General features: G+C 39.9%; 1 protein-coding gene across 1 annotated transcript; it reads left to right on the top strand.

The window, feature by feature from the left end:
* The first annotated feature begins 24,068 nt into the window (after positions 1-24,068).
* LOC147035713 (extracellular calcium-sensing receptor-like) lies at positions 24,069-45,380 on the top strand. The gene is made up of 5 exons (XM_085847047.1): positions 24,069-24,406; positions 27,030-27,257; positions 36,547-36,670; positions 42,873-43,259; positions 44,784-45,380. The coding sequence occupies exons 1-5, from the start codon at positions 24,071-24,073 to the stop codon at positions 45,245-45,247; spliced, it is 1,539 nt and encodes a 512-aa protein (XP_085703173.1). The 5' UTR covers positions 24,069-24,070; the 3' UTR covers positions 45,248-45,380.
* Positions 45,381-62,500: the final 17,120 nt, after the last annotated feature.

Raw genomic sequence — 62,500 nt, 5'->3', positions numbered from 1 at the left:
AGCCAACTGGTATTTGCAAATCAACACTCAATTGGTGAGTTTTTGAGGAGGTTGAATCAAAATTGCGGATTAAGACCCCTGCACAGTGAACGTGGACTGACCAACAGTCAGCCTGTTTTCAGTTGTAATTTAATAAGCTCATTAATTTTCTTCAATTGGGATGTTTAGCTTTACCCAAATACCCAATTTTCATTCATGCACCCCTTGGAGTTCCTCAGTATGAATGCGAAGATTTGGGCCGCAAGGTTTTCATGGTTTTAGATTTATTGAGGAGACACACTGACACACACTCGCACTGACATTTGTAACTCGCAAATGCCACCTGTCACTTCACAGATGGGGAGAGAAGGATGGGGAGGGAGAGGAGAGGAGAGGAGAGGAGAGGAGAGGAGAGGAGAGGATAGAGATAGAGATAGAGATAGAGATAGAGATAGAGATAGAGATAGAGATAGAGATAGAGATAGAGATAGAGATAGAGATAGAGATAGAGATAGAGATAGAGATAGAGATAGAGATAGAGATAGAGATAGAGATAGAGATAGAGATAGAGATAGAGATAGAGATAGAGATAGAGATAGAGATAGAGATAGAGATAGAGATAGAGATAGAGATAGAGATAGAGATAGAGATAGAGATAGAGATAGAGATAGAGATAGAGATAGAGATAGAGATAGAGATAGAGATAGAGATAGAGATAGAGATATAGAGATAGAGATAGAGATAGAGATAGAGATAGAGATAGAGATAGAGATAGAGATAGAGATAGAGATAGAGATAGAGATAGAGATAGAGATAGAGATAGAGATAGAGATAGAGATAGAGATAGAGAGAGAGATAGAGATAGAGATAGAGATAGAGATAGAGATAGAGATAGAGATAGAGATAGAGATAGAGATAGAGATAGAGATAGAGATAGAGATAGAGATAGAGATAGAGATAGAGATAGAGATAGAGATAGAGATAGAGATAGAGATAGAGATAGAGATAGAGATAGAGATATATAGAGATAGAGATAGAGATAGAGATAGAGATAGAGATAGAGATAGAGATAGAGATAGAGATATATAGAGATAGAGATATATAGAGATAGAGATATATAGAGATAGAGATATATATAGAGATAGAGATAGAGATATATAGAGATAGAGATATATATAGAGATAGAGATAGAGATATATATAGAGATAGAGATAGAGATATATATAGAGATAGAGATAGAGATATATAGAGATAGAGATAGAGATAGAGATAGAGATAGAGATAGAGATATATATAGAGATAGAGATAGAGATATATATAGACATAGAGATAGAGATATATATATAAAGATAGAGATAGAGATATATATAGAGATAGAGATAGAGATAGAGATATATATAGAAATAGAGATACACATAGAGATATATATAGAGATAGAGATAGAGATAGAGATATAGATAGAGATAGAGATATATATAGAGATAGAGATAGAGATATATATAGAGATAGAGATAGAGATATATATAGAGATAGAGATAGAGATATATATAGAGATATATATAGAGATAGAGATATATATATATAGAGATATATATAGAGATATATATAGAGATAGAGATAGAGATATATATATATAGAGATATATATAGAGATAGAGATAGAGATAGAGATATATATAGAGATAGAGATATATATATATATATATATATATAGAGATAGAGATAGAGATAGAGATATATATAGAGATAGAGATAGATAGATAGATAGAGATATATATAGAGATAGAGATAGAGATATATATAGAGATATATATAGAGATAGAGATAGAGATATATATAGAGATAGAGATAGAGATATATATAGAGATATATATAGAGATATATATAGAGATATATATAGAGATAGAGATAGAGATATATATAGAGATAGAGATATATATAGAGATAGAGATATATATAGAGATAGAGATAGAGATATATATAGAGATATATATAGAGATATATATAGAGATATATATAGAGATAGAGATATATATAGAGATATATATGGAGATAGAGATAGAGATATATATAGAGATATATATAGAGATAGAGATAGAGATATATATAGAGATAAATATAGAGATAGAGAGAGAGATATATATAGAGATAGAGATAGAGATAGAGATAGAGATATAGAAATATAGAGATCTAGAGATATAGAGATATAGAGATATAGAGATATAGAGATATAGAGATATAGAGATATAGAGATATAGAGATATAGAGATATAGAGATATAGAGATATAGAGATATAGAGATATAGAGATATAGAGATATAGAGATATAGAGATATAGAGATATAGAGATATAGAGAGATAGAGAGATAGAGAGATAGAGAGATAGAGAGAGATATATATAGAGAGATATAGATAGAGATATATATATAGAGATATATATAGAGATATAGATAGAGATATATATATAGAGATAGAGATATATATATATAGAGATATATATAGAGATATATATATAGAGATATATATAGAGATATATATATAGAGATATATATAGAGATATATATATAGAGATATATATAGAGATATATATATAGAGATATATATAGAGATAGAGATAGAGATAGAGATAGAGATAGAGATATATATAGAGATAGAGATAGAGATAGAGATATATATATAGAGATAGAGATAGAGATATATATATAGAGATAGAGATAGAGATAGAGATAGAGATAGAGATATATATATAGAGATAGAGATAGAGATATATATATATAGAGATAGAGATAGAGATATATATATATAGAGATAGAGATAGAGATATATATATATAGAGATAGAGATAGAGATATATATATATATAGAGATAGAGATAGAGATATATATATAGAGATAGAGATCGAGATATATATATAGAGATAGAGATAGAGATATATATAGAGATAGAGATAGAGATATATATAGAGATAGAGATAGAGATATATATATAGAGATATATATAGAGATATATATAGAGATAGAGATAGAGATATATATATATAGAGATATATAGAGATAGAGATAGAGATATATATATATAGAGATATATAGAGATAGAGATAGAGATATATATATAGAGATATATAGAGATAGAGATAGAGATAGAGATATAGATAGAGATATATATATAGAGATAGAGATAGAGATAGAGATATAGATAGAGATATATATATATAGAGATAGAGATAGAGATAGAGATATATATATAGAGATAGAGATAGAGATATATATAGAGATAGAGATAGAGATACATATATAGATAGAGATAGAGATAAATATAGAGATAGAGATAGAGATATATATATAGAGATAGAGATAGAGATATATATATAGAGATAGAGAGAGAGATAGAGATAGAGATGGAGATATATATATAGAGATAGAGATATATATATAGAGATAGAGATATATATATAGAGATAGAGATATATATAGAGATAGAGATAGAGATATATATAGAGATAGAGATATATATATAGAGATAGAGATATATATATATATAGAGATATATATAGAGATAGAGATAGAGATATATATATAGAGATATATAGAGATAGAGATAGAGATATATATATAGAGATATATAGAGCTAGAGATAGAGATAGATAGAGAGATATAGATAGAGATAGAGAGATATATAGAGATAGAGAGATAGATATAGATAGAGATATAGATAGAGATAGAGAGCTAGATAGAGATATATATATAGAGATAGAGATAGAGATAGAGATATATATATATAGAGATAGAGATAGAGATAGAGATATATATATATAGAGATAGAGATAGAGATAGAGATATATATATAGAGATAGAGATAGAGATAGAGATATATATATAGAGATAGAGATAGAGATATATATATATAGAGATAGAGATAGAGATATATATATAGAGATAGAGATAGAGATATATATATAGAGATAGAGATATATATATAGAGATAGAGATAGAGAGCAAGTTGGGAGTTGAAGGAGGGAGGAGTGAGAGTACTGAGTGAGGGGAGTGAGTAGGGAGGGGGAGTTGGGGGAGTGAGGAGGGAGAAGAGAGAGAGAGGAGGGGGAGAGAGGGGATAGTGAGGATGGGGAGAGTAAGGAGGGGATGGGAAAGAGAGGGGGAGTGAGTCGGGGTTGTAGAAGGCAAGGTCGTATGAGGTGAAAGGAAGTGAAGGCAGCATGAGGTGAATCAAAGGCAGTATGAATAGAAGGGAAGACAGCGTACCAAAGGCAGTATGAGGGGAAGGGAAGACAGCGTACCAGGGCATTACTGGGGTGAAAGTGCTTTCAATCGTCATTTGCGTAACTTGTTGCTGTTGCAGACTTTGCTTTCTTTGAATCTGCATTTTCAACCGTCACGAATCAGTACTCTCTCTGGTGTTTGGTTTTCAAATGTTTGAGTATATTGGACATATTCCAGAAATGACCAATGTCTATTTAACAAAGTGAGCACGCAACTTTCAGACTGTCTCCTTTAACCCTCCTGAAATAGTTCCGTGTTTGGGGGTGTATTTAGTTTGCAAGTGACTTGCTTTTGCTGCTATATTACAAATTGGATGCCCCAGGGTCGTGGTCCTTTTCAATCAATGTGTTACCAGGCCATGTGAACTGGAACCTGCCCAACAGGGACAAAATAATTCATCCATCCTCCCCTCAAATAAGTGGTTCTATCTATGAATTAGGAATTACTCAGAATCGACGTAAATTTCCGTTCACTTCTCGATTCCTTTGTATTCCATGATTGGAATCGAGTATTTGGACTTTGGAATTTATACACCCACAGCCATTTGCAATCATGCAAGCACTGCAATGAAATGGTTGATAAGAAATGACTGGTTGGGTCATACTAAACACCATCCAAAGACATTCGGAGATGTCTGTAGTATCAAACAATGTGTGAATTGGTTATGTATATGCCTTTTATTCTCTTTAAATATTTATCTAAATTGGACTACATACTTAAACACTGCAGAACACAAGTCACCTTCATAATACTTCCAAGAAGCATGCCACTGTATATATTGATATACTAGCAAATACCACCAATCGCTTCGCTGACAGTAATATGAAAGGAAGGAGGGAGAAAAAGAGGGGGGACGAGGTAGAGAGGGGTGGGGGGGGGAGAGAGCGAGGAGAGTGAAGAGGTGGAGGGGGAATTAGAGAGGAAGGAGGGGTCGGGGAAAGGAAGGGAAGACAGTGTGAGGTGAGAGGAAGAGAAGGCAGATGTGCGGTTGTGCTTTAATTACGATAAATACCGTCTCATCACAATGATTCTGCAAAGAATAACAGTGAAAATGGAAACAAAATGTCTGAAATCCATTTTCTACCGGTCACACGATAAACAAGGCCCAGAGACAAGCTCGTGTCTGGACAAGTCTGGAGACAAACTCTCGTCCAGACATAAATACTGCCTAGACGCATCCGAATCCAAGCTGTCCAGAGATATACACTTCCCAGATGTGTCTGGAGATAAACACCGCCCGGACATATTCAGAGACAAACACCACCCAGACGCATCCAGACACAAACGCTATCCAGATATAGCCACTGTACGGATATGTACAGAGACAGACAGAGAGAGAGAGAGGGAGACAGAGAGAGAGAGGTGGGAGTAAGATAGTTAGCAGAAAGAATACGTTTTTTTATGTTTAATGAACTACAGACACACAGACACACAGATACACACACTGCCTTTTATTAGTTCATATAGCATGAGAAGGCATGGCTTGTGAGAGGTTATCAATGAAACCTCCATCTCCAAAACTGTGACTCAACATCCTCTTATTGCAGTGTATACGGGTGATGTGTAAGACTGCTTCAGTCGCAAGAAACTTCTGGATTTTTAAAATCGATATTTAAGGTTATTATATTTGAACACTGCGTGGGGTATCATGTTCTATGAACTGTTTCGTGTATTGTGCCTGCATTCAGGACACAACTCAACTATTCCCTAAGTTGCATGTGCCTGCTATTCTCTGCAAAATCGCATTCCGTGCTTCGCATGTTTCAGCAATTGGATATATTCCTCGGGTTGCTTATTGGGATGAAAATATTGCGAACCCTCGTCGGATGAGTTCACGCATGAAATATGATCGCTCATTTCCGCTCGGCTGAATCTATCTGATCGCTCAACTCCATTCCAAAATGCTGTTAAGCCTGCCATCCTTCAAGCACAACGCTTTGATATTGTGTACTTCATTATGGAGTACCTGTTCAACACAACAATTTCGGCAGGACACAAATGTGCATTGAAACAAACAACATGCACGACAGGCATTTCACAAACGGAACTGTTCGTTTTGTTTTCCAGACTGTAGAAATGATCATGACGTAGTAAAGAGAGACACATAAATGGACGAAAAGATTTGATGCCATAAACACTATGCCATGAGACATCAAACATACACTTTATCACTGTAGTTACTGTGTATAATCCAGAGGAAAACAATAATTATAAGAAGCATCTTCGGCAGCTACCTTGAGGCTTTATTCTCATTGTCTTTCTGTATTATCTCTCTAAGATTAGTCATCGTGTATTTATAAATAGATACAATTTTTTTCTTCATTTAATTAACAGGTAATGAGAGAGAAAATAACGAATGCTATTGTTGATGTGATGAGGAAATAGGGAAAAGTAAATTTTCTGACTTTTGGGATCTGCAGTCTCAGCTGAACATTTGCAACATTAAATTTTAAAACTATCCAGAATAAAATTACATTTAGTTGGCAATTTAAACTCCCTCCAAAGAAAATGTGCAAAGGTTAGCAGTGCTATATAAGGAGAGAATTTCACTTATTTTGTTCTTTAAAGTTTGTGAGAAGCAACAGTGCCCCCATGGTACCGAACATGTACGGTTTTGAAGGTGCGGTATACTGCAGAGAAAGTTTGAAATTTGTGATGTGTTTATTTTTGCCCCTTGTGAGTGGAAGGACGTGTATGCCTCGGACTCGTGTTGAACGATATGGGATCGCACAATATGGAGATGTCATACTCGGTGGACTTTTTCCAATTCATGGAACGATGGCAACACCAGAACATTCGTACAGAGAACCTCCAGGATTCGTTCAGTGTTTACGGTACGTTAATTTTGTGGTTTCTCTCAAACCTTCTGTGTGTTCTTCCTATTACTCCACTCCAATAAGAATATAGGATGTGGAATATTATTACCTCTGCCACCGAAGGTGGACGGAGGTTATGTATTCACCCCTGCCTGCCTGTCTGTTTGTCTGTGAGCAGGATGTCTCAAAAAGTTTTCTACAGGTCCGGCAAAACTTGGTGGACAGGTGGACAGGTTAGGTGTGTGACATTGGTTCGATTTGGTGAAGATCTAAATCCGGTTCCTCAATTTTTATTTATATATTTATTTTAAGTGATTTTAAGAGATGGTGGCCATAAAATATCTATGACATGATATTTCAGAAAGTTGTGGATGGGTTGGGTAGGTGACAAGAGCAAGCCAACTCGATTTTGGTTAAGATCCAAATTCAGACATAGCCAATTAGCGGGATACAAAATGTAAAGCTGGCTCCTCTGCCTCACATCTTTCTCAGCATGATGCTCTGGAAACCAAAGCCTTTAATATTACTGGATTCGCCCATGATGAAGCTGGCTATGGGGCCTATCACCACCATCGCATACAAGTAAGTGTTCTCTTTGTCTTCCACTGCCTCCTTTCAGGTCTTGCACCCTTTGTTCTTTCCATGCTATGTTCCTCCGAGGTTTCTGCAGGGCTCACATGGTCCACCATCAACCCCCTTCTGGAGAAACTACCTCAATCTAGGATCACTGCTCACCTCCATTCATTTGTTCCTCCTTTTTCTGCATGTGGAGCCAATTCCCACATCATCTTCAATCTCATTCTTCCCTCCAGGTCTTCAAGACAGTTCACCACCATCTCAGATATTCCCCATTCGAAATCCATGATCTTTGCTACTCTCGTTAACTCACCCCAATCCCCCCTTAAAAATTTCCAGTTTCCCTCCTGTGAGTTTCCATCTATATCCATCTTGTCCACACTATGCATCCTCAACTGTCCCTCATTCCTCCCCACACTCATTGTTTGTCCAAGTCTGTCTCGACAAAGACATGACAGAAGTAAATAGACACCTTCAATTTCTTCATTTCATCTGTATAACACAGCTTTACTCAGTGTTTTGTTCTAATATTCGACTATTTATTTGCAGAAATAAGTTCCAGGCTCTTTTATAACAAGTATCTATGCCTGAAACCCAGGGAGCACAGAAACTTTCTGATTTTCAAAGAGGACAAATCGTTGGCCATTTGTAAGGTGGAGTCAGCCAGCGTCAGATCGATCAGAACCTTGGCATTCCGCTTTCTATGGTCAATCGGGTGATTGTGCAATTCACCAGCGAAGGCAAGGAATCTAAAGCTTCCCATTCTGGTTGATCCGGGCCCTCAGAAAGGTGGCTTTGAGGTGTCAAGCGGTCCATTGAAAAAACTCCCCGTTGCAAGGAATCAGATGTTGCAGAGGAGGTCCAAGTTAGCTCAAGAACTGCCGTGCATTACCTTCATCAACTGGGCGACTATGGGAGAGCAGCTTGGAGAAAACCTCTTGTTAGACCAGTCAACAATCAAAGGAGAAAGAAGTGGGCTGACAAGTTGGTCACCAGACCCTTGGAGTTTTGGCAAACTAATTTTTTCAGATGAGGGACAATTTGCTCAATTTTCTGAAAGTGGATGCGTATGGGTCTGGAGACTTCCCAGTCAAGAGTTCTCTTTGAACGGATTGCAGCAAACTGTCAAACATGGTGGTTTTTCAGTGTTGGTGTAGGGAGCAATCTGGAGCACTGGTAAGTCAGAGATTGTGGAGTGTGTTGGCAACATCAACACTATGACACACATTTCTATCCTTGAGGATGGACGTCTCCCCGTCTCCTCCACTGATCAGGTGGTCAAAAACAGCACTCTGTTCATGGAAGATGGAGCTCCATGCCACACTGAAAAAAGACCAAAGAATGGCAGGACAGAAATGGGATCAGGCGACTTCCATGGCCAAGTCAATCTCCTGGCATGAACCCCATTGCACACCTCTGGGCCATGTTGGATCGACATGTGTGGAAAAAGTCCAGGAAACCAACATCATGGGCAGAATTGCTGAACCTTTTGCGTGAATCCTGGGCAGAAATCCAACAAGAGAAAATTTCAGAACTCATTAGTTCTATGTCTGAAAGAGTAAAAGCATTGAAATCTGGAAATGGCAAGTCTACCAAATACTATTTAATGTATTAAAAGGGATCAAATATACTTCAAATATTAAATAAATATATTCTTTAAAAATCATGGTGTCTATTTACTTCATATATCAGGTATATTGGCCTTCAACTCTGCATTTGGTGTTTCTCCCCTCATTCTCAACTGTTCCTTTTGTCGTGTTCTGTCCTGATCCATTAAGTGTACTAATTCTAGCTCTTCCATAAGCCTCGACTATGTATAGCAAAAAAACCCCCAAATCTTTTGATTTATAATTCATCCCCCTCCGAATACAACCTAAATCCTGGTTTGCTTCACTGATAGTTGCGTGGTATTATCCTGTCTGATTACCCCCCCCCCCCCCCGCACATCTATGACCACCCTCTGTTGTTTCTCCTGTGTGACAAGCTGCAAGATTGCCTTTCATGGTGTAATCTCGATTTTCATTATTCTTACCCATCCCCACCGAAATTACGGTTGTTAATGTAAAATTGCATCTGCCAATCTTCTGCCCTTTTATTGGACTGAAAACAGCCCTTTCTTTCAGGTACTTTTCCAAGAATTTGCAGCTTATTTTCGAATCTCTGAGCCATTTTGGGCAACGATCCCTTATCCTCCCACACATTAAACACTTTATAATGTCCTAAACGCCGCCGCTTCGTGGGTTTCTGTGCGGTCATGTTTAAAGGCACATATTGTTCCGTGTCTCTCATTTGTATAATTTTTTCTTTCATTTCCCTCGTATCTTGCAAAAAGTTTCATTTGTTTATTTATTTTTGTTCAAGCAATGTAAAATATTTTCATGCATTGTTGTACACCACAAAGAGATTTCTTTTTGGTTTTGTGTAAATATTTACACATTATCTAGTCCTTATCATAAAACACAATTTAAATTGAATGCAGATAGCAAACTAGAAGATCACTCGGCAGAGCGCAAACCTCCGCCGTGCAATGCGTGATCCACGAGAACATATCGGGCCCCTTACATTTTTGAAAAATCATGCTATATATCGTTTTTGTCCCAACATCTCAATGGTGAAGACTCACTTAAAAAAAATTAATATTTCTCGTCTCCAGATCTGGATTCAGATCTTCACAAAAATCGAATCGATTCGTCCTTGTCGCAAACGCAACATGTCCACCAAGTTTCATCTTAATCCGTCTTCAACTTTTTGAGATAACGTGCTCGAGGTCAGTTTAGCCCCATCCTCAATGGTGAAGAATGACTTAAAATATTATCAGATCCGGATCCGGGTTTGGATTTTCACCAAAATTGAAACAATTCTTCCTTGTCATACACCCAACATATCCACCAAGTTTCATCCGAATCCGTGTGAAAAATTTTGAGACGTGCTATATATCGTTTTTGGCCCAATCTCTCAATGGTGAAGAATCACTTAAAAAATCTTGAAGCCGGATTCGGATCCGGATCTTCAGCAAAATCTAATCGGTTTGTCCTTGTGACACTTCCAACCTTTCCACAACTTTTTGAGATATCCTTCACAAAAAAACAAACAAAGAAAATGACAAACAAACAGACGGAAAGGGGTGAAAACGTAACCTCCTTCACCTTCGGTGGTCGAGGAAATAATTGTGCTATTTCATTCACAGACTGAGGAGCTGGAGCAAATCTAGAAAAAGATGAAATGAGAAGAAAATTACGTTCCCACATTATTGTTTGAGGCTTGAGCTGCTTCAACGGCAGAGTGAAAAGAGTATAATTGTATATGCCTTTGTTTTTAGGTTTGATCAAAGGGGATTTCAACGGACCATGGCCATGATTTTTGCCATAAATGAGATAAATAACAATGAATTGTTCTTTCAAAACATCACTCTTGGTTACGTCATTCATGACAATTGCTTCCGAATGCCAAAATCCATTGAAAATTCACTAAACTACATTGAGCCGATATCAGAAGATGAGAATCCGTGTTTCTATCAAGTTGTTGTCACTGCTTCTGGCTCTTCTCATGCAGGGGCAATTGCACGATTGTTGGGGCTTTTCCACACACCACAGGTAGCTTCAAGAATAACTTTAAGAAACGTATAATCTCATAATTTCCTTATCGTTGGTAATAATTGCACCAAAATACTGCAGTCAGATGATAAGTGTTTCATCCGATATTTAAACGTCAACCATTCACTTGTTTGAACCTTTACGTAATATGGGGTACTCAAAAGGTTTGAATGAATGACATGGCAAAAATAAAACACATGCCAATATAGAGAAATAAAGTAAATATGTAATAATATGTAAATATTAAATGTAATAAATAATAAATATGTAAATAAAAAAATAATTTATACATTTCCTTATTCAATGTAGTGGTCTATTGAAAGTCGTTGTTTCGTCGGATAGTTTAAGACTTAACTGGGAACCCAAACGCTCAGACCACGTCGATGCTAATCTGAAGGGGCTGTCACACCTTGACATTTTAGCCAGTGTATGCTGACATCTGAAAAATTTGGCAAATACGCTGGCACACGTCGAATACGTTATGGGGAAGTTTTGTATACGTTAAGAGCACGCTGAAGCATGTTGGCATACGTCGTAGTATGCCAAGCTCGTCGACAAATTTTAAGCATGCTCAAAATTTTTCGACATATGCCAGCGTATAGGCCCTGTCACACCTTGAGGTTTTAGCCAGCGTATGCCGACGTATGAAAAATTTGGCGAATACGCTGGTACACATCGAATACGTTATGGGTAAGTTTTGTATATGTTAAGAGCACACTGAAGCACACTGGCATACGTCGTAGTATGCCGAGCTCGTCGACAAACTTTAAGCATGCTCAAAATTTTTCGAGTATGCCAGCGTATGACTAACACGTTCCACATATGCTGGCCATAAGTTGTAGGCACGTTATGCGATCGTTGACACACGTCGACACATGTTACTTGTACGCTACTCATAAGTCGAAACGCGTCGAGGTAATGTTTAGCGTACCTGAAACTTATTTCTAACCTATGAGTAATGTGCTTTGAACCTATAGGTGACGTATCTCCAATGCATATTGACGTATTTGACGTCTTCCAGATGACCACAGAACTTACTGAACGTGTTTCTAACTTACAGCTACCGTATAATGGCAGCTTTTAGGGGAATTGGTATATAAAAATGGGCTTCACAGGAGGAGCCCGTCAGTGTTCCAGACTCCATGTTTTTTTTTTTTTTCTTTGGCATGACTGTGATGTTGACGCTTTCATTTCTTGTGCGGTTATGATTTAAATTGTTGAGCGGCAGCCTATTAATAGGCTACGCCACGTGATCGTCGGCGATAGGCTGCTGCGCTATGCATAAGTTAGACTGTCGTTGGGCATAGGTTGTGAACGCTGACAACACGCTAAGCATTCGTTGGTATAAGTTATCTATAAGTTATCGAAACATTCTGTGTACGTTACTAATACATTATGCATACGTCCAACTTGTTATGAATATGCCCAAAACTGAAAAAAAGCACCAATAGTTCAGCGTATGCCAGCGTTTTACATACATTGTGATACGTTGCCATATGCTGGCTAAAACGTCAAGATGTGACAGGGCCCTATGACTTGCACGTTCCGCATATGCTGGCCATAAGTTATAGGCACGTTATGCGATCATTGACACACGTTTCTTGTAAGTTACTCATAAGTCGAAATACGTCGAGGTAATGTCTAGCTTACCCGAAACTTATTTCTAACCTATGAGTAATGTGCTTTGAACCTATGTGCGACGTATCTCCAACGCATATTGACGTATGTAGACATATTTGACGTCTTCCGGACAACCACAGAATTTACTGAACGTATTTCTAACTTGCAGCTATCGTATAATGGCGTATTGGCAACGTTTAGGGGAATTGGTATATAAAAATGCGGTTCACAGGAGGAACCCGTCAGTGTTCCAGACTCCATGTTTTTTTTTTTGTTTGTTTGTTTTTATTCGCCATGACGGTGATGTTGACACTTCGATGCCTAGTGCGGTTATGATTTGAATCGTCGAGTGGCACCGTATTAGTAGGCTACGCCACGTGATCGTCGGCGATATGGTGCCGTGCTATGCATAAGTTAAACTATCGTTGGGCAAAAGTTGTGAACGCTGACAATACACTAAGCATTCGTTGGTATAAGTTTTCGAAACGTTATGTGTACGTTACTTATTCATTATACATACGTCCAACTCGTTATGAATACATGATTATATGCCCAAAACTGAAAAAAAAAAGTTCAGCGTACGCCAGCGTTTTAGATAAATTTTCATACGTTGCCATATGCTGGCTAAATCGTCAAGGTGTGGCAGGGGCTTGATACCCTACATACCCTACAAAATATGTGTGATGTATCTTTTTCTGATTTGCGATTTATAAAGCAAGTAATTTTGCGATTAAAAGTCCAAATCTTCTTCTTCACGCTTCGCCGTGACATCGCACCTTGAGGTTGACCGCCATCTCCGTATTGTCTCCGGGTTAAATCATGGTACAATTTAACTCAAATGGTGAATAATTTTCGATTTTCCACAAATATGCCGAGTTACTGCATCCGTGGTTGTTGTAGTAATCCAAACCAATATGATTTCATGCTCTGCCAACGGCCGACAAACCCTAAATTTGCCAGAAATTGGACGAGATTTGTCCGAAATACCCAAGTGTGGATCGGGCCAACAAAAAGTTCGCTTTTATGCTTGGAACATGTTACACAGCACTGTTTTGAAACAACAGATATGGCGTGATGTTGTGGTTATCTGCCATGATTGAGAGAAGCTTCCATCCACCAGATGAAGTGGAAGAAACAGCCGTCGCTCAAACCTGTAACACCATCTCTTCCCAGCTACCGGCATATGTACACGGACGAACACCCACCCCCTCCACCATCACCCCATAATACCCACCACCACCCCACACAAACCCCCTCTCCACAATCACCCCACAATACCCCTTACCACTGCTCACCCACTCCCTCCACCATCCCCTCACAACACCAAACACCACTGCACACCCCCCTCCATCCTTCTCCCCATTCCCCAGCACGACTTCCCCCTCCACTGGGGCAGGATATCGACAAGGCACGACACAGCACGACGCAGCATGGACACGGCACCACAGCACGGACATAGCACGTTAACAACATGACTCAGACGCGATACAAAAGGTGTCCTGGGAAGGTATGAAACGGGAAGATCCCGCAACATGCAAGACACCTGGTCAGAGTGTGATGGTAGGACAAAGCTTTCCTCGCCAATTTTGTCCTCATTATCCAAGTGCGTTTGGCTGGTGTCCGTGTTGTATCCATGTCATGTCCATGCGTGTTCGTGTCATGTTTCTGCTGGAGTAATACAACTGATTTGTCAATTCATATAACTCCCTTATAAACCATCAAATTAACGGAAAAAACAAAACCTATGCTGGCTAAAACGTCAAGATGTGACAGGGCCCTATGACTTGCACGTTCCAATCTGTAGTGAACATGTGACGCGTTTTTTTCTTCTCGAACACCTACATGATCGCCATCTTCATCTGAATCGCTGGATAAGGCTCGGAAGATACGACTCCACAATTCCACCAAAAGCAATTCCATCACTAATTCTGTCTCCAATAGTTTCTTCAAAATACCACTAATCAGTTTCAATATTCCAAGAACCTTCAGAGTTGCTGTTGACGGTGAAATCAGCATCTGAAACTGAGCTTGAAATAGACTGTTTCTTTACGTAAGCTGCCATTTGGATCAAGGTGAGTTCAATGTATGACGTCACTGGTGAAAAAGGAAAATTAAAATTTTAGACCTTTTTTGTGATCACTTTGTGCACTTTGTGATCGGCAAAAAAATTCTAATATTTTTGCTCTTCAAATTATACCATAACAAATGATTTTCAATGGTTCTCAAAAAATCAAATTTGCATTTAGTTCCCCTTGGATGATTTCTCCACTTAGTGATTTGTTTGATAGCTATGCCTATTCACATTCACCTGCTGTGCATTTGACAAGTGAGGTAATTGTGCAAAATCAGGGCTCTTGGAATAGCAAGGTGACAAGAGAAGAAGAAGTGACAACAAGAGAAGCCATTAAAGTGGCTAAATGCCGACATCCAATGACAATTTTGGAAAGAAAAAGATAAATATTTCCAAGAGGCAGGCATAGAGATAGAAAGTGATAACAGAGTGGAAAAACAAGAGATATTTTAAGAAGGATCAGAGAGATCAAAGGAAAGTTTATGTCTCGGGTTGGAGTTCTTATGAGTAGAACAGGAAAGGATCTGACGACTGTTCACACAATACCTTGATTTTGGAAATCGATGGATTTTTTTTTTCATTCATTTAGATTAGTGGTGCAGCAGCCTGCAAATGTTTAAGTGACAAGTATGCATTCCCCACATTCACAAGAACTATACCCAGTGACTTGCACCATGCCGAGGCCATCGCCCGCTTGGTGCTCCATTTTAAATGGGTGTTTGTTGGTGCTTTAGCTGTGGATGATGATTTTGGTCGAACTGGTTTAAATCAAGTTCTTAATGAAGTTGAAAGTGAAGGAGTTTGTGTTGCATTCCACGAACTGCTTCCTAAAGGGAAAAATCGAGAAACTTTTCAACAACTTGGTAAGGTCTGCTGTCAATAGAATTCCAGAATATGTTCCATGTTCCCACCTGAGCACTTTGTTTTGTTGCTGTCACTTCACACTGATGAAATGTCAGATTGTATGTGACGATAAACTTTATCTGTCTATTTATTGTTTCTTGTTTTCGTTAAATGTTTATAAAATATGATCTTGTGGAAACAGTGGGGATGCGGGGAAGCTTTATCGTGTTAACAATTTTATGGAACATGTGATCGCATTGGTTAGATTTACTCTTATGGCAGGGAATTTGACAGAGTGGGTCATTTTGTAAAACATGCAGTGAGAAGGCAGTGATCGTCCATTATGAAGTAGATAGGGTAAGATTGTTGTGCAAAACGTTGTGGTTTGAGGGAAGGCCAGGTGAGGATTTGTGACACTGGAAAGCACATTGCACTTTCAGAGGAATGACCATCACAAACTGTTTGGTCAGAAGGCCACATAAGCTGTGGTGGTGATGTAGGCTGCAGAGCCCTGGAGGAAGGAAGAACGATTTTGTTCAGGGCCATCCCACAGGGCTGGATGGTCCAAAATATGTCCTCACCCATAAATAGTGGGCGACCAATAACAGGAACTTGCTGTGTTTGAAGGCGGTCCCAGAGTTCATGAGCTCAACCAGGGCAATAAACACCCATTGCGTGGCAGCTTTGAGCACAAACTTGAAGAGAGAAACATTTCTCTCCTTCCGTCTGCTTGACCGCCATATTCACCACAATCCCTGAACTCGAGCTCATTGTTCCTGCCATATATATTTAATTTATTTTGTACACAATGTCGAGGCTCATACGAGAGCTAAACACACAGAACATACAACAAAGGGAGCAGGAGATTAGAGGGGCTGGAGAGGGAACGACAAAACAGTGGGGAACAGAGACATTAGGAGATCTGTGAAAGGGAGAGGGATGGGGTGGGGAACATGAGGAACACAAGATGGGCACAACAGGGGCTTTCAGGAAGGAAAGCAGGGAATTTGAAGGAGGTGGATTTGGGGTGGATTAGCGGGGGTAGAAAAGATCATGGTTTTGGATGGGGGAAGAGAAGAGGTGGTGGTGAACAGCTGTTTTGATGGCTGGAGGGTAGAATGGGATTGAAGAGAGTATGGGAGTTTGTTCCAAAGGCGGGAAAAAAGATGAATGAAAGAGTGAAGGTGAGCAGTGATTCTTGAATTTGGTAGTTTTACCAGAAGGGGGTTGCTGGGGAACTTTGAGCTCCCTGCGGAAATATGGTGGGGACAAATTGCAGACAGAGCAGGGGTGGCGATACCAGTGAGGAAACGCTAGAAGACATAAGACCACCGACCAGCCTGCGGTGAGAGAGTGAGAGGCCCAAAGACTCAGCCTCATCGCGGGAGATGCCAGTGATCTGAAATGCTTTGGTTTCCACAGCGTGAAGCCGAGAAAGGTGGGAGGCAGGAACACCAGCCCACAGGGGAGAGCAGTATTCCCTCAGGCTGTGGACGAAAGCTTTGTATGTGGTCAGGAGCTCAGGTGGATGGAGGAAGGACTTTGCATGACGGAGGATTCCCAGTCGGTGACTGGCTTTTGGAGGCCAGCTTGGAAATGTAGCATTCGCAAGAGAGATCATGGCAAATAGTGAGACCCAGAAGCTTGAAAAAAAGGACTTCTTCCAGAGGATTGTTGAGAAAGTGGTTGGGGGAGGGGGTTCCAAATGGTCCTTTCGGAGAGACAGAGTGAAAGTGTGAGATTTGTCATGTTCCACATGTGTCCTGTTGAGGACATGTTCCACATCGGGTTTATACAACCAAAATGGCCGTCAGTCAGCCATCTTGGTTCTGATCTCGATTAAAAAAATGACATACTTATGCACAATGCTTTCAGAAACGATTCACACACCTTAGCTTTTTCATATTTTGCTGTATTACAGCCTGAATTTAAAATGGATTTAAAGTGAAAAAAAATGTATCACTGATCAAAACATCATACCATATAATGTCAAACTGGAATTTTTCTCCTTTAGAATTTTTTACAAATTTATTACAAATGAAAAGCTGAAATGTCTTGTGTCAATAATTGTTCAACCGCTTTGATATGACACTCTAAATTGAGGTCAGGTGCATCCTAGTTCCTCTAATCATCCTTGAGATGTCTCTGCAACTTGATTGGAGTCCCCCTGTGGTATTTTCAGTTGATTGGACATGATTTACAAATAAACACACCTTTCCATATAAGTTCCCACAGTTGAGAGTGCATGTCAGAGCAGAAACTCTTCCATGAGGTCGAAGGAACTGTGCATATAATTCTGAGATATAATTTTGAGGAGCCTTAGATCTGGGGAAAAGTATAAAACCATTTATGGAGTGTTGAACATTTTCAAGAGCACAGTGAGCTCCATTACATCATTTGCAAATGGAAAGAATATGGAACTATCCAGACTCTTCCTCGAGCTGGTCGTCTGGCTAAACTGAACAACCTTGCAGGAAGGACCTTGGTCAGGGATATGAGCAAGGACCCAATGACCGCTCTGACAGAACTACAGAGTTCCTTGGTTGAGATGGGAGAACCTCCTGGAAGGAAAACACTCTCTGCAGTACTTCACAAATCTCGGCTTTATTGGAGAGTGCCCAGATGGAAGCCATTTCTGAGAAAAACAAATATGATAGCATGCCTGAAGTTTGCAGAAAGGCACGTGAAACACTGGGAGAGTATGAGGCAAAAGATTCTGTGGTCTGATGAGACGAAAATTGAACTCTTTGTCCTGAATGCAAACTGCTATATCTGGCACGAACTGAGCACAGCTCATCACCCATCTAACACCATCTCCATTGTGAAGCGTGGTGCTGGCAGCATCATGATATGGGGGATGTTTTTCAGTGGAAGGAACTGGGAGACTTGTAAGGATAGGGGGAACAGTCAATGGAGTCACGTTCAGACAATTCCTTGATGAGAACCTGCTTCAGAGTGCAAAAGACCATCGACTGTGGTGAAGATTTGCATTCCAACAGGACAATGACTCCAAGCATACAGCCAAAGAAACACTGGAATGGCTTCAGAACAAGAACCTGAAAGTGTTTGAGTGACTCAGCCAAAGCCCATACTTGAATCCCATTGAGAATATGTTGAAAGACTTGAAGATTGCTGTTCACCGACGCTCCCCATCTAACTTGACAGAGCTTGAGCAAATCTGCAAGAAAGGATCGGAGAAAATCCCCAAATCCAGATGTGCAAAACTGATACAGATGTACACAAGAAGACTCAAAGCTGAAGTCACTGCCAATGCGCTTTTACAAAGTTTTGACTAAGGGGGCCGAATATTTATGTCAATCTGATATTTCTGTATTCCATTTTCAAAAAATCTGTAAAAAATGTCTAAAACATGTTTTCACTTTGTCATTATGGGGTATTTTGTGTCGATCGGTGACAATTTTTTTAATTAATTCAATCCAATTTAAATTCTGGCTGTAACACAACAAAATGTGAAAAAGTTGAGGGGTGTGAATACTTTCTGAAGGCACTGTATACAATCGTATTTTGTCTTTGTGCCAAGTTTGAACAAAATCAGTCCATACATGTCCGAGATATGGATGGATGCACAGATGGATGACACCCAATCCATAATCCCCAACAGGGACTAATAAGGAACATGGGTGGGAAGAATGACAGCAACAGGGACATGGGGTGAATAAGATGAGTGCAGCCACAAACGTTCAATTCCAGAAGTGGAAGGAAAAACTGGAAATTCGGAAAGAGTTGGGCTTGGATATGGTTCATGGGGGTAGAGAAGATCATGTTTATGAATGGGAGGTGAGCCAACAGGATGGTGAGCAGCTGTTTTGAAGCACTGGAGGGAAGAATGAGATTGAAGAGATTGAGGCAGTTTTTTGCACAAGTGGGGAAAAAGAGAAACATGTAAGTGAAGGATAGCAGTGAGTCTAAAGTTTTGAACTTTTATGAAAAGGGGGTTATTGCAGAAATATTCGGGGGGGGTGGGAGGGGAGGAGACAGACCACAGAAATGCCAGACGGTTCAAGACCAGAAAGGAGGTGTTTGATGACAAAGTGACTGCTATCTGTCTGTGATGTGAAAGTAGGAGTATCAGAGACTCAGGTCCTTTGCAGGGGATTCCAAAGGCCTTGATAGCCTTGCGTTCCACAGCGTCAAGTGGAGCAAGTTGTAAGGCCTGGCCACCAGCCCAGGGGGGAGAGTTTCCTCAAGCTGGGGTGAAGGCCTTCGAGGTAGATTTAAGTTAATGTGTGCCAAGGAAAGATTTTTCATAACTGAGGATGCCCCATTAGTGACTGGCTTTGCAGGTCAAAATCGGCAGGGGTGGGGAGTTGTGGAGGGGAGGGATAGGTTCGTGTTAATGTAACTTCAGAGGTTGAATCAAAGCAGTAATCCATTAACGATGGAGTTTTATTCAGTAATTTCATTCAAACTAACGTGGAAAGACACTTGTGGTCGGCGCACTTGGCGTGTTACAATTGGAGCAACAAATTTTCTTCTCCTTTTTCCATAAAGTCCAACACAAGTTCATCATTTATTAAAGGTGTAGTGGCAGAGTTACAATGGCTTTGGAGATTCAAAAATTATGGTAAATCTATTTTGTTTTGTGTTGTTGTAATAGATGCTGCCAATAAAAAGCTTTGCCTTTTGATTCCTCTTTGTGCTCTTTAACAATCTTGTTTTTGGGAGTGAAGGTAAACTGGTTGCTGAGACAAATGCACAAGTAATTATCTTGTACTCAAGTGAACAAGATGCATTCCCTTTGATTGAGGAGCTTCTGTTACAAAACGTAACGGGGAAAACATGGATAGCAACGGATGATTGGATCATATCACAGCTATTTGCTTCATCACAGTATGCACATATCTTAGAGGGCACAATGGGTTTTGTTCAAATGCTTGGAGATATTCCTGGATTTTATGAATTCCTTATAAAAGTGAAACCACGAAGCCAATTATCGATAATCGATACTATTTACCACAATAGCAGCAAGGTAAACAACACTTTACAATTTTTTTTATTAAATTACGATTTTGCCTGCAATTCCACATTTAAATCAACAGATGCAGTTTTTTTTTAATTTTCTTGTCGATGTTTTCTAAATTTATTCAAATCTCAATGAGCATTTGGATGTCCAAATAGACATGAAGAGGTTGTTGATTTAACTCCCAATATATGTGGTTGCTTTTTCAGCTCGGAAGGGAAACCAAGATGATTCAATAATTGCAACAGCATACATACAAAAACTCAATAACACGTTAATAATAAATTAGTATGACAACACGACGGTGGAAGGCTTCTTATCCTTCTTACTCAAGGGTGGCTAATTTTGAAAATCTTTCTTATTCTATCCTTGAAAATCAAAATTTTCACACACATTTATGATGCTTAACCAATTTCTAAAGACATTGTTTTTTCAAAATGAAGAAATCTTCTCAGTCATTCATTGAGAATTACAATTATTTTGGCTGGTTTAGTGGTGCGGAGATTTGTTAAATATTAAATTTATCTTAAATGAGGAGATCTCAAATGAGATTTGTTACCTGCATAGACCATGAGCATCAGCTGTGGTTGTATGGACATGTGACTCGGTTTCCTAACGCTGATCCAGCTCACCACATTCTCTCAGTGAGGGAGTCCCGTGAGTGAAGGAGGCCAATGGACCAACCATGTGCCTCACGGTTGCAGCAGGTTGATCGGCATCTCAAGGCAATGGGGATGGGCCAGGCGTCTGCCTGGGGGATGGCCAGATGGTGGCCCTAGGGCACAGCAGAAAGTGGATGCAGTGACGCGCTGGTTCGGTGCATGCTGCCATGCCTGGCCTGTCCTGACCTGAACTCGTCCTGGCTGGCTTGTCACATATTTGAGCTCACTTCATCTTTAGCTCACTTGATCGCAGGTTGACTTTATCACTGCCTTCCACATTCTGCTGTATTATTGCCCTGCATTCCACTCCATGCATTGCAAAAGGGAAGTCATCAGCTTCAAATTAGCTTGTTTGTACAAGTGTTATCTGTGGCGCCTTGCATGGGTTACATTTTTTTTATTGCTTGTTCATCGTTGTTTTTATAAGTGCATCGACCCTTCTACCTCTGTGTCTGTTGATTTGTTTGGTTTGTTCTGAGATGCTCGTCCTGTCCATTTTTCGCCCCGTATTCCTTAAAATTTACCTTTGAAAAGGTAAGAAACATGTTTGATTCATTTGCCTCCTGTGCATGTTGCCGTCGATTTCAGATCATTTGGGCTACGTTGGGAAAAGGAAAAGAGTAGATTCATTTTGCTCAATGCAGTAGCAAGAGACTTTTTCGGAAATCCACGGAGGCATTCACAAGATCTTCAGTGCTGAGGCATATTGTGTTTGCGACCCTCAGATGTTACAATATTGGACAGTGCACAATTTTCGCCAATTAGTCTCATTAGCTTCATCCATGGGCATGGAGAGCAGGACAGTTCTTGCTGGCACCTTCGTCAAATTCCAATTCCCTGCCCAAACTAACACGGGAAAGAAACGGGAAACTACCTTGTTGAATCATTGTCATGAGGCTACTTTGGCAGAACTGAATCTGCCTTTGGACAGAGCACTCGGTTTGCGTTTTCATCTGGTTTGATATTCTTCATCAGGAAGTTTTATGATAGACCTCTTTTACACAGCACGTATGAATTTCTTGGCTATAATCTATTTAAATCAGAGTATTTTTTTATGAGCATTGATGTTGAGACCGATAATTTGTTCATGATAGACATTATGTTTACAGTGTACAGAATTCCAGCATTGTGCGGTTAGGAGCTCACCGAGAATGTAGTTTCGGGGAGATAATGGGATGACACGTCGTCCGTCAGTCAGTCAATCTGTCCGTTCGTCCTTCCATAACCATTTGCAACTTCTTCTCTGAAACTATACACACAATTTCGATGAAACTTCACCACAACCTTTATCACCGGGTATGTACCAAAGTCTGTTCATGGCATTAAAATATCTGGCCCTCAGGGTGTCTACGGGAGGTACCCCACAAAATAGGTATTTGCTTTCTTCTTCGAAATTATACATAAATTCCGATGAAACAGGATTACAACCTTCATCACCTGTGGTGTATCAAACTTTGGTCGTGGCAAAAATTGCGGATTGAAGGGGGTCTAGAGGTGGAGATTACGTGGGAGTTGCCCCCCCCCACCAAATGAGGCATTTGCTTTCATCTCAGAAACTACACACACAATTCTATTGAAACTTGAACACAACCTTCATCACCTGTGATGTACTAAAGTTTGTTCACCACATTATAAAAATCGGTATCTGTGGGGGTGTACTGGTGGGTTGCCACCAAAATATGTATTTGCTTTCTTCTCCATAACTACACATAGTGGGGCAACTTAGCTAAATATAGCATAACAATTGTGCATTTTATGAGGAAAGCACCAAATTTGGCAAACTAGTAGCACATCATATTATGAACAGATTTCGATATTGGGCTATCTCAAATTCAGCCGCTGATGGCTGTGGCAGCCATTTTCCACTGCCATCAAAAATTTTGAGATGGCCCAATATCCAATTCTGTTCATAATATGATAGGCTACTAGTCTGCCAAATTTGGTGCTTTCCTCACAAAATGAACAATTGTTATACTAAGTTGCCCCACTAACACACAATTTTGATGAAACTTGACCAGAACCTTCATCACCTGTCATTTACCAAATTTGTTCACTGCATTGATAATAATCCATAGGTAATTACATTCTTCTCCATTAAATATTTTGTGGGTTATCCATACCTATCAGTGGTTTCCTGGTTTTCTTAACCAGCCTCTACGAGGTGAGTGCCCAAGGGTATTGCCCCTATTTTTTGACATGCATTCATTCGGATAATCCTCATTGGCAATTGAACACAATCCTGGTCTGGTTGCCATTCCGACACAGGATACCAGCAAGCTGGTACTCATTTTGCCTACCTTGGATGGATGACAAGCATAGTCAACCACACCTGGTATTAATTCAACAGCCAAGGGGGATTTGAACTCAGGATCCTTGGACCCATTCCCAATTTTTTTGAGATGTTCCACTGTAATAAGGTCAATGTGCACATTGAACCTCCTTTGCATAAATATGCCAAACAAAAATGTGAATTTTTAGACTTTGTGCCTGCTAAAAGTTCCCAAGAAGAGCTGATTCATCCAAATTTTTAAAAGACTAATTTTGCATTCATTGAACAAATTTCTGAATTGTAGCTGGGAATAAAATATTGCTCACTATTATATATATATTTCTCTCACAAAGACAAAAGGAAGATATTTTGCTGACAAAAGTATGATTTTTCAAAATCAAAAACTAAAAAGAGAAGAAAACCCACTTTATGGGAATGAGAAATCATTGAATGATTTTATTGTTGAATTGTGGGAAGATGTTTTCAGATGCACCTGGGAAAGAGAAAAAATTGAGCTTCCACCATGCTCAGGCCAAGAATCATTAGACAAAGTTTACTCGCAGTTTACGGATGTTTCCAATTTATTTTTTTCATCCTACACTTACCAAGCTGTTTATGTTGTTGCATATGCCTTGATGAACATCCAGAGGTGTACCTCCCAAAACAGTCCCTTTCAAAATGGATCGTGTCCCATGATATCTGTTTTTCAACCGTGGCAAGTAAGAGGATCTTGTTCTTTCTTTTTTTTTTCAAGCATTTTCTCTTAAAATTAGTTGTTGAAAACAAAAACCTTTCTCTAACATTTCCACAAAATTGAGTTAAATACATGAAGAGTTTTCTTGCAATTCTTAACCACTCAAATATATCATAATGCAAATGGACTCTTTGGGGTTAAAGTGTTACTTATCTCATTAGTTGTATAATAATTGCGTGTTTATAATGGATGTATATTAGTCTCCAATTTAGTTCTGTCAATTAGGTCTTGTCCCCCGACAATCCATTTCTATTTTTCACTGCTAAATGTATTTATTTCTAAGTTATTTATGTGATTAACAACCTTTTTCCTTTCGCCTCACTGACCGCACAACCAACGGTCTTCAAACCAATTACCGCCACTGTTCTCGTTTGAATCAGACCTGTCCAAACTTGTCCTGGGAGTCGGTCATGGGAAGGAGCAACTGGTCCCGAGCTTTGCCAAAAAGTATGCCTGAGCTGGCACAACACTCGTCTCACAGCTCATCATGTGTGGGGGTATTGCAGCCTGCTTTTCCCATCCAATCCAGAAGAGGGCACCTTTCTCAGCACGACCAACCATGAACCAAGCTGCTTCTTTCTTCTTCTTGACTAACCAATCCTGAACCAAGTTTCACTTCTCTCTCCGAGTGTCTGACTATCACTTCAGAGACTATTTCATTTATTTTTCAATGGGACCATCTCCTCTTCTTTGCATTTTCACTGCAAAAGTTGTTTTTCTTTTCTTCCTTCCCTGTTTCCTTTGTTCAGATTTTTATGAAACTGATTTTTTTATTATTATTTCGGTTGTTTCCTGGGTTTGATAACTTTATCGGTGCTCGTAAATCACCAGCGGGGACACGTGAGTTAAGTTATTTGCATGTGCAGGCAAATTGAAGATTTTATTATTTAATTTTTCCTGAGTTGCCATTGGCACTTAATAATTTAAATTCACGATTCCGCAAGGCATTTTGGAAGGTTTTCTCAGGTAGTCTTGCGTCACTCCCCTTAGATAGATGGAGATCATTGCAATATACTATGATGGATTTTGGAAACCCCTGGGGTATCATCTGTCGAATCACATAAAACAATCGAGTAGTTATATCATAGTATTTTGTTTAGATAAACCTGAGAGCCCAATGTTTTGTGGTGGATAAATGTGCAATGTGCTTGTAGCGATGTTTGCCCCATTGTCCTCTCTTTCTAAACTCTTCACAAACATGAACCACAAACACCATTCAACCTTGATCTGCACCACAAGTGCCACAAATCAACAACCTTACACAGAATAACCTTCATTCACCATTGGTGCAAACACCACAAACAGCACTCCTCACAGTGATTGGACACATGTAGGAAGTGAGACAGTTACATCACCCTCAAGTGGGCACATGGGGGAAGTGAAGCAGATACGGCACCGATGAAGGAACGCCGCTGTCGCTTGGGCACCAATATCAAATTCTGAACCACACAATGGGTGCCGATGGATCACAGGTTCAGACAATGAGTGCCATTGGATCTGAGCAGGCTTGGACATGTGAGATGACAGTTGGCACATGAATAAAGTTCCCTGCCTGGGACCATACAAAGGAGTTTTGAGTTAGGAACAGAGCTGGATTTGGGAGTGGAGCAATCTGATGGAGAGGTTGGAGATTGTCAAGGAGCTGGCTCCTGTGAGTGCTTAACACACAACTACTGACATTCTCCCAATCTGGATTTCACTCACTCGATCTAAAACTCAAGAGCATCGGCAAAATTTGACAACGGTCCTTTTCAGGACCCTGATCATACTTCTGCACCTCACACTCTCGCATTTCCTCAAGAACCCAATGTGCTGACTCACTCAGAGGACTAGAGAATCAACAGAGTTGCCAACGGTTATTTGCAGGACTCCCATTACACTTTCACACCTCACACGCTGTACCTTACATGCCACACCTCTTCAGACACCCATATTGCTGAGCCATTTCGGCACCACATGAGCCAGACGGCTCATGTTCAGGTAAGAGCAGGGTCGCATCCATGCCCCAATTCTATCATTCCTCTGTCTATCAAATGTAATCCTCTTATTTTCCCGGAATGAATGTGACGCATAAGTTATTTGTGGTAAGTAATTGGCAAAGTGGCTTTTGTGTATAGAAAAGGCTTTTACACGTGTGACGTTGTTTGTCTCATAAATATGTGAAATCCTGAATTATAATCCCGTTAAATGTGTCCCATTATCTGTGTGAATTGACTAGACATAGCATTCTGTATCGGAGTTCACCCAAGCCGATTATTTGAGTACAGTAGTCAGACACAAACGTGTAACCTACCGTAAAGCTTGGCCATATCCTGGAATTGGTTATGCCTTTGGAAGCACTGTATTCTACCTTGGAGGGGGTTTAATTTGCCGGCCAGGTAAAGTGGGATTTGGACACTGGACCGAACATAAATAAAGTATATGAGATAGCGCCTGTGGTTGTTTAACAAACCGTCACTGCAGAGTTATGTGCGGAGCCGTCAGCTTCAGCATCACCATCAAGGAAGTAGCTACAAGAACTCCGTTTGTAATCCACCTTCAGGCAAATCCATAACAATATATTTATATCATTTGTACCCCACTTACAGCTTTTGTTGTATCTGCGAAATGTGCGATGGAAAACGGCTATGGGAGCTAGAATGTTTTTTGATGAAAACGGAGACCCACCTGCATCATATCAGCTGTTGATATGGGAAATAAATGCCAAAAGAAAAATAATTTTCAAAAATATTGGACACTTTGATTCGAACTCTTCACCTGACAAAAAACTCTTCGTGAATAATGATGACTCTTACTGGAATAATGGGAGTAAAAAGGTAAGTTGACTTGAGTCATTAGCATCAATAATTGTATGTGTATGTTGTTAATTTACTTTGGTGGAAGGGTGGGAGGATTGGAGGTTCCTTGGATGTCCATGGATTGAGAAAGCTACTGTCTTTCTGATCGCACTCGTTTAATGTTTATTCCAACTTAGTCAGTTAAAAGATGAACCACAAAGAACAGATGTACCAATTAACCCAAGTGTAAGAGTTGAAATTTCTTTTGGGAAGGTCATTATAAAACATTCTGAATTTTTGTGACAATGTCAAACATGCAATTTAGCAGGATTGAGCTGCTTTTCATAGCTGTGAATCAACATTAATCATACTCCTGCTTCCAGCTGTCAAATAACACATCCGTGAGGAAGCTAATCCAATGTCCTCTCCGATTGGCAATGATACCCTTATCACACACATCATTTCTAATCTACGCTCTGTAAAATTCTCAGTTCACTTTCTGCAGCACTTGCGTTAAAAGCTTTTGCAGACAATAGATGCAGCACTAACGTCATGCCCTGCCATTAACAAATCAGACTTTTCAGTCTTCAATGAAAGTCTAATCCAGAGCCTGGTGTGGCTTAGTGGTTAAGGTGGTGTCTTAGGATCCTTGGGGTCCTGAGTTCGAGCCCCGCTGGCTGCTGAGTTCGCATCAGGGGGGTTGACTCAGCCTGTCATCCTTTGGAAGGTCGGCGAACTGAGCACCAGTATACTGGCAATTATCCCTGCAGTGTCGAAGGCAACGAAAGGGTTGGTGTCAGGAAGGGCATCCGGCTGTAAAAAACATTGCCACAAGAAAGGGTACCATGAATGAAGCCCACCAAAAGCTGACCGCAAAAGCTGACCCCTGCTCAGGGATAAAGGCTTTCAAATGGTGTGATGATGAATGAAAGTCTAATCCTAGATAAGCAGTCATCCCCAACGATGCTACATATCCATCATCTCTTGATGACAGAAGGATGCTGACTATTGTGAAGATATCTTATCTTTGTCAGTTGTTAATTTTGTTTTTGCAATTTTGCATGGTTTTGTAATTTTTACTTAAGAAATCTAAAGATTTCGTAAGTATATTGATGACTTCCGTCCTCTGTTTGTGTGTTTGTTTGTTTGTGTGTGTGTGTGTTTGTGTGTTTGTTTGTAGGCACGATAACTCGAGAGCTGAAGAAGCTACCAATGTCAAATTACATAACACTTCGTGATTCAGGAGGTTGTTGGCAAGTGCTGATTAGATTTTGGTCAAAATCGGTCAAAGGTCAAGGTCACAGTGAGGTCAAGCATTCGATTTTTGATGGTTTGGTACAGAATAATCGTAGAAACTTCTGGTTTGCGTCGCTACCTTCTCACGAGACAGGTTTTATTAGACAAGGTCAGAGGTCAAGTTGACGATTTCGTAAGCACCAGTCTATGACTGCTTGTTTGTTTCTTTGTTTTCCTGTGTGCAGGATATCTCAAAAAGTTGTTGACAGATCAGGATGAAATATTGTGGACAGCTTGTGTGTGTGTGTGTGACAAGGACGAACTGATTAGATTTTGGGGAAGATCCGAATCTGATCATTTTTTAAGTGATTCTTCACCATTGAGAGATCGGGCTGAACAAATATATGGCACGATATCTCAAAAAGTTGTGAATGGATTCCGACGAAACTTGGTTGACACGTTGGGAGCGTGACCTTGACAAATTGGTTAAATTTTGATGAAGATCTGAATCCGAATCTGGATACGAGAATTATTTAATATTAAAGTGATTCTTCACCATTGAGAGATATGTCCAAAAACGATATATAGCATGATATTTCAAAAATTTATTGGGCCCCATATGTTCTCGTGGATCAGGCATTGTGTGGCAGAGGTACATGCTCTACTAAGTGCCCTTCCAGTTTTCTTTGTTAGAATGGCAATCAAGTATGAATTAACATCTTGTGTGGTGGTGTCTGTTTCTATGTAACTTGTGTATTTGTTGATTGCAATGCTTTTTGATTTTGTACTTTTCATAAAATGTAGCTTGCATAACAACCTCCAGATGGGATGCAACCCTAATGAATGGTTATCATCACATGCTGACGCTGATACTTCAAAAGATGACTGAAGTATAACTGTTTTGCATGAGCCAATACCGCCCTGTTGTTCCCAGCTTGCGATCCAGTTGTGGCGAATCCTTCTTATTATGAAACAAGATCACAATAAATTTAACTCTCCAGGAATCCCAACTTAACCCAATTATTTGCGAGAAAAATGGTGGAAGTCACAAGGTACACCATTGCTTAAGAAGCTCCTTTATAATTTATTGCACAAGGACATTCTACGATAATAAATAAAGATGATATATCAGTTCCTCAATACTGACCACCGGCTTGTTGCAGCAACTCTAAAGTTGCACCTTAAATCCTGGAGAATGGTACTATCCCAGCCTCGGCTGGATGTTGGCAAGCTCAGGGATGAGGGAGTAGCTGAGGAGCTTGTGAACAGGCTGAGTGGACATTTGTGGTGTCTGGGTGCTTTGGGGGGTCCTGAAGAGTTATGGAGCGCCTTCAAGACCACCGTCCTTGATGTTGCCGGTGGATGTCTTGGAGCTCACCGCAGGGCAAAGAAGAATTTTGTCTCTCAAGGGACACTGGATACCATTGACCAGAGTCGCAGGGCCAGGCTGAATGGCACAGCTGAGCTGTTCAGGGAGCTGAGGCATAAAACTGTATGTGCACTGAGGGTGGACAAGTAGGCCTATGTGCGAGGAATCTGTGAGGGGGTAGAGCATCACCTGTGGACAGGTGATTCTCGTCCTACTTACAGGGGACTTCGCGCATTGCGTTCATCCAAGCCCATCCTTCGGAGCACTGCAGTTAGAGCAGAGAGTGGTAGGTCTTAACAGAGGAGTCTGAAGTGAAGGCCCGCTGGGCTGGTTACTTTGAGCGGTTGTACCAGGCTGATCCATCAGCTGTCGAGTTGGCCATCAATGGTGTTACAATCCCTGTTGCTGACCCTCCAATCAACTGTGGTCCACCTTCGCTTGTGGAAACACGGGCTGCGGTGAACCGGTTGAAACAGGGTAAAGCTCCAGGGATCTATGGCATCCATGCTGAACTTCTCAAGGCTGGTGGAAATGCTGCACTCGTGTTGTTGCATGCAGTTTTGTGCTCTGCCTGGAACACAGGCATCATGCCAACTGATTGGACGAGGGGCCTTGTTGTCCCTCTCTGGAAAGGGAAGGGTGATCGCCAAGACTGCAACAACTACCGAGGGGTGACGCTACTCTCAGTGCCGGGCAAGGTCTTTGCTCGGATAATTCTTGATAGGGTTCGCCACCATCTGCTTGAGCACCAGCGTCCAGAGCAGTCCGGCTTTACACCAAAGAGGTCAACGATTGACCGTATCCTTGCTCTTTGTGACCTCACCGAACGCAGACGAGAGTTTCGGCAGGGGCTGCTTGCAGCCCATGTTGATCTCTGTAAAGCGTTCGATTCAGTGAATCGGGATGTCCTCTGGAGGATTCTTGGTCTTCGTGGGGTGCCACCAAAGCTGATCGATCTGATGTCTGAACTTTACTCTGGTATTGAGAGTGCTGTGAAGTGTGGTGGTACCATCTCTGACTTATTTCCAGTTGTTACTGGAGTTCGTCAGGGGTGTGTACTGGCCCCCACATTTTTCAGCACTTGTATGGACTGGATTCTCGGGAGGATGTCGGAAAGATCAAGCTGCGGTGCATCGTTTGGGAATGTCAAGATCTCGGACCTTGATTTTGCAGATGATGCAGTCATCTTTGCGGAGATATCCTTTTGGGGGCCCTCGACGTGCAGAATGAGGAGTCAAAGCCGCTGGGATTATGCGTTTCTTGGGTCAAAACTAAGATCCAGGCTTTCAATGACATCTTGGATGCTGCTGTCCTGTCTGTGTCTGTTTGTGGTGAGGATGTTGAGGTCATGGAGAGATTCACTTACCTTGGCAGAGATATTCATGTCTCTTCTGGCTGTGAGTCAGAGGTCAATTGACGTCTGGGTCGGGCCTGGGGAGTCTTGGATTCACTGGATCATGGCGTGTGGTGCTGCCGGTACCTGTGCATGAGGACGAAAGTCCGAGTCTTCAAGTCCTTGGTGCTTCCAGTCTTGCTCTATGGATGGGAGTCTTGGACTCTGACCAAGGATCTGAGACGGAGACTTAATTCCTTTGGTACCAGGTCTCTTCAGAGAATCCTTGGCTATCGCTGGTCAGATTTTGTGTCCAACGAGCGGTTGCTGAGAGAGACTCAGATGAGATTTGTTACCTGCATAGTCCGTGAGTGTCAGTTGCGGCTGTATGGACATGTGGCTCGTTTTCCTGACGCTGATCCTGCTAACCAGATTCTCTCAGCGAGGGAGTCTCGTGAGTGGAGGAGTCCAATGGGCCGACCACGTGCCTCGTGGTTGCGTCAGGTTGACCAGAATCTCAAGGAGATGGGGATGGGCCTGGCATCTTCCTGGGGGAAGGCGAGACGAAGGCCCCTGGAGTACTGGCGGAAAGTGGACGCAGCGACGAGCTGTTCTGGCACATGCTCCCATACCTGACGTAAATAAAGAAATTATCTGTGTGTGTACGTCTGAAAAATATGGATAGAAATCAGGGCTGGCTGGATCGGCACCGAATTTTGCATCGGTGTCTATAGTATCGAGCATCAGATCATGGGCACAAAAAAATCATCCACTGCAAGGGTGATGAAGTATTTTCATTTGTATCCGGCTACTAGAATGCCAAATTAATGTCTTGGTGAGGGTGAAGGTTTGAGTGGGTGGGGTGTGGCAGAAGGTTTGAGTGAGCAGGGTGAGAGGGAATGTTTGAGTGGGTGCTTTATCGAGGTACTTTCCCATCAACCTCTTTGGGAGGACAAATAAATATGAGTCGACAGCTTTGGACTTCATTGCTCTGGTCCTGTTTCACGGTGGTGAGTTCATCCTTTTTGCTCTCATGATTTTACTAACTTTATGCTTGTTTGTTTGCTTGTAACTGAGTCAAAAGATAGTGTGACGGTAATCCAAAAGAGGATTGCAGTGTCGTATTGTGGCATCATAATGTAGTGTCATTCTTCATTGTTATTATTCTTCATTACTCGTGCGACCATTGGCCCGATGGACCAAATTTTCATTGGTCTTTGCAGCCTTGTTGGATCCCCGCCTGCTGTACTGCTTGAGCATTAGCTTGCCTTTCATGAAGCCGATATGTGCTTGGGGCCATCGTGGGGATTATATGTTTGCTCTTATGATTTCCATGTGATACTACTATTCTTATTATTGTTGTAAATATTATTAGTGTTCATTAATATATGATTTGTGCAATGTTGTCATTGTTTTTTGTTATTTATTGCATAATTACAATGCCATGCCTTGGGAGATGGACGTATTAAGCTGCTTCATATACCTCAACATCGTGTGCATTTAAACCATGGGAATTCCAACAGATTTTTTTGTAGTATAGTCATGTTAAAGGGTTGACAGAATACACAGCCTTAGGGGTCTTTGGGACTTTTGGGTCCTCTGGGACTTTTTTGGTCTTTTGGGTCCTCGAGAATTTTTGGGACTTTTTTTTGTATCCAATGTCGAGGCTCGTATGGGAGCGAACACACAGAACATCTAACAAGAGGAGCAGGAGACAAGAGGGTGGGAGAGGGAAGGACAAAACAGTGGGGAACAGAGACACGAGTAGAGGGACAGGGCAGGGTACAACAGGGTAAACAAGATGGATACTCCAGGGACTTTCAGGTCCTCACACAACTGGGACTTTCAGGACGGAATGCAGGGAATTTGTCGGAGGTGGGTTTGAGGTGGAATTACGGGGGTAGAAAAGATCGTGGTTTTGGATGGGGGAAGATAAGAGGCGGTGGTGAACAGCTGTTTTGAAGACCTGGAGCCTGGAGGGAAGAGTGGGATTGATGTGAGTGTGGGAGTTTGTTCTAAAGGTGGGAAAAATAGGGCAATGAAAGAGTGAAGATGAGCAATGATTCTTGATCATGGTAGTTTTGCTCGAAGGGGGGTAGCTGGCAGACCTTGAGCGCCTTGCAGAATTATGGGGGGTGGGAGTACATATCGCAGACAGAGCGGGGGTGGGGGAGGCCGGGAGGTGAGATGGTAGAAGACAGAAAGACCACCGACCTGCCTGCGGTGAGAGAATGAGAGACCCAAATACTCAGCCTCGTTGCAGGAGTTATAAATGATCCTTAATGCCTTGGTTTCCACAGCGTGAATCTGAGAAAGGTGAGAGGTTTGAGCACCAGACCAGTCTGGAGACTAGTACTCCATCAGGCTGCCAACAAAAGCTTTGTATGTGGTCAGGAGCTAAGATATTCTGTGGAAATATATAAACGAAATCAATGTACTCTTTGTGGACATGGAAAGCTGGCACCTTTATAATCACCATGAGTTTTATCACCATGTCGACAGTCTGTTAATCATGTTTCACAGTTATTGCTTTACCTATGGCCGAGGAGGATTCCGGCATGACATTCTTTCCCTATGAGGGGAGATTCACACTTGTTTGATAAAAAAATGTTTGCTGTATCAGCAGTTCAGGTTGAAAAGCGCACCCATGCTGAGTTTTATAAAAGGTTTGATTCTGAATTGAAAAAGCAAAAGTTGCCTGGTTATTGCCCCAGGAAGTCTCTCTGCACTTGAGAAATAAACGATCTTTTGCATCTAACAAGGAATGATTTGGTTTTTATCCAACAGTGGCAAGGAAGAACTTTGCATGACGGAAGATGCCCAGTAGGCAACTGGCTTTGGAGGCCAGCCTGGAAATGTGGCTTTCCCAGGAAAGATCATGGCAGATCGTGAGACCCAGAAGCTTGAATGAAAGGACTTCTTCAATAGGATAGATGAGAAAGTAGATGGGGGGGGGGGTCCAGATGGTTATTTCGGAGAGACATAGTGAGATTGTGAGATTTGTCAGGCATTCAAGACTTGTAACACAATCATGTTGGACCAGCTTGTGATTTTATCCAGATCTGGAGATAGTGAAGAGACTGCTGCTTGCCGATCTGAGGGACGACACATGGTACGGCAGATATTGGAGTCATTAGCAAAGAGAAAAAGAGGATTTTCCAGAGAGTCAGAGACATCATTGATGAAAACCAGAAAAAAGAACAGGGCCCAGGACACTGCCTTGAGGAACTCTAGCCTGGACAGGAGAATTTTGGGTCCTCACGGATTTTTAGGACTTTTGGGTCCTCAGGGAATTTTTGGGACTTTTGGGTTCTCACAGACTTTTGGGACTTTTGATCCTCAGGGTCTTGAGGGTCTTAGAGGTTTTAAAGTGTCTTCAAATTTGAAGGGGTCTCAGCAGTCGAAGGAGTCAAAGGGTATATTCCAATAGTGCGTAATTCATGAATAGACGTACATAATTAATATACAAATTAATATACACACACACACACACACCTCATCCATTTATAATAGATTCTTCAACTTCATTCTTCCTCTTCAACCATTACAATCGCACAACAAAAGTAAAATGTCAACAGATCTTGTGATGGCAATCCATTCGAGGATTGTGATGTCATAATGTGGCATTGCAATGGGTTTCCATTCCTATATTGTTTTTTATTATTATTTAATCCCTCTATATCTTGACATTTTTTTGAAATGCATTTTTTTATGGTCTCTACAATTTTTTAAAGTAATAAAATGCTGAATGTTCTTTATATTTTGTTATTTTAGTATGAATTTAGGCTCATGGCACATTATAATTCCACACACACACACACACACACACACACACACACACACACACACACACACACACACACACACACACACACACACACACACACACACACACACACACACACACACACACACACACACACACACTAATCCTGGCTTTTGTTTCAGTCCACAGATTACCACACATGCTGAAATGTTGAAGCAATTTTAATTAAAACAAATAATAAAATGCTTAATGTTTTGTATATTGTGTTATTTTGATATGGATTAAATCCATCTATAGGATGTTATTAAATTGTTTTCACACTTATTTCAGTTGATTTGGGTGATGGTTTGTGTATGTATAGCTTTCGGAATGGTTCTGTCCACTTTTACCCTCTCCCACAATCCTGTTTCGGTTGGTTGAGTCCATATTTACATTTGATTTATTTTTGTAATATCTATATATTAATACTGAAGGACCAATTTCGCGCTCCTCCTAGCGGTCGCGTCACATTTTTCTCGGTACTGTGACCTGGACTGAAAGAAACTTCGTACCTGTAAGAGTGCATCACACATAGTGGCAATAGTCAACTTTCAACTCTGAAGCAGAATAAACACTTTTCGTTGAGACGGGGGCGAGGAGTGAAGAGGCGGGGGCGGGGGATGAAGAGACGGGGGCAGGGAGTGAAGAGGCAGGGGCAAGGTAAGCAAATTTTTGGGCGAGGGTAAGCAAATTGAAAGCGGGAGACGGGGGGGGGTGAATGCGGTGGGTGATGAGTGGGCGGGGGCTGGGGTGAATTAGACGGGGTTGAGTGAGGGGGTGGACAGGGGTTGGGGGCAAGTGGGGTGGGGAATCAAGAGACGAGGGGTGGGGAGTGAAGAGGCAGGGGGCAAGGTAAGCAAATATTTGGGCGGGGGTAAGCAAATTGAAGGCGGTGGGTGGGAGGCAGGGGGGAATGGGGCAGGGGCGGGGGATGAGTAGGCGGGGGCAAGCACGCCCTGTCCAGTCCATGTCCCTCGAGTGTGGGTGAGCTGGTGAGGGTGGTTGAATGAACGGAATCTGTCTGTGACAGGTTTCGGCTAGTAATGATTAATGTTTTCAATGTTTATAAATTTTGGGTTGCGTGCAATACACCAGAGACAAAGTGACTTCCTTGCATTGGAATCACCATCAAGTCTTCAGCAGTTACTGAGTTAAGTTGGGCTGCAGTTTGACATTGTTTTTAGAGGGGAGGAAGAAGTACAAGTTGGTGATTTAGCTTTAGTTTGGTACTTTAGTGATGTATTCTGGCATCTTCTCTAGTCTTTTAGTTCAGAAACCGCTCGAGAATAAAAGGTATGGCTTTTCATTGTTTATGACTTCACTCTATAATAGTTTAAAAAGCATAGCATTGTGTGTGCATTTGAATGGGCAGCCATATTTTTTTTTTCCCATATCATCCCTCGATTATGTAGTGCAACTGTACTCCATGATTCGTAAATCTTTACAATCTCAAGAACAACAAAATTCAAATTTCGAAAGTGATCTGCAAAGGTGAAGTAATATAATAGTTTAAAGAACAAAATGTATGATGATGCTTTTGTTGATCAAAAAACCTTGAGTGAACTATGAAACAATTGTTTTCCAGGTTCCGAAGTCGGTGTGCAGTGAGCCTTGTGTTCCCGGAACACGGAAGATTGCACGAAAAGGAGAACCGTTCTGCTGCTTTGACTGTATCCACTGCACGAGTCGAGAATACTCCAATGGAACAGGTTTGCTTTTCTTCACTGTCTTGATATAACATTAAGGAGGTTTGGAAAATCACTTGTGATCTTCCTGTTGAGGTTAATTGTGCCCAAGATCGCACTTTCGGACCAACCTGGTTTTGGACAACATCATTGAGCTCTCTATTTCCCTAAATATTCCTTTTTAGCTCACCTGGACCATAGTTCCGGCGAATATATTGGATGGAATGTCATCTGTCCATCCGTCTGACTGTCCGTGCACAAATACTTGCAACTTCTTCTCTGAAATGACACGTATGATATCAATGAAACTTTAACACAACATTCATGATCGTGTATGTCCCAAAGTTTGTTCATGGCATTAAAAAAAAAATTGGGCCCTAAGGGGGCTACGGGGGTTGCCCCCAAAATTTGGTATTTGCTTTTTCTCAGAAACTACACATGCAATTTCATGAAACTTGACCAGAACCTTCACCACAAATGCAGCAATGCCAACCCTCCCGATTTCATCGGGAGGCTTCCGAAAATTCACCCAAACTCCCGCCCTTACGATCACTATCCTTATCCTCCCGAAATTTTGATATTTTTGCACTGTTCACTAATCAGAATGTACTGGTATGAGAATTGAATGAAAAGCATCGTCTGCTACGTATAACATGTGGTAACTCCATAACGTTCGCTGCTACCAAATTGTACGTAAAAAATTGCAAATTCAAATGAGGAGCAGCGAAACATTGGGTCTGGATCTCGCTTATGCGATCATGCACTGAGATTTAGTGCATGCGGTTTGTGTGCAATACAGTGCATGCGGTATGTATGCACAGTGTATATGCATGCGATACGCTCACTGCATGCAGCTGGGCCCCGTACCAGCCCGGCGGTCGCGACCACCGTGCGGTGTTTAATTTAACAGCCGCTAGAGTTCTACGAGTCGCGCTGCAGCTGTGGAACATCGACTTCGAAGTTACCGATGCTTCAAGCCCTCGATGTTGATTACGAAATGGCAGAAAAGAAGCTTACGAAGACCAAGAAATGGTCTCCAAGTACAACACCGAATACAGTCTCCAATACCCGTGTATTCGAAAGTCTGAAAGAGGAATTCATCATGCGTATTGTACAGTATGCAGCGTTGATATTTCAGTTGAGCACGGAGGTCGCGATGATATTCGGAAGCACGTTGGAAGCAAGCGGCACACAGACATTGCAAAGGAGAGATCTTCGAGCACGAGTACCGGTACACTTCTGAATTATTTCACCAAACAAGGGACAAGCGAGGAAGAGGATGTTACTCGAGCGGAACTTCTCTTTAGTGGATTTATTGTGGAACATAACTTGCCCATATCAGTCTCAGATCATGCTGGACCTCAATTTCAAAAGATGTTTCCAGATTCAAAAGTTGCTTCAAAGTATGGATGTGCAAGAACAAAAACTTGCAAGATGTGCAAGATGTGCAAGAACAAAAAAAATAAAAAATAAAAAAAAATAAAAAAAACAAGAACAAAAAGCAAGAAAAAAAAAGAAAAAAAAAAGAACAAGAACAAAGAAGAAAAAAGAACACTGGTCAACAATTTTTTACTTTCTGAATGTTGTCTAGATTTCTACAAGTGAATTAGGGTATTCTGGCACTGCTGAATCAGGAAATGGCATCCGTTTCTCTCCATCAGGTCAGGTTTTTGTGCTAAGTTGATTTGAAAAAATCAGATCTTGTGACAAAATCAATTACATTTTTGTGGCATTATCAGCTGATTTTTGTCAACACATATCATCCTAAACATGTTTTTAAGAAAAAAAAATGTTTTGCCAACAACATTTATTGATTACATGATAGAAACATCGATTACTGTCATCTGAATGGTGGGCATTGATAAAGGTAAGTACAAGTAAATTGCATGTTGCGTCACCACTGTTCAAACTTCAGGGCTTGAACTTCCGTTTCTTCGAACTCCTGGAATGTTCAGCGGCAGGGAGGTCTCTCTTCAGATTCCAACAGTAGTCAGCCATCATGACTGCGTCCCAGCGACCCTGATACCTGGTCTCCATCTCCTTCATGTCCTGATGGAATCTCTCCCCCTGCTCGTCACTCATTGAACCCAGGTTCTCAGGAAACCGGTTCATATGTGAAAATAGGTAGTGCATCTTGATGCTCATGTTGCAGCCCAGGTTTCTGAAAGCAGTCAGCATGTTGTTGACAAGTTCTGCGTAGTTTCTGGCCTTATTGTTGCCAAGAAAGTTCTTCACTACCAAAACAAATGTCTTCCACGCTTCCAGTTCCACTTCGTTCATTGAGTTTTTGAACTCTGGATCTCTGATGAGCTGACGGATCTGAGAACCATCAAAGATGCCAGCTTTCAACTTCTCCATGGTCAATCCTGGAAAAGCCTGGCACAAGTAAGTGAAGCAGTCACCATCTTTGTCCAGAGCCTTGGTGAACTGCTTGATTAAGCCGAGCTTGATGTGCAGCGGTGGGAAGAGTATTCTGTGTCTGTCCACCAGAGGGTCGTTGATGACGTTCCTTTCTTTGCATGGCACCAATTCCTCCCGCACAGGCCAGTCCTTCTTCGTGTAATGCTGAGCACGGTCCCTACTATCCCACATGCACAGAAAACATGGGTACTTGGTGAAGCCAGACTGTTGTCCCAACAAAAAGTTCACCATCTTCAGGTCAACACAAATAAACCACTTATGCTGATCATAACCAATTTTCTCCAGCACGTACTTCACCGCTTCATACTTCTCCTTCAGTGTAGTCGAGTGAGCGATGGGTACAGAGGCAAACTGGTTGCCGTTGTGTAGCAGAACACATTTCAGTGATCGCTTGCTGCTGTCAATGAACAGTCTCCAATCTTTGGGTTCGTACTGTGGCACTCCAAGCTTGAGCAGAAGCGCATGTCATAAATTAGGCGCATGTAGGTATTGTACATTCTTCAGAGTTCGTTATTTCAAGAAATACAACTTTTTTGTATCACATTATTACAAAATCTGCCCCATTAACTTTAGTTTTGATCCACGAACTTTATGCTTTGCCTCACCAATTTTTGGAAGATTTTGAGGTTTTATGACTTCAAACTGATCCCTTTTCGACATAATCACCTAGAACTATCGTACCTGAATACTTCTTGTCATTAAAATAATTATTTCCAATTAAAACAATTATTTGACATGACATTTTACCCCCACCAACTTCTTCTAAAATGCTCCACACATGCGTACATGTGAACAAAAATGTAAAAAACGACATGTGGCCATATCTCAAAAACTTGACCTGATTGAACAAAACTAATGTGAGTTTTGGATTCAGCGCATCAGATTCGTCCTAAATCAGCTTAAAAAATGCAGACAACAAATTTGTTGTTGACCAGTGTAATTGGTGAGTTGTCAAATGTTACTGCTTCATCTATTGCCGATATTGCTAGACTAGCTCCATTTAGCCTAGCTACAGACGGTAGCAATGACAGTGGTGAGGCCCAGCTATATCCTGTCCTGATTTCGTACTATGACAACAGTGCTGGGATTGTGAAGCAAGGTTTGCTAAGTTTGCCTGCGTGCAAACAAGATTCCACTGGAGAAAACATTTTCAAACTGCTTGATCATGAGTTCAGTGACAGGAAAATTCCGTGGCCAAATTGTGTTTCCTTTTGTGCTGATAATGCCTCTGTCATGGTGGGCAAGCACAAAGGAGTCGCTGCTTATATCCACAAACAAAATCCAGAATGCAACATCATGGGATGCCCTTGCCATATGATGCACAATACGGCCAAGAAGGCGGCTCAGGCCTTACCCATTGAATTAGATGACTTTCTCATCGATATTTACTACTACTTGGACAAAAGTAGTAAACGCGTCAAAGGAGTGAAAGCACTGCAAGAACTCTGTGATGCCCCGACACAAGATTCTGAAGCATGTCGCAACAAGGTGGCTGTCCCTTGGTCAGTGCCTAGACAGGCTGATTGAACAGTGGGAGCCACTTCGCCTCTTCTTCAAAGAAGAAGTACGAAGAAAAAATGCAACCAACTGTAGCCAAGACTCTAACAACGAGCAAGAAGGACGGCACTGTATCTACTGCCAGTACTGGCACTGCAGGATCAAGCACTCGTGGAGCAGCATTCACCACTACCACTGCAGTATCTGCTGCGAAGAAGACAGCAGGGACAGCACCAAAACCAATGCTGAGAGCAGGTAGCATCACCGGCCCTTCATCACGTTCATCCACAAAGCAGATCCCTTCAGAGTCGAGAAAGACTGTGATAGTCCCATCTACAGGCAAAGAAGGACCCAAGTTAAGTTCTGCTTTTGCCAAATCACTTGATAGAAGCTCAGCAAAACCTTCGAATCAGAGGTCTTCTTCCTTGGCTGCACCTACCTCAAGCTCTCTCCTCAAACGCATAGAATTGGATCTGGTACTACGAGTCTGACCTCTTCTGCTGGCAGTAAACGCAAGTGTGATCGCCCTGCGGCTAAGTGTACTACGAGTTCTACAACTAAAAGCGCATCTTCCTCAAACACTGTGCAGGAATCTAGAGAAAAACGTGTCAACAGGATGTTCTTGTCTCCACAAACAAAACTCTATTGTTTCTTCCTTCGATATGCTAACAAGCTTTTTGAGAAAGGGGAATCTTCTGCTCCAAAGAGACAGAACCCTGTATTCATCTCCTGCACGGAGAATTGAATGGTCTTCTGAAAGATATCTTCGTGTGGTTTTGAAACCATCGGTGTCATCGGTTGCTCTGGTAAATGTACCCTTCTCTGACAGAAATCATCAGAAGAATGATGAGGACCTCATGATTGGGAACGATGCCAAACTGTATATAAGGGAACAAAGGAGTCTCAAGAAATCCACCTTCACTCTGAGTGAGTCAGACATCCAAGGTTTCTTCAGTGCAGTTCGCTCATATTATGTGAAAGCCTGCAATTACATCTTCAAAACCTGGCCGCTGGATGATGAATTAGCCAAGCATGCTCAGGTGCTGGATGTTAAGCTACACCAAGAAGTGGGGTTTGACTGTGTGGAGTTTTTCATCAAGAAATTCCCCTGTCTGTTCAGTGGCGGTGATAGTGACATAGACAGTCTTGAGAAGTGAATTCGCTCACTACCAGGCAGACGCCTCCATAGCTACAATTGCTACTGAGACAGTGAGAGTGGATGAGCAGTGGCATCGGATTTCACAGCTCACAGATCCCTGCACTGGTGCCAAGAAGTATCCTAATTTGAGCAAAGTGATGAAGGGAATCTTGGTCATTCCTCATTCAGAACGCATCATGTGAGCGGGCACTCAGTCTTGTACGGAAGAATCATACTGAATTTCGTCCCAATTTGAGTGTCAAAACCCTGGAAGCTCTCTTAATTGAAAAACTAGCTCATAACACCCCTTGCTACCAGAGAGAATACAGCAAAGACATAATCAGAAGGGCTAAAGAGCCACACAGCTGTCACTCAGCAAAGCTGCCATGGAAAAAGCAAGCAGCAGTAGTACCAGCCAGTAAGGGAAGAAAAATATTGCTTCTTTTGTGCTTTTTGTTAATCTTTGATTGTCCCCTAACTTACTAATATTAACATACATGTAACATTAAAAAGTGCACAATTTTCCCCTTTTTTTGTTCAAAAAGTGGGAATTCTTAACATGTTAAATGCTCCAAAATAGGGCTCAGAGGGCACTAGAGAGCATCTAGAACCCCAGAGCTTCCAGGGCCCTAAGGCGGGCCCTGGACCCCGCCGCAAGGGTCGAGCGCTCCGCGCTCGAGATGTGCGCTTAGCGCACATTATTTGGTGTCGGTTGAAAATCCTCCCTAATTCTGATTTCCAAAAGTTGGCATCTCTGCAAATGACGTACCAAAGTTTTTTTCACAGCATTAATGAGATTAGGGTCTACGGGGTTCTACAGATGCATTGCCCTTAAAAATGTGTATTTATTTTTTCTTCGAAAGCACACACACAATTTCGATAAAACTTGGCCACAACCTTTTTCATTTGATGAACCAAAGTTTATTCATGGCATGAAAAAAAAAATCCATAGGTATTTATTATCTTCTTTATATATTTTGTGGGTCATCCACTCTGATCATTGATTTCCTGGTTATCTTGTCCAGCCACTACCAGGCAAGGTCCCAGAGGTATTGCCCCTATTTTTACTTTTGTTTTGAAAAGATTAATTTCGTAATATTTGTTTCCTCATCTGCGATAGTGTGATTGCTACATTAATAAGTTTGGATATTTCATGTTTTATTTGAATAGATTCCCCAGAATGCTTCCAATGTTCCACTTACGATTGGTCCAATGAAGATAAAAATGGCTGCGTGCCCATGCCTGAAGATTTCCTTGCGTTCACAAACCCTGCAGCCTTGGTTATTGTGAGCTTCACTTCACTGGGCATTGTGATTATAGTGATTGTGGGAATTATCATGTTTCATGGTAGAGACTCACCTGTGTTGAAGGATGCTGATGGACGTGTCATTATGCTTTTCCTCTTCGCTCTCATGGTCTCCCTTTTGAGTTCTTTGATATCCATTGGAGCTCCAAATGAGGAGAAATGCCAGATCGGTGATCCATTGGTTTGTGTGTGTCTCACATTTGCTATTTCGTGTGTACTGATCATGGCATGGAAACCTCAAACACCTTCAGGTGAGCAATTTACTTATTTCATTGTCTTTGATCAATAATGAATTTTCAAAATGTTTCAAGCTGTTATAAAAATTGACATGTGAAAAGAACAGTGTATAGTAGTTGTCTACTGGAAAGTGACATCACATGAAGTGTTTCTCTATCTTCATAAGGAAACACACTTCAGGGTGTAATGGAGATAATGACATCAATCCTCTTATTTCTTGCATGTGCTTTCCATACATGCATTGAATTATTTCACCATCTCAGTGTCAAAGGATAATAAAATTAGCATGTGCAGTTACCTTTCACAGGAAGCAACATTTTCGCTTTGAGTTTTAGAGCATCCTGTTCGAGTCTGGGAGGTTGTCAGTTCAAACTCAGGCTAAATCGTCTCAAAAACTTTAAAAAAAATTCAACGTGCTGATTCCTTGCTTGACAGTCAACAATTAGAAAGTGAAGAGGAATGACAATCCCATAGGTTGGCATTCACGGGGAGGAGGATATTTCTCCTTCGGAAATGCCCTGCTGAGCGTGGTGTGAAAAGCGCCGCCATTGTTTTGACGTCACAGGTGCCCAGAGTATCCCAGAAAGTGACAGCACTTCCCCCAAGCTCAATGGTTGTTTTTGTCTCGTCTAACATTCTTGTGTCTGTTGCAGCATCTGTGAGTCCATGTGTGTGTTTGGCAGTTTCACTTCAAACAATATTATCATGATAATTATGACTCAATTAATTTATCCAACAGTGGCAAGGCTCAATTAATCCAACATGGGTGGACTGATACTGCACTCGGAATACATCTTCATCGTCGTCTCTCTCATCACGTTCTCTTTTCCTTCGTATTCCACCAATCCTCCTCCAACAGCTTTACATTCGTGGTACTCATACACTTTCCTCGACATACTTTCAAAAGGCTGACAATGTATTATAAATGTAACTTGCTTGCTTTCAGTAAAAAACTAGAAGGGCACTCGGTGGAGAGCATATCTCCGCCAGGCTAATTGTTTTACGTTTTGTATCCCACTGATAGGCTGGATCTGGATTTGGACATGAACTATAATTTAATTGGCTTGTTCTTGTCAACTAATCAACTCAGCCACTAAGTTTTGTCCGAATCCATCAATACATTTTTGAAATATCCTGCTATATATTGTTTTTATCCCTGTCACTCAATGGTGAAAAATCACTTTAAAAATTATCAGATCCAGATCCGGATTCGCATCTTCACCAAAATCTAATCATTTCGTCCTTGTCATGTACCCAAGCTCTCCACAAAATTTCCTCCAAATCCGTTCAAACTTTTTGAAATATTTTGTTCACAATCAAACAAACAAACAGACAGGCAGCGGTAAATATATTACCTCCATCCACCTTTGGTGGCAGAGGAAAAAATTCGATGTCACAAACCATGCATCTCACATTCATTGTTTTCATCAAAACTATCTCTCTGAGTGGACGCTTTTTATTGTTTTCACTATTCTGTGATATTATATCTGCACATGTTTACATGTTTAATAATATTATTTCTCTTACTTGCTCCACAGTTGGCACATTGTCCAAGTTTAAGTTACTCGATGAACAGTTCATGGTGATACTTTGCCTGATACCACAAATCACATTTTGCCTTCTGTGGGCTTTTGTTGGGAAACCAAGGCTCGTACGTAACACAGAGATCCGTCCCAATACGGTAACGTTAGAGTGTGGAGGGACATCAACGGCGTGGCCAGTTGGTTCACTTTCATATCTCGTTTTTCTTGCCATTACCTGCTACGCTCTTGCTTTTAAGGCACTGAAGTTGGATTTTGTTCATGAGGAACCGAAGTTCATGACTTTCAGCATGACTGTTTGCCTCCTCGTGTGCCTGGCCTTTGTTCCAGCTTACAACAGCATAGAAGGAACATTCAATCTCATAACAAAAATATTTGCTATTATTGCTACATCGTTTGGACAGTTGGGATGTATCATGTTACCAAAATGCTACATGGTCTTGATTACAAGTAACAAATAGCTTGTGGAAACTTTTTTCATATTTGTTCTTTATTTCAACATCATTTAAATCAAGCTGGAGTGTATTGGAAGAAATATTTTTTCAAAGAAAAGCAATAAGTTCAATTATTGTTGTTTGTGTTTTCTCGCTCTTTCACGTGTCAATGTCAGATATTGTCTGAAATCAATGAATATTGTCAGTTTTGTTTTGCAAAACAATAAAGTCGTTTCTTTCATAACTTGTCATTCAACCTTTGTTTTCATTAATTGCTGTTTTTTTTTAATCAACTTGAAAAGATAAATAATCCTTGATAATTAATTAATTTTGATAGTTTTGAAAATTTTACTCATATTTATGACGTCGTTTCATCACCTCAGCCACCGAAGGTGAAGGAGGTTATGTTTTCACCCCTTTCTGTCTGTTTGTTTGTTACTTGCAAAATCGAAGATTTTTCAACTATATTGGTCAGTCGATATTGTTATTCTGTCTGTATGTCTGTTTGTCTGTCTCTTTGTCACCTACAGGTTACAATTTTAAACCGATCTTCACGAAACTTCACCACCTAGTAGAGTTTATCATAAGAAAGAAGTTTAACATTTTCGAGGTCAAAAAGTCAAAGGTCAACAAAGGCCAAAGGTCAACAACTAAGGTGGTATTTCTAAAATCCTCAATTTTCATGCAATTGACGTAAATTTGAAGAGGATTTATAGTTCAGGTCACCGAGTTAAACTAGCCAATTATGCTTGAGGGCAACATCAACCAGAAGGTCATCATAATCCCTGAGGTCAACAATAAAGGTGGTATTTCTAAAATCCTCAATTTTCATCAGATTGACTTGAGATTGGAACAGGACATTTCAGCTCACTGAATTAAACCAGCCAATTATTTTTGAGGTCAATATCGACCAAAAGGTCAACATAGGCCAAAGGTCAACAACTAAGGTGGCTTTCCTAAAATCCTCAATTTTCATCCTATTGATTTAAATTTGAAGAGGATTTGCAGAACATGTCACTGAATTCAACCACCAATTATTTTTTAGATGAAATTTGTTTCACGGATTTTGCAAGTGTCATGCTCTGCATGACATCTTCTTCTTGTTATTCTGTCTGTTTGTTACTTGCAAAATCGAAGATTTTTCAAGTATATTGGTTTGGCCATTTTGTTACTCGATCTGTCTGTCTGTCTGTTTGTTGCCTGCAGGTCACAATTTTAAACCGATCTTCACGAAACTTCAACACATGGGAGAGTTTTCATAAGAAAGAAGCCTATTATTTTTGAGGTCAAAAGGTCATAGGCCAAAGGTCATCAACTTAGATGAGATTTCTAAAATCCTCATTTTTTTATTCGATTGGCTTGAAATTTGAAGATTACATATATTCCCCGTCAACGAATTCAACAAGCCATTTATTTTTTGGGTCAACATGGATCAAAAGGTCAACATAGGCCAAACGTCAACAACTTAGGTGGTATTTCTAAAATCCTCAATTTTCCTCCGATTGACATGAAATTTGAAGAGCATTTATATTTCAGATCACTGAATTCAACCAACCAATTATTTTTTTAAGGTCAACATTGATGAAAAGGACAAAATAGGCCAAATGTCAACAACTATGGTGGTATTTCTAAAATCCTCAATTTTCATCCGATTCACTTGAAATTTGAAGAAGATTTATATTTCACGTCACTGAATTCAAACAACCAATTATTTTTGACATCAACATCGACCAAAAGGTCATCATATGCCCAAGGTCAACAACTAAGGTGGTATTTATAAAATCTGCAATTTTCAACCGATTCACTTGAAATTTGAAGACGAGTTGCATATTTGGTCATTGAATTCAGCCACCAATTATTTTTGAGGTCAAATTTGTTTTATGGTTTTTCAAGTATCGTGTGCTGCACGAAGTCTTCTTGTTATTCTGTCTGCCTGTTTGTCTGTTTGTCACCTTCAGGTTACAATTTTAAACCGATCTTAACAAAACTTCACCACATGGTTGAGTTTGACAGAAGGATGAAGCCTATTGTTTTTTGAGGTCAAAACATCAAAAGGTCAACTTAGTCCAATGCTCAACAACTTAGGTGAGATTTCTAAAATCCTCAATTTTCTTCCACTTGACTTGAAATTTGAAGATAATATATATTTCCTGTCACTGAATTTAACTAATCAATTATTTTTCAGGTCAACGTCGACCAAAAGCTCAACATACGGCCAAGGTCAACAAGGTAGTGTTTCTAAAATTCTCAATTTTCATCCCATAGACTTGAAATTTGAAGAGGTTTTGCATTTCAGGTCATTGAATTCAACCACCCATTATTTGTGAGGGCAAATTTGTTTCAAGGATTTTGCAAGTGTCGTGCTCTGCTTGACGTCTTTGTTCTTCTTTGTTTGTTTATTTGTTTGTGTTCAGGATATCTTAAAAAGTTGTTGACGGATTTTGATGAAACTTGGTGGACAAGTTGGGTGTGTGACCATGACAAATTGCATCGATTTTGGTGAGAATCCAAATCTGGATTCGATCATTAGTTATTTTGTAAGTGATTCTTCATCATTGAGAGATAGGGCCAAAAACGATATATAGCATGACATTTCCAAATGTATTGGGCCTGATATGTTCTCATGGATCAGGCATTGCGTGGCAAAGGTATGAGCTCTACCGAATGCCCTTATAGTTGTTTAATGAATTACTTATCTTCTTGTTTGTTCATTAATGCATGAATCCTATTTATGATGGCGTTTTCAGAATTTGAGAAAAGCATTCTGGCCCTGTGTTGAGCCCGGCAATCATTCGCTCATCTTAGATGTAGTCGAGATGATGTGCCAAAGCCAGAACAATGTCCTGCAGGCAATCAGTTAATCAGTCAGTCAGTGGATCCAATGACAATTTTCATTTTTTCCCAACTCCTCCCAATAGTCCCTTTACACCTTGAGACCCCTTCATCACTTTATACCCTCAAGACTGGTTAGAATGCTTTGACCCCTTGGCCCTTTAGACATTCAGACACTTTAAACCCCTTCCACCTTTTAAGACCCTTTTAAGATACGTTTTGGACATTTTAATACCATTTCGATGCCTTTCAACATTCAGATGCTTCAGACCCATTTTGACCATATAGACCAGTTCGGCCCTTCAGACCCCTTATACTCCATCGCCCTTTAGACCTCCTGATGACCCTTAAATCCCTATAGGACCATAAAACCATTACAGCATTTTCAGATGAAGACACTTTTCACCTCTTTAGACTTTTTAAACCCTTTCAACACTTAAGACCCCTTTTATCCTTTATCCCCTTTAGGACCAAAATGCAATTGGAGTTGATGATGACTTTTTTTGTCTTTGGGATCTTTTGGGTCCTCGGGGATTTTGGTCTTCAGGGTATTTTGGATCTTTGGGGTATTTTGGATCTTTGGGGTGTTTTAGGTCTTCAGGGACTTTTGGGTCTTCAGGGTATTTTGAGTCAATGGGGGACTTTTGGGTTTTCTGGGTCTTTTTGGTCCTCAGGGTCTTTTGGGTAATTAATGGTCTTGAAGTTCTTGGGGAATTGATGTTTAAACAGGACGTGATTAATTGGGATACCGTCTTCATGGAATGATAAACATCTTCACGGATTAACCGCCACACCGTGCTTCACAATATATATATATATATATATATATATATATATATATATATATATATATATATATATATATATATATATATATATATATATATATATATATATATATATACACACCCCCAAGCTCTGCGTGTACCTGTTCACATTACCCACCCGCTCAACCTCGTTTGGCCTGACCGGACTCACCTCGTCGCGATCTGCTTCGAGAAAGCTTACCATCTCCCTCTGTCCCTGAAGGAGGCTATCCTGCTGTAGGCACCGGGTCACAAAACATTCCCCATGCTCAACCCCATTGTCCCCCACTAACTCGCCATGTGTGTTCTCGTCTTTAGTTTCATACAATTTGTTACCTTTTACTTGTTCCATCTCTCGTGTCTCTGTTATTTCTTTTAATAACTTTTAATAATAATTATTCCCTACACCCCTGATCCGAATCCCTTGAATTTTGTGGAGGCGGAGGGGTTCGAAACCCGCTCCTGACACCACTTTGTTTTGGGCCGGGTATCTGCAATGAGCACGACCGCTAGATGGAGCAGTAGAGTCGGCTCCACCGAACACCTGGAATCTAGATCGTAACTTTCCGATAACTCAGAAGGTACAGGTCCTTTACAGGAGTGTGATCATCAATAATTCAACCACGTGGGACAGGGTTATTTGCCAAACTTCAAATTACCTAGAGGCCCATGTGGCGAGCTACCAAGGAATTCACACCCTCGATGGAGCTCGATTGGGACGAGCTGTTGCCGTGCTCGACCCGTGCGTAACTGCAGCGGATGGTTACTGGGGTCCCGTCGGTCCAAATGCACAACTACGGCAGCAACGGCCTTTTTAATCCACCAACACGCACCGTGCTAAACCAACGAAGAAAACACAGAAACAAGCTCATACATTTAACAGGGGATTTATTTATAATGGGGGGGGGGAGGGAACACACAAGGAGCAGAGTTAAACCGAGGAAAAGAAATGCAATCATGCACAGCAAAAAGCACTTAACAATTCCTTCTTAAAGACGGGCCCACACACAGACGCACACCCAAAAGAAACGGACCCCAATGGTCATTATTCAGCTCTCTATCCAAGGAGGATAGTTCAGCTGGGAGACAGGACGGCTGTCTACCTGTCCGCGAGCGCGCGGCTGTATGTCCACACTTTCCCGGATCACCAGTTGCCAAAGGATGGACCAGGGCAGCCAAACCTAGAGGAGGCGAGACGAGGCGATCTCCCTCGATAAAAAATTGTTAATCGATGTCACGCGACAGAGGAGATGCCTCGGATACGTGCGATGCAATCGGACCCGGACCAGACCGAGATGCGCACTCGACCCAAATCGACGCAAAACTCCAGCAGACTGGACGCAAATTCTCCTGACGCTCGTCCTGACAACCACTCTACTCCTCAGGAGGGAGGGGCATCTTCTCCTGGCCACTCGGCTTCTTGTTGGTCAAAAGTGGCACCAAGTCCGCTGATTGGACCGGGGAGGGGGGGGGCATGGCGGCCGCCACGGCGGACCGCCCCCAAAAGAGGAAGAGTAGCATGGTCCTGCAGGGGCTGCCTTCACTGGCCGACTCACGGCAACCTCGCTCGCATCCCCCTGATTGGGCGAGAGCCACCGCAAGCTCTCTCCTTGAACTCCACCCACCACGGGCGCTATGACTTCAGGTTAAGGAAGCGAGGTGAAGGTGCATTGTTGTTGTTATAAGTGTAAAAATGTAAAAGAAAACCCTGACTATCAAAATAACTCTGCAGCGCATGAACATTTAATTCCCATTAGACTAGGGAAGGGACCCTAACTATAAACACACACTTGTCAATATGACTGTTCTATAAACACCTGAATATTGAGTGCAGTTTGCTTCCAAATTCGTAAAAATATATTATATATTGTTATGTACACACACACACACACACACACACACACACACACACACACACACACACACACACACACACACACACACACACACACACACACACACGCGCACACACACACACACACACACACACATATATAAACACACACTAGCATTGATCAGCTCACGACGCTCGCCTTTCCACATGTCATTGCAGAGATTGATGTTACAAATTTGCTGTGGTGTCATGAATTACACCAATCATGTACAAAATATATATATATATATATATATATATATATATATATATATATATATATATATATATATATATATATATATATATATATATATATACATTTATACACGCATATTTGTTGAGTTTTGTGGGGTGAGAGTTGAGGTAGCAAGTGTCACACTTTTTTTCTATTCGTTTCCATTCATTTTCTATTCGTTTTCTATTCTTTTCCAAAACGTTTGCAGTACACCACAGGGACAGTTGACTTCTTCTTTGGTGACTCAACACTTTTAAAACGAATGAATGGATGTTCACATGAACAGTCATGGATTGATACAAATATACTTTGAGCAAGAAAGAAAAGCCGACATAATTCATTTTTCAAAATGGAGTTATTTCGTTTTGCTTTCAGACAATCATTATGTGACATGAAGAGCGATCTGAAACTGTGTGAAAGCAACAATCACATTCATTGAGGAATCATGCCAGCATTGATTGCATCATTGTGCAGTTCCAGAAAATCTAGTATGGGAATGACAAGAATCCCAAGTTGCAGGTAATTTCACTCCTCATATCCACATTGACTTTTTGCATCCCCATTGTGAAAAACTCTTCAATTAATGCAATAATTTACATCCAAAATGGCGTTTAGTTATAATTCAAAATTTGTCATTGATCATGATTGGTGTAATGAGCAAACAGGGAAAAATTATTTAGAATTTTTAGATAAATTTGAATAGTTGTGTTTCATCCCACAATTAGCAACATTTAAGATGATTTTTTTGCATAATTAAATGTCGAGTTGATTTCGGAGGGAATTCAGACTTCGTTTATAAGAAGGTTGGTAAAGGTGAACGTCACTTTACCTGATAGCTCTCACTTGTTTAGGTCATTGAAGAGGTGACACATTGTTTTCTGGAAGTGACATTTGCATTCATTTACACAGTATGTATGTAATTAAAGAACCAGTGTACATCATAAAAAGCTTTAAATTCGTGATTTGTCTCCTCATGCCACTTGTGAGTGGAAGGACGTGCATGCCTCGGACTCGTACTGAACGATATGGAATCGCACAACATGGAGATATCATGCTTGGTGGGATTTTTGCAATTCATGGAGATATTGTGACACCTGAGCATTCCTACAAAGAACCTCCAGGAGACGTTCAGTGTTTCATGCAAGTATTTTTTCCTTTTGTTTCTTTTGAGAATTTTGCTTTTCCTTCAAATTATTCCATTCCATTTATGGTGTAGCATGTGAAATATTTCTAATTATAAAAAAATGCATCAAATGCAGGTCGAAACGATCAACTTCAGAAGATAAGGATTGAAAATGAAAATTTATTTCTTTTCGTTTTTTGAGTTGTACTTTTGGTAGTTTGTGTAAACTTCGATGTACCAGTTGTTCTTTGTTATTGCAAAGTCCTTGTCTGTACATAACAATCTGAAACGTCCTTTCTTGAAATTTCCTTTGTTACCTTTGCCAGCTGTGATGGATGGAGATAATGTTTTCACCCTTGTCTGTCTGTTTGTCACACAATTTTTGTCGAAAGTTTTCAATAAATAGGTCTGAAAAATTTTTTCTGGAGGTGATTGGCCAAGGACAGCAATGCATATTTTTTTTCTTCAGGATTAGGATCTGGATCCCGAGACCAGAATTTTATAATTGATTCTTCACTGTTGAGAGATGGGGCCAAATTATGTATAGCACAATTTCTCAAAAAATTATGACCAGATTTGGAAGAAACTGGGTGGACAGGTTTGACATGTGACATGGATAGGTCAGGGAAGGTATGGGAGCATGCACCAGAGCAGCACGACACTACAACCACTACCCACCGGAACTCCAGGGGCCTCCATCTGGCCATCCCCAGGCAGATGCCTGGCCCATCCCCATCTCCTTGAGATGCCAATCAACCTGCTGCAACCACGAGGCACATGGTCGGCCGATTGGGCTCCTCCACTCACGAGGCTCCCTTGCTGAGAGAATCTGGTGAGCAGGATAAGCATCAGGAAAACGAGCTGCATGCCCATAGCGATGCAGCTGAAGATCAAGGACTATACAGGTAACAAATCTCATTTGAGTCACTCTCAACAACCGCTCATTGGACAAAAAGTCTGACCAGCGATCGCAAAGTATTCTCCGAAGAGACCTGGTACTAAAGGAATTAAGATCAACCTCTTCTTGATTTGAGAAATATAACTTGAGACTCGGGAAGTTTTTAATATTTGATGCTAACACAGATAATTATTCTCCCATAAACTTGTATGTGTCAAGAAATCTGATATTGGTTATGGGGGATGTATAAATTGTTTTTGTGAATGAGATGTATTTTTGATCTGTGTTTGGAATGGCGAAAATATTTCCGAATGTTTTTGAAAGTTCATTTGTAAAGAGATGTGTGTCATAGTGAGTGTTGTGAAGACAGACTGGAATAAAATTTGGAGGTTTGTAATTAAGATTACAACAAGAATGAGTGGGACTTCTATATTTACCAGTAAGATGACAATGATCTCTAACTTTAAACTCCTTAATTTTCTCCCCACAAATATGACATCTATTGTGCTCCCTAAATTCCTTTTCCTCTTCCTTTGTTAATGACCTTGGTTTATAGGTTTTCACCATTATTTCTCTTCGTCTTATACAATCTTTTTCCAATCATCTTACAAACTCTTCTGAGGCATCTTCTCCTCTATAAAGTTCTAACTTTTTGTATTCATCACCCACAGCTGATTTGATATAATACCTGAAACCACAAGGACTGTGTTTTTGGTATATATATTTGTGTATGATATATTTGGATTTGGAGAAACAGTGTCTATGTTTTCAAGGATACTTTCAAAATCGGCAGATATCACTAACGCATGTTTTATAGATTTGTTAAAATCTTCGAATGATATGTTTGAACCTGCTTTTGGTAAATTGATTACGGTTGATTTATGATTACTACAATATTTTGAATGTAGATTTAATCGTTCTTTTGTGTGAAAGGAGTTGAGACATCTCTTATAAGGATACGTGTTACATTTTCTCTTATATAGTTGTGATTTCGTTAATCTTGAGAAATTTTTGATGAAAGCATAATGTGATTTTTCCTTTGAAGTAAAGTGGAGAAGGTCAATGTGTGTTTCATAATTTTTATAGTTGTTTGAAATTTTTACATCTGAACTTTGTTTGTATCCGTTAATCCATATACATAAACAAATATATTATTCATTTTCTAAAATTTAGGAATATCTCTCACTGACATTGGAAACTTTTAATCTTTAACATTTAATGTATTCTCATATTTCTTATAATGTTCAACCCTTTCAGGTTTCCATTGTGGAGGGATGAAAGTGAGCAAGAACAAGCCATAGAAAACATTTATTATCTTTGTTTTGAATATTAACAACCTCTTTCTTAAGTTGTATCTCCTTTGGTAAATCAGTATAAGAAGAAGCTTGAAGAGGATCTGATTTTAAGATGTGTATATCTAAAAAGATTATTTTTGTAATAGCTCATCCATGACCTACTGCAGTGTTATGAACATTTTGTTCTTGTCTCTGGAGTTAATCGTAAACATCATATCTTACAAATAAAGTGAGGGTTTCTCCTCATCTTTGGAGTAGCTTCATCATCTTCTCTACCATATTCAATTTTACTCCAATATATAGCTTAAAAGTTTTCATTTCACTGAATGCGTTTTTATTTATAGTTTCATTGCTTTTTTAACCATATCAACAGCTTCAATGATTGAAGATGGTCCAGGGTCTTGAAACCGAAACAATCTTATTTTTATATGTCCTTTAAATGCCCCATCAGTGCTTTCAATGGAAAATTTAGTGGCACCTTCAATTTGTTCTTTCTTCTTGTGTTTGTGTGATTGAAGGTGTCAATTACAAAAAATTTAAGAATATCATTACCACATCTATCACAATGTTTTGTTTCTTGGTCAAGTGGAGATATTTGTCTGAAAAGATTGAATGTGTGTTTGTTGGTTTGCAGGTGTTTTTTAAATAAAATTTATATTCATGATTACAAACTTTGCAGTATGAACTTTGCAGTTCATCATATTTTACAGCAAAACTTTGCTTAAAATATAACTTTCTTGATGAAAATTCTGTTTAATTTATCGGTGAATCTTTGCTTAAAACCATTTTCTCCTCCAACTTTTTTTCACGGAAAAAATACAATGTATTAAGACACAAAAGACAAGTTTCAATCAATCTCTTCATTTGTAAAAGATACTGAGAAATATGTCGAGGATGTAAACTTGAATAAAGATAAATATAACACCTATTGGATAAAAACAATGATGGTGAATAATATGAGTTCTTCATTTTCCTTCAGTAGATGGGCTATTTATATATCTGGAAGATCACCAATTAAAGTATCTCGAACAAAAGTTTCTCCTCTCCTTCTGGAAATATATTCAAAACTAGAAAAAGCAATGAAACAAGAAAATGTATCAAAAAAGAAAACTCATGGATGAAGCTTTAGAAAGAAAAGATAAGACCATCAGCAATATGCAAGGATTAATTTGTATTTTTTTCAACAACCCAAAAGATGTAAATCCTGATGAAATAAAGGATGTTAACATATCAGGTGAAATGACATTTCGTTCAAGCGTAGTTAAGGACCATTTCAAAATTACCTCCAATGTAAAAAATGTTGCAGTGGAATGTGTTCATGAAAAACAGTATGTTGATGGTAATGGTTTTTCGACCAACTCAATACGAGTCATCATTCAAGTGAAGATTTTGAAGATTATGAGAGTGATGATGGTATCTCTGTTGGAACAGAAGACAGTTATGATACCGAGAGTTTGTGTTCAAATGATAGTTATGAAAGTCGTTTTTTAGATGATTGTGAAAACACCAATAAAAGTAACGAAGATGATACCGAAGATGAATTTTATTTGACGTAAAGTTTTACTTGCTAAATATGAATAGTTTTCAAGATTTTGAGCCTCTTGAATTTCCTGATTCTCCACATGACAAATTTGAGAATTGTCCTGCATGTGAAAGGCAGGGATTAAACACAGAGTCAAAAGCCCATAAACAATGTATGTTCTGTGATTATCTTCTAATTAATGATAATAAAAAATAGAAAAAGGAATGTAATTCTTTGAGATTTTCATTAAAAATGAATTATATTGAAGGTAATTGCAAGATTGATTTGACAAATGAATGTAAAGTATGAGGGTGATAATACACATTTTCTTCCAAGAGAAGAGAAAAAACAAATGATGGTCATGTTTTGTGGATTGATGATTTATATTTTTAACGATTGTCATTTTCAGGGAAATATCAACACAATATATTGTATAAATAAAATAATGGATTATATTGAAATTAAACCTGAACTGAGGATAAAACATTGAGTTTCGAAAAAAGCCAATAAAAAATTAATTAACCTGTTTTCCAAATATGTAAATGAATGATTTTGGGGAAAAATTACCCATTTAGGAAAATAAGGTAACTTTTAACAACCATAAAAATCTTCCAAATTCATTAAGATGTCTCATAGTTGGTTCAAGCGGATATGGAAAAGCTTGCTTTCTTTTAAAGATGCTCCTTACTCCTAACTTTTTAGATTTTAGATAATTTAATAATTTTCACAAAGTCAACTTTTCAACCTGAGTATCAACGACTCTCACAAGGTTATAATGCTGGTCTTCAAAAACAAGATATAATCGGTTTATTTAAACTTCAAAACAAACCAAATGATTCCAAAATTTAAGATATAATACAACTGTTTTGTGATACACAGAGATATAATAAGAAATCAAATCCGATAACTTGTATTCTTAGTGATAATACGGATGACATACCTTCTCCCCAACATTTGCATAAATCAAAAAGAACCTCGTTATCTTTAATGATTGTGTTAATGAGAGAAACCAAACGGCAATGGATAGCTACAACACAAGAGGGAGACATTCTTCTTGTAATTGTATTTATCTTCGTAAATCCTACTTTCAACTCCCTCAATAATAAACCATTCTAATATTTTTATTTTAATCAAGTTAAATTCAAAATAGATATAAAGAATTTTTGGAGAGACAAGTGTTCCTCATTATGTAGTAAAAAGGAATTTGGAGATTATATGAAGCCCACAAGTGAAACATATGTATGTATGTATATATATATATATATATATATATATATATATATATATATATATATATATATATATATATATATATATATATATTAATATACAACCACAACCACAACACCTGGTTCAATAAACCAAACACCTTTTCTTATTAAATTCAACTATCTGCTTTGTATTGAATTTTATAAAGAAGGAAGTTTGGTTACTATGAGAAAAGAGAAATGTGGGTACAATATGTGTGATTTCAGATATAATTGGTCTTTTTCATTAAACCTATAAGATATATATATATATATATATATATATATATATATATATATATATATATATATATATATATATATATATATATATATATATATATATATATATGTGGAAGCACAATTAGCAAACAACAAATACACGATTTCGGAAATAGGAAATTTCGGGAATACGATGGTGAAGCAATAGTTTATCTGATAAAGAAGGAAGGAAATTGAATAGTGATACAAAGTCAAGGAATACAAACTGATTGAACAACAGGAAGATGGATTGATATTGTGTCATCATATTAATCTATCATATATTTCTGATTCATAAATGACAGCAAGAAGGCTTCAATAAAATTATAATTTTTGCATTTAAGGATACCTTCAAGAAAATAATGTTATATTTTACATTACTTATGAATTGGAACATAGACATGGGCATTTTTAAATTAAGAACTGGACTTATACTGATATTAAAACACCCACAAATAGAGATTTGATGAAAATATTACTTAAAAATGAACTTCTAAAGGTGATGAAATATAAAACTCTTTTAAAAACCATCAACAAATATTATTAGTTTCCTATTATGTGAAAAATAATTGTGGATACAAGAGTATCGCAGAATCCAGATGAATATATGTATGATATTCCATGGGGTGAAAGTAGTTCAAGGATAGTAAGCGATGAGGAAGGAGTTGAAGAATCTGAGGCAAGAGAGAAGAAGAGGGAGAAAAAAGAGAAAGAAGAGAGAGAAGGAGGAGATGGAGAAGAGAGAGAAGGAGGAGAGTGAGAAAAAAGAGGAGGAGAGGGAGAGGGAGGAAAGAGAGTGAATAAATAAATATTAAAATATGGAAACCAGTGAGATTATAAAAAGATCAAAGGTACTACAGAAAATATATTGTTACGAATTTGGGAATTCCATCGCACACAACATTCAGGTTCCTTTAGTTAGTTATGTCAATAAGTGCTTGTTCACTAGATAGTTCACCTTCCATTGTTTAATGGGCAAAAATCGATTAAATGCGTTGCGAGATTCAATTTAATAATTAGGGAGTGATCATAACACAATGGAGACGCCCCTCCCCCTCTTATGCGAAAAGGAAGAAGAGCCCTCCCGTCCCATGATTCATGATGTCAACAACTCCCTCCCATGGAGGATCACGAGGGCATGAGTCACGCCGGGAACGGGGGAGGGGGCGGATAGGAATAAAAAGGGATACTTTGCTTTGTTCGGGCTGGCGTTTCGGTAGAGCTTCGGCTTCTGCTTTGGCTTGGCTTAGGTGAGGGAGGATGCTTTTTGAAGGCTTTTTGAAGGCTTTCAGCTTTGGCTTGGCTTTGGCGGCTTTTTGGAGAACTTTTTGCTTCGGCTTGTCTTTTCAGCAGACCTTCGGGTTCTGCTCGGCTCGGTTCGCTTTTTTGGCTATGGCTTGGTTTGTGGAAGAGAGTCGGCTTTGTTCATCAGAAGAGAGTTGATCTGCTTGCTTGGCTCGGAGTACTTGCTTTGTGTTGTGAGAGGCTTTGTTCATTGGAAGAGAGTTGAGCTGGTTGCTCGGCTCTGAGTTCTTGGTTCGTGTTGTGAGAGGCTTTGCTCATCGGAAGAGAGTTAACCTCGTTGCTCAGCTGACTCTTCTTCGTTCGTGGAGCTCTTTGTTATCTGCTTGGTTCCCAGCTTGGTGCGACTCATCGGCCTCATCTTGGAGGTGGTTCTTCGAGATAGCGACGCATCGATGGATTGGCGCCTCGTCTCACCAGCACGTGTTCGGAAGCACAAGAAGATTCGCTGGAGCTGGGGAAAGATCACGGCTCATGGCGATTGGATAGAGCTCACTGTCGCTGGAGCCCGGTCCCGAACAACTTAAAGACCACACGAGTTGGAGAGGTTCGAGATAGGTTCTGGGTTTCAGCTCATCTGTCCCTCCTAGCTGGAGTCCGTTATTAAAGGCATCAGCCACCATTTAGTGTGTGTGTGTGTGTGCGTGCGTGCGTGCGTGCGTGCGTGCGCGTGCGCGCGTGTCCGTGGGCCCGTCTAAAAAGTAGGAAACTGTTAAGTGCTTTGTGTGCTGTAAATGATTGTATTGCATTGCGTGTAGTCGGTGTAGTTCTGCTCTTATATGCTTCCCTAGCTCCCCATTATTATTAATAAATTCCCCAATTGTTAAATGTTTTCAGCTCGACACGTCAATTCTTTAATAGACTGAGCATTTCGTGTGTTGGGAGTTAGCCATTGGTTTGCTGTAAAACGGGGACATTCGGACCGACGGTTCTCGGCGATTAAGCCGCTCAGAATCGCGCACGGGACAGGCTCGCTTAAGCGGCTTGTTCCATTTGAGTTCCGTCGAGGGTGAAATAACCCCGTAGTTGGATCTCGTGTGTATTTCGGTAAATTAAAGATTGGCAATCGACCCTACCCCACGTGGTCTGCCCATTGGCATATTTCGGTTCTTGCACAAGGACCCGTCGGCCTCGGAGTTATCCGGGCGGAGATCCATATTCCAAGCGATCGGTCCGGCTGACTTGACTTGTGGCTCCATCAGCGTGGTTGGCTTGTGGCCGACACACTGGGTACGCAACAATATCAATCTCAACGCACTGAGGAGGATAAAAAGAATTGACAAGTCTATGAGAAATATATGCATCAAGAGTGTTAACATCGATTTCTGGGAGAATATTTAAATGAGAAAGTGATGAAAAAGAAGCGAAAGAAGGAAAAGATTATAGTATTGATGATGTTGTTGTAATTTACTTTGATTTAAGTTTTACATTTTTTTTCCTTAAATAAATGGAGGAGAGAGTTAAGGCATTTCGAAGTATTATTTATGTTTTTAAAATTAAGATTCAAATGTACATGTTGGAAACTAAAAAGGTTTTCGTACTCTGTCGGAATTTTTCACATAAATATATGAGTTATTGTATACAATGTAAAAAGAAAACCAAGAGTAAAAATATCTCGTATGTTAAAAGCAAAAATAATAGGTTTATATAAAAAGGCACATGTTCGGTGTGTGGCTCTTAAAAGATTAAATTCATCATGAAACACAAACGAGGGGGAGATATACAAAAGTTTTCATCAGGAAGTGAATTTACAACAACTGGAATACCAGGGGAATTACATCTGCCAGGGTATTCTTTCTGTGGCCCAGGAACAAACTTGAATAAACGATTAGATGTGCCTGACAATCCTAAACTGTGGAGCAAACCTATCAATAGGGTTGATGAAGTGTGCATGAAGCATGATATTGATTAAGGGAATAGCACGACGTTGGAAGAAAAACATGAAGCCAATAGAGAAATGTTGTATAATTTGTCTCTGATACATAATTCAACCTTGCGAGAAAAAGTTGTCCGGTTCAACATGAAGAAGATTATCAATGCAAAATTGAAACTTGGGCTTGGAAATTCAAAAAACTTATAGCCTCTGATGATGTCATTAAGATTGAAGAGCAATTAGCTGATGAATTTCATAAAGCAATAGTCAAAAAGTTTCATCGAAGGAAGGTTTATTCCAAGGAAGTTGATTATATCTGGTCCGCCGATTTAATTGAACTCAATAATGATAAGTGGTACAAGTATGCTTTAACCGTTATTGATTTGAGGAGTAGATATGCGTGGGTTGACCCTTTGAAAAACAAAACAGGTAATACTCTTGTTAGCTCTCCAAAAGATATTCAAGAAAAGCAATAGAAAACCTAAAAAAAATTTTGACTGATGAGGGTAACAGAGTTCTACAACAATACATTTTTGAATTTTCTTTAAAATAACAACATTACATTATACAGCACCTTTGGTGAAGGAAAAGTGGTTGAATTTTTTATATAGTCTCTCTCCTAAAGTGTGATTAAAATGCTCAATAACACTCAACTCGGGTCTCAACAATGGTTATCTTTAATTCAGGACATTGCAGATAAGTACAATGATATGATTCATACCTCAACGAAAATTAAACCATCAGATACATTTACAAAATTAAAATATGAAAAAGAGATTAATCTCAGAAAGCCTAAGTTCAAAGTTGGTGATATAGTAAGAATATACAAGTGGAAATCTCATTTTGAAAAAGGTTATACCAAGCGATGGACAAATGAACTTTTTTAAATTGTTGTTGTTGTCGGTACAGTTCCTTGGACTTAAAAATTATGTGATTTAAAGGGGGAAAAGATTTTAGGTTCATTTTTATTCACAGGAATTACAAAAGACAAAGATAAATTGAAATTTTTGGGACTCCGCCCCTTTTTAAACTCCGCCCATTTTTGTCTCCGCCCCCACAAGCCCAGCCCACGCAAACCCCACCCACATAAGGACACATCCACATCCATCATATCCACATAATTAGTGATTCATTTATGAGTTCCCCAGACACATGTTTATTTTATAAAATAATTAATTCTCCACCCACGCAAGCCACATCCACACAAATCCCATACAAACAAACTCCACCCACACAAGCTCCACCTACCCACACAAGCCCCACCCACACAAGCCCCACCCAAACCAGCCCCACCCACCCACACAAACCCCACCCACAGAAGCCCCACCCCTTCCTCTTGTGCACCACCACCTTTGACCAACCACCCCCCTCATCCCACCCCCACCCTTCCCCACACACACACGGGGAGGGCAGGGGAGACGGATGAGGGGGGTGGTGGGTCATTGTGGGAGCACACCTACCCCCCAACCCTAAACCTAACCCTCCCGCACCCCCCAACACCCCTCCACATTACATCTCCTTTATTCTTTTTTTTGGAATTCAAAATCAGATAATTATAAGGAAAGCTTATCTGAAAAAAACAAAAGTAAAAACATTGAACCAAATCTTCTTTCACTGGAGTCTGACGGATTGTGATTTTTCACCATTTTCTGTTCAAAGAAAGAGGAAGAACCATTGGGGTATATAATGATTATATAATGATATTAAAAAACCTTAAAAACACAAAAGCATTTACCTCCAGAAGAATGAGTGCAGCATCAGATTCCTCCAGAAGATTAAGTTGTGTGTTTGATTCATCCAGACAGATGTTTAAACTGAAAAAAAAATAAAAATGAATCAACACTCAAGAGAGATATAGACATAGACATAGAGACAGAGATAGAGACAGAGTGAGAGAGAGAGGCAGACAGATACAAAGACAGAGACAGAAAGAGACTGAGATAGACACAGAGACACACAGACACACACACAGACACACACACACAAACACACACACAGATACACAGAGAC

The sequence above is a fragment of the Eptatretus burgeri genome, chromosome 1 (genome assembly GCF_056783735.1).
Source record: "Eptatretus burgeri isolate ZD-2024b chromosome 1, Ebu_testis_v1, whole genome shotgun sequence".
Classification (NCBI taxonomy): domain Eukaryota; kingdom Metazoa; phylum Chordata; class Myxini; order Myxiniformes; family Myxinidae; genus Eptatretus; species Eptatretus burgeri.
Note: the sequence above shows the minus strand (reverse complement) of the source record. Positions and strands in the feature narration are given on the sequence as shown.

Excerpts from the sequence above, each read along its gene's own strand:
- LOC147035713 (XM_085847047.1), top strand. The coding sequence starts at position 24,071 with ATGATTTTTCAAAATCAAAAACTAAAAAGAGAAGAAAACCCACTTTAT. Across the intron at positions 27,258-36,546 it reads GGAATAATGGGAGTAAAAAG|GTTCCGAAGTCGGTGTGCAG; the intron begins GTAAGTTGACTT and ends ATTGTTTTCCAG. Across the intron at positions 43,260-44,783 it reads GAAACCTCAAACACCTTCAG|TTGGCACATTGTCCAAGTTT; the intron begins GTGAGCAATTTA and ends CTTGCTCCACAG.